Genomic DNA, 72,089 nt, shown 5'->3' on the forward strand with positions numbered 1-72,089 from the left:
CACGTCATGTAAAGGGATAGCAGGGATCTTATACACAGAAAGGCCACTCGCTCACACCTTAGTACATATACATTGCGATGCTGGTGCAGAAGAAGCTATAGAAACTGAAGAAATAGAGAGGGTTCCCCAGTGTGTTGCTGGTCCACATGTTTGGACTATTTTGCAAACACGTGATGGTATCATTAAGAGGTTGTCTAATTGTCATCGCTTATGCTTGGATTCACAGAAACTGGTCCTGTTCTGCTCTGGTATGCACGTGGGTGAGCTGATCACGGTTCAGATGTGAACTAAGGAGCTTCACACAACCATAAGGTTGTGTTTGAACCCAAAAAGAACAAACCAGAATTGAAGAGGACCCCCACCTTGAAAGTAGGACAGCCGCCTGCACCCGGACCAAAGAGGTTTGCCTGCAACATGGCCCAGTCTGGTTTTCTTGTATTTCTTCTTATTGTACTTGCTGGCATACAGTACTCGCCATGGGACGTGAAATATTGCTGATATCACTTGCATTTTAAGAGTCCTGGACTTTTTGTCTTGGATCAGGACTCACAAATCTCAACAAGTCATCCACACGTAATCGCACTTTAGAATAATTTGATTCGGATGATTCCTTACAGCAGGGTTCCCCAATTAGATTTCACCAAGGGCCAAATTCTGACCTGGGCACCAAGCCGAGGGCCACAGCACCCGTGGGGCACGCGGCGGCAGGGAGGGGGGCGCCACCGCACCCCCATTCCAGTGACAGTGCAGATACCAACGTTGAATCTGCACTTATAGTGTATTATAACATTATTATTAGTTGTGCCCTGGGATTCAGGAATACTGTTTGTGAGGGTCACACAAAGACAAATTGCACTCTGGAAACAAAAGTTGAGAACCAACCACTTACTCAAAATAAATATTTGCTTATTGCAGTCTGCTTGGAAAGTTGCCAGATTTACAATTGAAAAAATCCTTTTTGCTCACAAGTTAGTGTGGGCCAGTCTGCGTCCTCTCGCGGGCTGCAAATGGCCCACAGGCCGCCTATTGGGGAGCCCTGCCTTACAGCCTCAAAATGTTTGTTTTCTTCCTCACAGCAAACAGGTGTATTATCCATGAGCGCCAGTCTGACAGTTGTTTGTTTGCATACTTGTTCTCCCTGTGTACCTGATGCACCACTCTGGCATAATTCTAGTCATACCTGGGATTTAATTTGATCACTCTACTGTCAGGACACTTGTCTGTACGTACTAAACTGTTACTACAGAGCACGGTTTAAAAATTGAGATGCTGGGAGAGTGCCATTGAAGAAGATTTGGATTTGCCTGCTCTAGATTCTTTAGGTCTTTGTCCTGAAGACATCCAGCAACTTTGCATAGCCTTCAGAAGATATTATGAACATTGAGGTTAATATATAATTCACTCGTTTGTCCACGTGAACTCACGATGGCAACTGACCACTGTGACCTTTAGGTATATGACACACCAGAATGATGTCATTTGGGGAATGTAAAAGACACACCTTATACACACAAGACAAAACATTCAGGTAGGCACGCACACACCCCGACACCTGAGACTTCCTGTTGTTAATATAGGCCACAGACCGACACACTCCGTCTCAACTCTCTCGGCAACAATTGATGAACCTTGGTAATACAACTACTCAAAACTTTCCTGGGGAAATCAATGAGCTGGCGTCACCTGAGCTACACGCAGCTACGGTGTCTGTTTCACCTGGTCACGAGCAGACGGTCACTCACCTCCTCCAGTGACACAAATACACAGGAGCGTGATAGAATGGGTGCACACACTGTGGGTGCACACACTGTGGGTGCACACACTGTCAAGAAAAGCCTGACAGGGAACAAGACTGGAGGTACCATGTGTACCTTAGTCAGGTGATGCATTTCTGGCAACTTGGTGAAAAATATTGTATTTTAAAGTTCACAAATGTATTTTTGTGGAAATGTTTTGGGTTTTTTTTTCAATTCAAGTGTATCCGTGCAAATGAAGTTGAAATGACGTTGCATCAGGTATGAAATCCCAAAGCTGCCTGTGGTCTGCCAGTGCCGAGCCCTCCTCTTGACTCCGTTTGATGTTTGACCAAAATCTGACGATAGACCATCAGGTCAATGCGTTCCTTCAAATATGCTTTTCAACCTTGAAACCTAAAACAAAAAAACAAAACTCAAACTCCTGCTTTTACAGGTTACAGAAATATTTACAGACATGAATGCACGTGCATATAACTGACCTCTGTCTTGGCCTAATACACTCGCAGTGCTGAGAATACCTCTTCCACTGTGTGTGTCCTGCTGGGCAGACAAACTCCACTGGCCCCTGAGCAACTGCTATCGACCTGAGGAGGAAACTATTTGTGAATGAGATACTGAATCCTAGAACACACACACACACACACACACACACACACACACACACACACACACACACACACACACACACACAAACACACACACACACACACACACACACACACACACACGGCTGCATGTTCAGTTCAAACACACACAGCATTCAAATGACTGGTTAGTGTCGACCTTATGCTTTAAGTGTACATTTGCGTGTGGGCACACACACAGAAACCTTTGTCCTCACACAGCCCTCGCAGTGGGGAAGGGGACAATTTGCTTCTGTTGATAAAGGCTGCTTTGTGTCCTCCTGACTATCTGCTAAACACACACATACAAACACACCTAATGACTGCTTTGTGTCCACATTTTAAGGCGAGGGCACACTCACACATCAACACATACAGAGACCAGCTGCTTTGTACCTTCATTATGGAGCTGTTAGGCTCAGGCTACTTGGGATTGCAAACACGGGCCAGGCAGATGTCCAGTCGCCTGGTACTACGGACAGTAACCACAAGGACCTGCAGTCGTGGATGTCCATCTCTCCTGCAGACCCTGTAAACTGAACATTTCTCCTGATAACCAGATGTCAGGTAAGTTTTTCCTGGGAATTGCACGTACCCTCTGGTTCACAGGAGGTGAAGTTTTGCAGTTCACTCTGGTTTGTCTGCAAGAGGAAAATGAGGAGAACAAACTTATGGTTGGACCGTCTACACAAAGGAGTGAAGCACCAATCACATATGGCAGAGGGACTCTGCGAGGCTGCAAATGTCCACCTTGCATTTTTGTTTGAATTTAGCATCACAAAAACACTTTTTGGGGGGGGGGGGGTGTAGCTGGAACCACAGCGAAAGTAAACAGTGTGTTCGCTCTAAAATGCACTGTCCGGTATGATCCCCATCATCTCTAACCAGTCTTGTGCTGAGTATTGCACAAATAAAACCTTTCATTTGAGCTAAAAACTCCCTCACTAAAACAGTTTACAAATAACTGGATGAAAAGAATTGGATTATAATGGATGATGCATTTGACAGTGGATGCTTTGGAGAGTAGCTGATGTTTATCTTCCGTCGCCAGTCGCTTCCAGCAACAAATTGGTTTGCATTTTCTGTATTCACCCCGATGTCCTGCAGAGTGAAACTTCTTAATGAATTCAGGAAATCAAACAGATAAAAAAATGATAATTTTTGGATGAAGTATCACTTTAAGCTTCTGTCTGATCTCCAAACATAAGAAGAAATCCACCCCCCCCACCCCATATATGTTCTTATCTCCATTGTAAATGAAGTGGAATAATAAAGCAGTAGCATGTCATTTGCTCCCCCCCAAAGCCAATACATGTCTGTTTCTGTGTCCTTTGTATCTTTGCAGGGACTTCATATGCTGCTTCTAAAATTAGCTTTGTGTTCGGTGCGTGCGTGCCTTACATGAAACATAAATCAAGACGCAAAGCAATTGCACAAAAACAGGCACGAAGCAACATGAACAGACACGGAGCGTAAACAGAGGAAGACATCCGTGCAAGTTGAAATGTTTGATGTTTATGTGCTTATCACCCTCTTCATGAACGAAGAGGATTCCCGAGAAAAACAAAAAGGGAGACAAAATGCACTTGGATAATAAGAATACAGCATTATTTAAATCACTGACTGTCCTTTTAATCCTATTTTCCCATCACATGGCTCCATAGATGAGATAACATGGGACATGTTGTCTGAGGTTGCTGCTCCTTTGTTGAACTCCATTGAGCCGCTTATATCAGTGAGTCATACAGAATATAGAAGAATGTAGGCAGGAAGCGAATGAGCCGCAGCGTTGCACATTAGATGCTCAAGGGCGTCAATAAAGAGTCCCACAGTTTTGGCCACTGCTGACGTTTGTAATCATGTTTGTTCGTGAGTCATGAGAGGGCAAAGAAGAATGCAGAAAAGGTCTGAAGAATGGAAAGGAAGCACAAAAGATTCAGTTTGCCATGTTGAGTCAGTGTTCTGTTATTTATTCTGCAGGATGGCTAGGACGGCTGAATGGGAATCTATTGAATCAGACTCACTCGGGTGCTTTCATCTGGCGTCTGGTTATTCTTTTCATTTTTCTGTTGGGCTGGACGGGGAAACAATTTGATGTTGAACAAAGCTTGCTTTTCTTTCCGGCTGTGTAAAACGATTGACGCACTTCAGTTGTCGCCTCCTCGGGATGCATAGTTTTTCATGACACACTTTTAGCCGCTCGCCGAGTCTGAGTGGGTTTCGTAGCAATACGACCATTCACCGTCTTATCCTCGTCACATCTCCATGACATATTTGCATGCAGACAGTCACAGAATTCATTCAAGGAGGGAAGTTGAAGAAGTCAATCAACCCACATGAGCATGTGGTTATAATTATTCAATACAAAACCCTGCTGAAAATTCTTGCATATGACAATTTTATTTGCAGGGTGGGATGTAGAACACCAGATTCAGCCCAGATGAGATCAGGGTGGAAGTCCTGGACACCAGAATGGAACAGTTTCTTAAAATCCTTACTGTTGTGATAAACAACTCACTTCTTCTATTTCTCTCATCCCTCTTTATCACATCCGCCGAAGAGGTCATGTTTTTGTCAGTGTTTGTTTGCCAGTCCATCTGTGAGTTTGTCAGCAGTATTACGCAAAAAACCAGGAGGCCAATTTTGACCAAACTTGATGGAAAGGCAAATTTGGGGACAAGGAAGAACTCATTGAACTTTGCACTTTGATGTGCTCCTCTGGATGGGTCGACCGGCTTCATCTCCAACTTTTTTGGAAACGCCATGAGACCTTGGTGAAGGGTTACCATTCAGGCTTTGAGTTTCCATTAATCAGTGGCAAGGAGGCCAATTTTGGTATAGAACTGATCTAAAGAGCAAATCTTTTCTAAACTTGATACTGTATCATGCTATATTATTCTGTATTGTCTCGTGATGTAATGCAACCTAAAAATGGGTTCTGTGGCGCCATCTAGTGGATGCAGGACTTATTATTTGCACCATTGTGCATGTGTTAAAGCCCATTTATGCCCAACATTAAATATGCATACAGATACGGACGGTCCAGGTCCATACCGTTCCCATGAAGCTTAGGGATACAGACCAAACGGAGCAGTGCCACTGGAGATCGTGGGGGCAGTGTTGCTGCCACTGCCCGATGCGTAGCTCTAGTGAGACACAAAGAAGTAATCGCAATGGTGCAACTTTTAAGGAGAGACTGTGTGAGTTTATGTCTTAGTATTGTCTCGTTTATGATTTTTATGCAAGATATACATTACCAATACCTCCCCCACAGTCCCCATGTTTGTTTATGAGTTTGTTGTTGTGATAAACTTTTAGCTGTGGGCTGCCCCCAGTGGATGTGTTGGTTAACATCCATGCCAACGTACAGGACGCATGGAAGTATGTGAGCAGTGACGATTACATCGTTTGAAATGAACGCAACATTTTCATACGTACGTTGAGCATAAATGGGCCTTAAGTCTGCTTCCTCATACAAGATCAAAATATCAGGATTGAACGTTTGCAGCTTCAATTAGGGCCCAAGCTGCAAAGTGCCTGGGGACAAAAGTTTGCCTTGACAGAGGTGAGTACTTGCTAGTTGAAGGTTTGGTTTTTTTTATAATTGTGAAAGTCAGAGCAGGTAAATTTGTCTCTACTAGTGCAACAAAATGAATTATCGACATTGTAGGAGACTAAATAAGATTTAAAGTAAGTATGAGAATTTGTTGTATAGAGTCGTACATCACATTCCTGCTCTCACTGTCACTTGATTAGAACATCATCAATCTCCCTCGAAACATTCACACTTTGGCCACCTACATAACAGCAGCAGCGAGTCCAAACAGACGCCCCGCAAGATGCATTACTACCTAATTTCACTGACATCACAACTGCCTCAGGGGGGGACAAAACAAGGTGAATGGAGACGGCAGGTAGTTAGGAGAGAAAAACTCCATCCATCCAGGGCTGCTGTCCCGTAGAAGGGCACCATGGGTGGCTGCTGGAGCCAGACGGGACCTGATGTGCTTTGCTGAGATGCCCCAGGGAGATGCGGCATGGACAGATTCTGTGATGAGAAGAGGACTACTTTTCTGAGGGTGAAATCGTATATCCTCCCTCCCTCCACCCCATTCTCGCTAGCGCTAAATCTCGGGAAGGCTTTCAGGGACTGAAAAGATTTCTGCGATCAAAGGTCAAGGTCACTGTCGACTCACATGGACCTCATAACCTCAGGAATGCCTTGAGAGAATGTCTTCCAACATGGTACAAATGTTCCCTAAAGGTCGAAGTGATTGGATTATGGTGGTTAAAAGGACAAAGGTCAAGGTCCCTGTGACTACACATTAAGACAAAATTTCATACAAATATCTAATACCAAGAAAAGATGAAGCAATGACATTTTATATCCAAAACAGTAAAGGTCTAATTTCATGTGACATCATAATGATTAAAAAAGTGATTTCATGGCCACGGTAAAGTCATGAAAAAACATTTTTGTCCATTATATTTGCATGAAATGGCAATTTGCCTCAGGCACTCTGGTAAATATTCAAGAAAACCAGACAAAAAAAGAGCAGCAGAAATGGTAAAAAGCGCAACGTGCATCAAGTTCATTTCCTCTAGTAGTTGAGGTTTTGGCTGTTTCATTATGACCTACTGTAGTAAGATGGCCACAACAGAAGGTGACAGACTTTTTTTCCTGGCCGATGAGAGTTTGGAGCCTTCTCCCAGATGTAAGCTGTTGGAATGGTGTGATCTCAGTAACGCCAAACTGAATCCCCTGAAAGTCTGCGGCACACACAGTACACAAACGTTCATAAACAGCAACCGGGCTGGTTGGTGTAGGCGTTCTTACCTCAGTTTTATGTGAAATGAATGGCTGTTTTTTTTTTTTTTTTTTATGTCAGTTAAAAAAAAACAACAAAAGGTTAAAAAACATTTGCATGTGGATTCTTGAGCTGTTAGATCTTTTTAAGAGAGATGCATGAAGTCGTTACAGGGCCCTTTGATATTTGAGTCGCTGGTGCTCCGTCGATAAAGTCACAATATTCATGCATTAATCTACCACACACCATTTCATTTCAGCGTTTGTAGACCAAACTGGTGAAAATTCACAACTTGAAGTCATCTTGTGCCCTTAGGGATGAATGACAGGATTTTAGGAGCATTTCCCAAAAGTGATTTGCAGATATCAGAGCCTTCTCCCAAGTAATCCGCTTAGTGATGATGATCTGAGGCTTCATTTCCTGAATCAGGAAAAAGCACGAGGTTCAACATCACACATGGTTTATATCTGATGGGCTGAGCTGGCTGTCTGAAGCACTGTTCTTTCTACAGCTTTGGTATTTAACAACTTCATATGATATCTGGTTATTTTCTATACTTGTTCAGTTTATGGGGCATTTTCATTGCAGGGCCATACAATCCAACACATGACAAAAAGACGACTCTGTTTACAGTTAAATCCACACTGATGCTCATCATCGTGTGGCCGTAGTTTAACCAAGAGCTGATCAGTGTTTCAGAGAACGAGGCGAATGTAGCCAGAGTCGTTGAGTGCACAGTTAATGCAGACATTCATGTCACAATATTCTCATCTTGATTAAAGGACGTATTTATATGAAGATACAGGAGGGGCAAATATGGGAACCTGCTGCTGGGAGGCTGAGTCTGGCCCGGGGAAGACACAGAGAGAGAGAGAGCGACACACTTTGCAAAAAGTAAAAACTCTATTTGTGTAAACTCTATTTGCATGACGTCACCTCTGCAAAGAGCAGCCGAGGTTCTTGTTTTACAATGGAAAATAGGGACGCCTTTGAGAAACCATGACATTATGGCGTCAGCGACAGTGAACGACAGGATTTAATGTCAGAAGGTACATATAAGAACATACTGAAGGGACAGCGAAGAGTTTGAACACACAGTTGATGGTCATAGTCTGTACTGAGACATATTATTAAAGCTCTATAAAGATGCCAGAAGTTGCTCATCATATTAACCACAGGTGTTTCTGAGAGCATGCGTGAGCAGGCGTGTGTGCGTGTGCGCGCGTGTGTGTTTAACTCACTTTCAGTTCACCTTTACACAGAGTCAAAGTCCAAAAACATTATATTAAGTTCAGATACTGTAAAGTCTCAGAGAAGAGAGTCTTAATTTGAAAACAGTGAACAACATATACATTCATCCATTCATCCATTTTCCAAACTGCTTATCCGTTAAGGGTGGCAGGGGGGGGCTGGAGCCTATCCCAGCTGACATTGGGTGAGAGGCAGGGTTCACCCTGGACGGGTCGCCTGTCCATCACAGGGACATCAGGGGCAATTAGGGGCTCAGTATCTTGCTCAAGGATACTTGGACATGGTCACTGGGGGACGTGAGGATCGAACCAGCGAACCAGCGGCCCTTCAGTTGCTCGACGGCCACGCTACCTCTGAGCCATGGTGCCCCACATCATATACATGTTGAGCCAAATAAAGATGATACTTTTGTAAATCATTATGAATTTGGAGTTATTCATTTAATTAAAAGCTACTTTATGAAGGAATGAACTTTCATAAATGAAGCAGGTTTCTGTCCGTATGCATAACATCAATAAAGTTCAGGAATCTTCTATTTCCTACTTCCATTCTGCAGAACTCCTCCACTTTGTCCATCCCTCCCTCTTCTGTGACTCTTTCACACACAAAGTAGGCCCACGTGCTACCGCATTCATCGGCGTCTCTCAGGAGAGCTCGGCTTTGAGCTCACATGCTCATGCGTTCCTCTTCCCCGCTTGCACACACAGTTAATAGATTAATGCCAGCAAACACGTTCATCATCTCTAAGCTCAACCCATGCGATCTCACGTGCACTCCGTGGAGCCTGTCCTTTCCTGCTCCCCATATCCCCTCCATCTCCCTCAGGGAATCTCACAGCAGTATTCCTCTTTTGTTTCACACTGATATAATTTTTTTTATTCTGTTGTTTTCTGCCCTTTTTTAGCCTGTTCAGAAATTCATGTCCTCTTTGCTTTCCTGCAACTCCCTTTTTATGACTTTCTGTCCTCAAATCTAACAGAAGCAACAAACCAAAAGTGGGAAAGCCCACCAAAGTGCCCACCGATGGCCTTTTAATCATGTGATTTATATGACCTGGAAGGCTGTTTTACAAACAGTTGTTTGTCCATCAGATAAAAATGTCCATTTCAGTCAGGACCACTTTCATAAAAAAGAAAACTTAATTGCCATAGTAGCAAGTTTAATCAGGTGATTTGGCTCTGTTGTGGGACCTCCATGTCCCTCTGTGAGCATACACGGGAAGCCAAAGGCAGGGAGAGCAGCAGCAGTGACAACAGAAGAGGCATTACGTCAGATGGAGACGGAAACACTGACATAGCTTCAATAAGGCACCTTGGATGTCATTTGACAGTAAAGTGAATAAAGGAGCTAATTGTCTTGGATCAGCTGAGCGTCGACTGATTTAAAAGCGACGCCAGCAGAGCTTGACGGTGTGGCCTGCCTGAACGAACGCTTTGCTCCATTTGTGTGGTTTTGGTTTTAGCAAACTCAGGGAGAAGACGATAAAACGGACAGGTCGATGCCAAGTTTCAGTGAGTAGTAGTTTTCAACGACTTGCACCACCAGCACATGAAAGTATAACTCTGATAATGCTCCGATTTAATAACAGGTACTTTAACTTTAACTTTACACAAACACTGATATTTTTTTTCTGGGATTTTTTCTTTATTAGTTGACAGAAATTTGAGGGGAAGTTGTTGTATTTAAATTACAACGGTTAAATGGGGCTTTGCAGGAGACGTTAACATCGTAGTCAGTTGAAGTCCAGTCAGCCTCCTGTCATGTTTTTCACCAGCATGAATTCCAGGTAACAGCAGAGGAGTTCAGCTGCTTCTTGACTAAAACCAGTTTGTTAGCGTTTGTTACAATTCAAGTAAAAGAAGAAAAATGACAAGGGTCAGCATGCGGAGAGCAGGAGCGAGACCGCAGGGAGTCCTGCATGCTTTCTTTGAAGCTGTTGCTCTTATGTCAGCAAAGGATTCTGCAAAACATGAGAGTTGATGAACTCACGACAAGAACAAATCTTTTTAGCAGTACAACACCTGCAAGGCACAAACACGTGCTGGTTCCTTTCAAGTATCCCTCCTCCTCCTCCGTCACAGAACTGGATTTCTTCGGACGACTGTTTCAAGTTGATGAAGGCGAGAGTTTGATGTCTGCTGAGTGAACAAACTACCTTGAACACAAGTCAAGGTTTTTCTTTGATGTGCTGATTATTTGTTTTGGAGAAAGGGAATTAATTCAAAGAGAACTCAGAGCACCAATTACATTTCTGTCTCAGGCTGTCATGTCCAATTTAGAAGAATAACAGGAGCACTGTTTTCATTTATTGTGGATAAGTTGATATCTGAATCAGAAATCACTGAGCAGTCACTTCGGTTTGAGGGTCCTGCTGGAAAGCATTTGGACCTTAATGGCACAAAGCAGCTGTGTTACATAAAGAGTTCTTAATTTGTATTTACTGCAAGCAACTGGATAGGAAAGTAAATCCATCCATCCATCCATCCTGTTCAGGGTCGCGGGGGGGTGGAGCCTATCCCAGCAGCCTTCGGGCGAGAGGCGGGTTTCACCCTGGACGGGTCCCCAGTCCATACATAGAGACAGACAACCATTCACACTCACAGTCACACCTACGGTCAATTTAGAGTATCAATCAGCCTCGTCCCCTCTTGATGTCTTTGGACTGTGGGAGGAAGCTGGAGTACCAGAGAGAACCCACGCAGGAACAGGGAGAACATGGAGACTCACACAGAAAGATCCCGTGCCCGAACCCGTAACCTTCTTGCTGCGAGGTGACAGCGCTGACCACTGCACCACCGTGCTGCCCGGAAAGTAAAACATTCAGTTAATCATCTTGTGGTTTAGGTATAAGAGTTAAAAACAGATGCATTGTTAAAGAGATACACAGGCAAATGCAGAGAAAAAGAAGAAAGACAAAGCCATGGGGAGATATTGCGAAACTTGTTATGCAACACATTGTGAAAGCAAAACAGAACCCGACAGTCATGTCAAGTGCTTCGGGAACCATTTTAGCGTTTGCCATAACTGTAAATGTCATATGCCAGATGGTTTGTTACACAGAAGCGTCAGGGAAAGCAGCTAGCTCGCACTGTCTCACCTAAACTAAATGCTAATGGGTCACAAAAAAAACATTTCAAGCCTCGTAAGTCGGATTCTTGGTGTTCTCGTGAGAATCCAGCTGCTCCATGGTGTGATAGAGACGGATGTAACACGCATAAACACACAGGGACAAGTGTGGACAAGTGCTACAGGGGAGACAGAGAGACCGAGAATTAATGTGTAGCTATCTTTTGTTTTATGATTCGGATGCCACCAGTGTGCTGCCAGTATCCAGATTCAGGCTGTTCTCACTCATTGTTGGTATACAAGATGTAAAGCACTGTTTTGTACATAAATGTTAATCGAGATTTTATATTGTGTTGATATAATTAAGTCATGAGTTATTGTAGAGATGTCAACCACTTTCTATGGTATTTATGAGTGAAAGGAGCTGGCTCAGTTATTATCAAATACCTAAATGTAAAATCGGTTTTTGTTGTATACTGTAATTTAAAGGATCGCTCTCATGTTGCTCCCAGTTATTACCAGTCGAGTTGGCCAGTCCCAGCTTGAAAAGGCGCAGAATAACGGCAGCCTATATGATCACATGCAGGCAGGCAAACAGGCTGGAATCATCAACATTTGTCCAGACATGAGGACGTCTTATCTCGCATTCCTGTCAGATTAAAAGTGAATTCTTTAAACTTTTGGAGGATGTTGGGCTCAAGCCTCCTTGGTCATGATTCCAGTAATCAGTGTTGAGATGTGTCTCCTGGTTTGGAAAAAAAAAAAAAAAAAAAAAAAAAAGAAAACATGAAGAAAAAGTAGTCTGAGAATTTTCCTGTTTCACATCTGTTTTTATAAAACTGAAAGATGATCTGATTAGCAAGACAGGGGCCAGAGAGAATATCTGAAATTCATCATTCTTTATTAAAGGCAGTGGCACTTTCATGTAAACTTTCTTCTTCCCAGATAGCGATTTAATCAACCAGGGGATTAAACTGACATTCTGCATTTCAGCATTTTATTTGCCTCTTGCAGACTTGGAGTCACAGAGTGAGCTTGAACTGAAAACATGTAAATATCCCGCATGTTCAATATGACACCAAAACACCCTCCAAACTGCAGTGTATCCCTGAGCTTTCCAATCAGGGGAACATTCTCAGGAACAACTTGACTGCCGTTCTGTAATCGGTCAGCCGACTTCAAAGGTGGTCCTTCGTCACCCCCCCCCCCGTGCTTACCTTCTCCTCCGCTGCGCAGGAGCTGCAGGAGAAGCATTTTCCCACAGCGAAGGAAGACAACGTTGCGACTGAGGCCACCAAGGGAGCTCAGTGTCACTTTTGCACGTCTTGGTTTTCTCCAGTCTTTCCATCTGTAAATCCTGGTGGGATTCGGGGTCACTCTTGACAAGACGCGAGAACACTCGAGAGACAAAAGATAAAAGCAGTCAGATGAGAACCAAAAATCACGTAGCAACACTGTAATAAGCAGTGCCATTAAACACAGGGATTTGTGTCATCATTTGGCCTTAAATCCCTCTCCAGATAGTGACAACAGCCTGTCTGTTAATGGAATAAAACTACTTATAAGAGCTGATGCAGGAGTTACATAATTCATCATCTAACTTCAAAGGCTGGTTTGATGTGACGCTAACCCTCTCTCCTGCCGATTAAATGTTACAAGACTAACCTTCTTCTGATGTCAGAGAAAACCTTTGGGGGGGGGGGGGGGAAGAAAATCAGAGCCTCCCTGGAACTGTTGTGGCCCTTCAAATCCTTACAGAGCAAACTTTTTTATTATGGCTTCCATGTGCATGGCAGCAAATAGGTGCATAATTTATACTGGATTACAGACCTGAAGCTCTGAGCTGTTCCACCGGCATCTGTAATTCAATACAATCTCTAACTTGAAGTGTATGTGTGTGTGTGTTTGTGTTTGTGTGTGTGTGTGTGTGTGTGTGTGTGTGGGGGGGGGGAGTCGTCTTTCATCTGGCTTTGTGAAAGTAGGAAGTGTTCCTGGGGTTTATGATCCACATGCTAGACAAATTATAAATGCAGTGCAGTGGTGAGTCTCAAGAAGATGAAAAATGAAATGACGAATGAGAACGTCTTTGATGTCACGTCTTCCTTACGCACTCATCAGCGCTCGATGAGTGAGCTGCAGCTTCATTTTGCATCACCTGAGTCCTGAACTCTTAACCTCGGTTATCAAAGTCAAGACACTATTTAGTAACCCAGGTCAAAAAGCAGCTTCTGTCTACGGCTCAGCCCAGGCCAATGATTGCCAACCCAGCAAAACTGAATTATCACACGCCGTCAAAGTCAGCTGATGTAATTTTTCCGTGATTGCACAGTGATTTGAACCATGTTCTCACCAATTACAGTTTAGAGATAAAGCTGAAGTTTTCCACACCTGTGGGCGTACATTTTGAAGTCCTAGCATGTTTGATTATTTTTAGGGCCTGAGCCAGAGGGACCTAGGCCCTATTGTTTTTGTCATGTTTTTTTTTTTACTGCTTTTCTTTTTTTTTTTTAATGAATTTTAAAAGTTTGAAACTACAGAAGGTGGATGTAGCACCCACATCAGGACTGTAAGCCTGTGCTTCCAGTTGAGGAAGTTTTGTCACCATGTGCAAAGTTTTGGGATGAAAGGTTTTTCTTGAAGTAAGTGATGAAGGAGAAGAAGGAAAGGAACACTGGCAAGAACAAGAGGGTGCAACAGAGCCGACCGAGCCCTGACGGAAAACTGCTGGCTGGTAGAATTTTAACTTGACGTGATTTTAATATGTTGTTATCTCTCTAAACACTGCGGCTCCCACGAGGTTTTACCAACGTGGCAGGGTATCATGACCTTGTTGAGTGTGTGTGTGTGTGTGTGTGTGTGTGTGGGGGGTGCTTATCCATCAACTAGTTTCAACCATGATAAACTGTTTATTAGAGAATGTATTTCAGTTCTCAGTCATGGTGGGCTGCTAGCTTTAGTGATTCTTGTCCATGTGTTATATCCCATTAAAATGTTCCTGGTGAAGCGACATATTTAAAGATCTTATAGTTTGGGAGAAAACTGTTGTCATTATTGACATTAAGGATTCTAGTCTCGACAAAATACTCAAGAGCAAATCGAAGCGAAGTAAAATCTGGTCAACTGGACGTAAGTTTATCTTGAAGACGTTTCACCTCTCATCCGAGAGGCTTCTTCAGTTCTAGTGAAGAGTGTGGAAACTCCAGCTTATAAACCTATGTGGGAGTGGTCAGTGCTATTGTGGTGGAAACGACCCTCCCGAGACTCACCTGGCCTCTCCAAACGACAGTCGTTGTGAGGTGTCAGGGAGTTTCAGGGGTGGTCGTTAGGGAGTTTCACCGACCACTCAGATGCTAATGGGCTGTGCTGGCATCAGCAGTTCCACATGGGTCTTTCAGCTGAACTCTTTGGGGAAGTTTTGAAAGGACTTGGTTGTAAATAGGTGAAAGGAACTGTCGCAGTCCACCTCCTCTGTTCAAAGATGGTTTCTCTATCCTGACGTGGATGGCTTCTTTAACTCCTCTTTCAAACCATCTGTCCTCTCTGTCGAGAATTTGGACATGGTCGTCCTGGAAGGAGTGGCTTTCCTCCTTGAGGTGGAGGAAAACCGCTGAGTCCTGTCCTCCAGAGTTGGCTCTTCTATGTTGGGCCATGCGCTTGTTGAGGGGCTGTTTGGTTTCCCCTATGTAGAGATCCGTGCAGGCCTCACTGCATCTGACAGCATATACCAGATTGCTTTTCTGGCTGTGAGGGGTGGGATCTTTGGGGTGAACCAGTCTTTGTCTCAGAGTGTTGTCTGGTTTAAAAGACACAGGGATGCGGTGCTTATTATAGATTCTCCTTAATTTCTCAGAAACCCCTGCCACATAGGGGATCACTATGTTTTTTCTCCTGCCTTCTTCATCTTCCCTCCTACTCAAGAGCAAATTTTCTAGAAAGTTGGTGTACTAAATATTTTCTACTTTAAAAGAAAATCATCAAAACTTGAACACTGGTTCTTGTCAACAACAAGGGACAAAAACACCTTTCAGACAAAAATGAAGATATCAGACAGAATATCAACCTGACATCTCTCTTTCTGTTGGCACCAGTGCGGCTGATGTTATGATGTCATTTGTGTCGTGGACGGCCACAGCAGCTTTCCAAGCTTCATGTGCTAACGTCAACTCAGCGCGACGTGAGGTTACTAAATCTTCTGACTTCTTTATTAGTTTTATTCTGCTCCTTGAATTCTCAGCATGACTTTTTGTCCCCACAAGGCATCCAAAGTCGCCACAATGTGATTGTGTAACCGGATTTATGATCCCACAACATGGGGAGTACCTGATACACCATGGTCCTCCATCACCGACAGGAATACAGCAGGGCTTCCATGCTTTGAGGCTGCTGGCACACCCTCAAGTAATGTACTCCGCTTCCACAAATCAGATCTACGCACAAACACACGTACACAACACAAAGGCTCTGGTCTGAGCTGTGGTCACCGCGGCACCATAATTAGGTCTGTTTTGTGCTGATAGAGAAACAGTAATGTGATACACACACACACACACACACACACACACACACACACACACACTTATGTGACTGAAGACAGAGCCTATAGAAAAAAACAGAATACTACATAACACAAGAAAAACTGAGAAAACAGAGCATTAAAGTCTGCAGTCACTGTGTCTGATCATGCATCTGTGTATGTTGTATTCATGTGTGTGTGTATGTGTGTGTGTGTGAGAGAGAGAGAGAGAGCAGCCAGGGAAACAAAGAGTTTGGTTATGTAAAACAGGTAAACCTACACTCCTCTCTGATAATAAATCTAAGCTCTGGCAATAAGTACATAATTTTTTTTCCAGCCACATGATTGCACGAAGGTCATATATACATATTCAGTGTGAGTGTGCATGCATGTGTGTGTGTGCATGCGTGCATGTGTGTGTGTGTGTGTGTGTGTGTGTGTGTGTGTTCCAGGCCCAGATGGCAGAGCCCTGGGGAGACAGGACAGAAAGAGAGAAAGGGAGAGAGAGAACAAGAGCTGTCATTTCATGTCATGCTGCTAACTTCTGTTATCGCTCTTCAGATCATCTCCCCTACAGATTCCCAGCAGTTATTGTGTAACTGATACAACGCAAATGAGCACAAAGAATTTAATCTTTTTTTTATTTCAATATGGAGAAGAGAAGCTTTCCCAAGCAAGGGTGAGAAAGCTTCTGATCAGTCAGCTTCAGTCACAGCTAGAAAGATTTCATCATGTATGAGTCACATAGAGCATTTAACTTTGCAGGCTGTATTGTTGGTTGTAGCATGTGCCAATCGGGAACCTTACATTAAATTATATGACATTATACTATTATATTGTATTGAAGCAGTTCTTAAGGGAATGTCTCATTTGCTGTTTGTGTTCTGTATTTCATTTGTGTTTTTCTTCCTTTTCCCTCTTGCTTTCTTTCGTCAGTACCAGAAGAGATGCGTTTTTCTAAAAGTCCGGCTTCAGTGATTAGTGATCCATGTATTACATTTGGCACAAGCATTAACCTTCCTTATCTAAGGCTGGATTCCCTGTGGCGGGGGTGGGAGCAAGTAAGGGTTAAGGATCTAAGACTCATCCCACACGGTCAATAGGGGACATGAGGATTGAACCAGTGACCCTTTGGTTACTAGACGGCCAATCCACGCCATGTTGCACCCAGCCATGCCACCCCATCAAATTGAAGCAAAAGTAAATGCCTTGATTACTCCTCTGGGTTAAGGATGGATCCCTTAAATGTGAATACAAAAGGTCAAAGAAGTTACCGGCCAAGGTGACAGGATACGCGGCTGATCATCAGACTGTGTGCTGGAAGTGGGCCGCAAACGACTGAACTCCCGATTTTAAGTTCAATGCCAATCAAAACTAGAGCCAATGAATAACCACGTCTACTGGAGGGTAAATGGCCTGCATATTGTATATATAACACCACCTCAGTGGTACTCAAAGCTCCTTCCAATGTTGTTTCATTCACACACGCACACGCACACACACACACACACACGCAAACGCAAACACTAATGGTGGAGGCTGACAAGTGTTTTCTTCCTGTGCGCGAAAATATGTCCATCATTTCCATTGGAGCATTTTGAGTGGCTGAGATAAAAATGTGACTTGATAAAACTAACCCGTCAATCCTCAGGTGTGTGCCAAGAAGGATCCCTCAAGGTAAATACATGATGTGTATTTGCTACAAAAGCTTCAATGTGACACTTTCAGTCTGCGAGCAGTGAGAGGGTCTCACTTTGACGGCGAGGAATCATCCAGACCATCTCCTGGAAATAAAACAGGAAGTGCACCTGTTCCCAGTGAGACGAATCAGGGCAGAGAGCTGGCGTCATGGCTGCTGATGTGTCACGGTTGCCCCAAGTAACCAAGAGGACAGTTGGCAGTTGACAACAGCTAATTGGAAAACTAACGAGGTCCAGAAATTCAGCCTGGACTCTGATGTGTGTGTCTGTGTGTGTGTGTGTGTGTGTGTGTGTGTGTGTGTGTGTGTGTGTGTGTGTGTGTGTGTGTGTGTGAGAGAGACTGAGAGAGAGAGTAATGAGGTCCAGCAAGAAGTCAGCCTTGTCAGAGGCAGATGCTCATAAAACAAACACAAAACCTGTCGAAGAGCAACTTTTTTCTGTCTCATTCCAGTCTGAGATGAGAGGCCTGTACACTGGTGTGCAGGGCTCATTAAAATATAGTTTCTTGTGTAAGTGGCTGGTAATGGCCATCAAAGATATTTCTTACATTTGACATTGTAGATCTTCTGAGAGTTCTGGAAAGATTGTTGAAGAAGGGCTTGAAACACGTTCAATGATCGTGTCACTTTCAGCAGCAGGACAACAAAAATGCTCTCACCACTATACACTCCCTGTGGAAATGTGGTAAAAAAAAAAAAAAAGAAAAAAGAAAAAAGAAAAAGGAACATTTCTATCAAATGGTTTCTGACCCCCAAAAAATGAGGCTGTGCAATGTACATTTGTGACAGAAGATGGCAGTATAGGTAAAGTTACACATGGCCAAAAGAAAGAGTAGAAGAAGAAGTCAGCAGGAAAAATGGACAGAAGTCTTCAGGGGTCTTAACTGCTCGTTCATGCCATCAAGCACTGATGTTGTTGCAGGCTGTCAGGAGACAAAGACACAGTCTGGGAACATCCATGAAGACACTGGAGGCCGAAGCCCCTCATCAGTTCTGCATGTAACGATTAGCAACATTTTCCTGGACGTGTGAAAGACAAATTTCAGTCACGTTCCTTCAGACTATGTGAAACGCTTAAGAGAGTACATTTCAACCTCCAGAAATCACGTCTGTGGAAGACGTTCTTGGGTTTGAATGACAGAGATCCCTGTTAAACTCCCAGAGATGTGCAGCCTGTGTTCTGAACTGATTTACATGATTCTACACTCACAGTCTGTTCCCAGATGGCATCTTTGGAGGAGGTTCAGAGTGATTGCACCACACAATTTAAGGTATTTTGAGGAGGAAAGACTCCCCCCCCACCCCCCCCCCCCAACCCCTCCTGCAAGAAAGCAGTAGGATTGTTACTGCATGGAATCAAACTGCAGTCAGATAATCTTGTAGCGGGTTTGGTCCAATCAGGAATGCAGCATTTGGAAGCAGCCGTGGAGTGCAGCTATTTCTCGTACCCTCAGGTCGGTTCAGGCTCCACTGTCTGACCTTTTTTTACAAGAACTGATCAATATTTATGGGTGAAAGTAGTCGATACATACCTTGTGATTAATGATCTGATCTGCGGCTTTTTTGGAATGCAGGAGTCAGGAATGCCCTTTTGCTGACTGGAGTCCAAGCCACAACATATACCTGGAAGACATCGGACCGGGAAATGAACGCTGATTGTTTTATGACCTCTGAGATATAAATTGGCTTTGACCGAGAACCAAAAGGGCAGGGACACAATAAAACCAGGGACGGAAGGAAACAAGAATAGAACGAGGCAACAAACAAGGTCAAGCCAAGACACACGACCCTGACCGTGACACTAACATGTCAGGATTGTAGTTTTGATTTCTCATCAGAGGCGAAACTGACCTATGAGATGAAAAAGTAATAAAAACTGTGCATCTCTCAATACTGAACTCATACACCCGAAAAACAAACATTTATATAAAGCAACACAGAATTATCTGAAGGCCATCAAAAGGCCTCAGGCAACTAGCCTCTTGAAAGCGGGGATTAAAGGACCACAAAAAGAGGATTATAGAAAACAACAAAGAGCACAGTTGAAAGGGATACAGAGCGGAAGAAAGGCAAAGGGATGGCTACCCAACTGAAATGATAGAGAAAGGGGGGGAAACAGAGGAAGAGGATAAAATACGTAATGGTGAAAAGAGAAGAGAATGAGGACGATGAGAGGTGGAGAGGAACAGTCATCACGGGTAGAAGATAGAAAGAGGGAAGGGACAATGACATGAAGGGCACAGAGGATTTAGTGTAGATAACTGGAGTCATTATTCTGCTGGTTACAATGGTGGCTGAATTAAGAGAGACGTAAAGGAAAAAGAGGTTTAAAGACTGCATGAAGGGTACGGTCATAAGTGGAACCTTCCAACTCAGGCTCAAATGCAGGGTTTCACTCCGGCGTGTGATGTTGCCCTAAAATACACAGGTCACATGATTATTACTATTTAGGGGAAATGCATATTACTCCTGTAAGTGATTCATACGCGTGATTTGGCCATCGAACTTCAAATGACGCATTTAAAATTCCAAGTTCCGAAGTGACTGAAAAATGATGAAAGGATGAGATGGAGGACAAACCCGTGGCACCGCACCAGCTTATTGTCCTCAAGGAATTGGGTGCTTCATAATAAATACACATGTTCTAAGCAGGTTTAAAAAGGTTTGTGACAGAGGAACACTTTGAACTTCTACTGAAGTATTTTTTTTATTTTTTCCAACATCAGCAGTTTAACTCAAAGTAATATTTCAGGAATGCAAGAACACCTTTTCAGAGCTCTTTCCACCTCTGGTTATGACATCATCTCCAAGATGAATTCAGGTCTGGGCCTAAACACTGCTCCCTAGAACAGGTGAGGACCGACAGAGGCAAGAAGTCGTTTTCTTTTAAGTTTCAAGTTCTGCAACTAACATTTGGTGAAGCTGAACTGAAATTCATACAACACAAAGTAAAGCAGCCATGTTTTTAGCAGCGGCGGCTCCACTCATGCAGAGTCCCTGTAGCTCCTCACAACAGTCAGGCTTTACACCTCCTGCTTTTCTCACAATCTTGTTGATGACACGGAGCAAATTCAAAACACGTATTACAACCCAATTATTGAGATAAAATCAAAGCCACGGAGAAGCAACCTTTTTTCTTTTTTCCCGAGGGACTAAACATTTTTTTGTTTTTATGACGGTGGTATTTGATCTACAGGAATCCACCCAACTAATCATTCATGTGTGTCACTACACCCTTTTGTGATTATTAACTTTCCATGTTTCCATGAACACAAAAGACACACTTCAAAACACTCTGTTAGCATTGAAGATCAGTTTGCTGCTGGCACTAAATGCGTGTGCGCGCGCGCGTGTGTGTGTGTGAAAGCTTTCCTCCGTTGTTTAACCTCTAATTTGTTGAGCAAAGGAGGAATAGCTCCCAAAACCCTTTGTGTTTGCATTATATTCATGTCAAAAAGCACAAAATTAAAGTCTGTGAACTTGTTTAGCTCTTGGTACATTACCACCCTCTTTCTCTTTATTGTCTGCATCTAATTAGCTAACTTATTCTTCTACTTTATTGGTATTTGACTTTTTTTCCTGCCTATCAGAGGGCTATGGAGCAGGTAAAGGTAATTCAAATCAAACTCAAGTCCCTTGTTGTTCCTGTGATCGGCTCTGTTGCACTGATGAGTGATGTTGTCTGTAAAACACCCAGACACACCATGAAATGCAGCGTTAAGAGCTGATTGCAGAAAGAGTAACTTCAAAACTCTTAAAACAAATCTTGTTTAATTTGCTCTGACAACAGCCTCTTCACAAGCCTGCAGTAAACAGGTTGTGCCTAAGAGCTTTGTGCCGAATGTGAAGTTTAACAAATCAAATGAAACATGATTTCCCTCAGGGAAATTAAAAAAACAAAAACAACAAAAAAAAGCTTTATAAATCTGTGAACAAACACTGCCGTGTGGGATTTGTCTCATTTTGACAAGTTTAATGGTGAAAAAAAAAAAAAAAAAAAAAAAAACTTTGGAAGAAGATCACTTCTTCCAAAGATTTCAGATACCAGAAAGACCGAATAGCTTGTGGGCAAATCGGTCATGAAAACACATTTATCAGTAACAAAATGAAAGTGGGCGCCTGCAAAGTGAAATAACAAAGGATGAGCTCTGTCATCAGTCTATCACAACGCGAACACGTATGCATTTTACTTCCCTGCATGTGTTTGAAGTGTGGGAGGAAACCGGAGCACCGGCCAAAGAATGACTTTAATTACATAATTACTTGGGATACACAATCGACTCCAGATGGTGCCAGTTAGCATGTAAAAGCGAATAATATGAAGAGCTAGAGTTTAAAAGGCATGTTTTATCTGAGCGTATCAGGAAAGTTTAACCCCTTTATCGCCCTGGGGAAGTTTGGAGGTCTCCCCCGTGCTTCGCTACCACACCCTAGAGGCTGAATCCAATCATGTCCCTGCATACCCTCACCAACGTGACAGAGCCTTACAGGTGGGAAGGAACGGGAAAATAGATAGAATACGACTTTAATGATCACAGCATTGCATTTTCTTAATTCACTCTGCATATTCTCTGTCACAATTCATTAATACCACAATGCATTAATTTTTTTGGGTTAAATCATAGTGTAAAAAAATCATTAGATCTATTTTGAAGCTGGACAGCCCAGTGCAAAAAAATGCAATTCATGAGAAATTATTTCATCAGAGGAGTAAAACCAGGAATTCATTACCAATCACAGTTTTGTTAAGATGGAAAAAGTGTGCAACCTATCAAAGTACACATTTGCCTCAAGGAAGAGTTGAGTTTGGTAGTTTAGCGCCAGTGATTACAACCTCTCAGTCTGCGGGCCTGGACGTGAGTGTGTGTGTGTGCATGTTAGTGTGTGTGTGTGTGTGTGCATGTTAGTGTGTGTGAGTGTGTGTGTGTGTGAGTGTGAGAGAGAGAGAGGTAGCGAGAAAGTCATTGATGGAGTCCCAGGCCTGAGTGGCTGCCAAGACAGCTTGACTGATGAGAACAGATGGCGGCCCACTGAGTTTGAGCGTATGCATGCATGCGTGTGCATTTGTTTGCGTGTGTGTGTGCGCGCGTGCCTGCGCTCCACAGAAAGTCTCTGCAATTGTGAACGGGTGAATATGTGCATATGAGACAGTTGCACAGCAGTTTATTCATTTGTGTCTGTCCAGGTGTGTTTGTGTGATTGACACTCATCAGCCTGACCTCACTCTCACACACACCATGAAACTCATGCTGCAACTCAGCTTCACACTCGTCAAAGCCTGAAATTAAGAACTCTGCCTCTCCCATGATTCCCCGTCCTCTATGCTTCAGCGAGCGCACACACACACACACACACACACACACACACACACACACACAAGCAGCTACAGAAGTTTGCCTCGATGAATGTCTTATTCATTACCTCACACTGAACACTTTACATCTACTTCCACTGTTACCTTGAGATTTCCTATTTTTCTTTTCATTTTTTTAACCACAGCATCTTTCAATCTGATATCACAAAGATCGAACGTTTCATGAAACAATAGCCCAGTCAATCAGAGCGTAAGGTAGGAAAAAACTCATTTGGGCATCGACAAATCTCATCAATCCATGCATGGCAGTGTTTCTTAAGCCCTCACTACAGTGATTGATTGAAGAAAAACAAATAGCACATAGCAAAGTCTGTCAATAGCTAAGAATAAGTGATCGAGCCAACTAGACCTGCGAGACCACAGCTGACAAAAGTCACTCTTAAACTAAATACGAACAAACAAAACGAAGTACTGTTTGTCTGACTGATCAGGGGAACTTGGCATCATTCAGCTGGCGACCCTCTCGGGGAAAAAGTACTCAGCAGCCCCGCGCAAGACCGAAGGGGAAGAGGAGCTGAGAAGTAAAATGAAATAAAATCTGATCAATAACTAGAAACTAAAATGCGTGAACATTTCTGTCTCAGGAATTGAGTGTGAGGCAAAGTTATCCAGATCTGATTATGTCACATGACCTTGGTGGAGACATGCATTCAATCTTTGAGTGCCCTACATACGGTAGTTGTTCCTCTGTTAACATTATATTTGGGGCAACAGCTGCGAAGTTCTCTCTGGACTGTCAGGGTTTTGCCCCTGGGAAACAGGAAGCTCTGAGAACAGAAGATCTCCTCTCTTTAAAAATGTTCTGGAATACTACAATAACTTCAGCTCAAAGCACCCGTGACTATATTCCAAAATTTTGTACTTTTTTGTCACTTTCTCTGTAAACTGTAGAACACCTTTGCTGTAAACTGTTTCTCGTTGGTTCTCTTTTTCTCTCTTTGTGTCACCATCTCGTTTCTCGGTCTCTCTTTCTCTCTGATGCCCCTCCTCTCTGGAAGTCTGTTATTCCACAGTCTGACCTTGCACACTGGGCCAAATCAATTGCCACACTTCTGGAGCCAAAGCCCCAAGGCTCAGCTGTGGCTCTGCACTCTCTCACACATCAAAAGCACAGGCAGAGAATTATGCAATGGTCTTACAGGCAGTGGTGGAGAAGTACATATATAAATATTTCATGATAAAACATTTTAAATTTTGAAATGTCAGCTGTGCATAGATAAAGACGGATCCACACGCTTCGTTTAGTGGAAAGAAAGAAAGAAGGAGGTAAAGTTAATCCTGCGAGTGAAACTTCAAAAACAGCTTGAACTCAAATTGTTCATCAGTTGTTCAGTTAGTTGATCCAGAGTTACTCTGAAACGAGTTCCAACAGTTGCACCGAGCCTTCTGCATCTCATTTGGATGTACGCACAGACGAGGACGCTTAGCTCTCCGTGTTAGGTTGATCAAACCATGCAGGAAGTATTTTGGTTCTGTAAATATCTTCCTGCATCTACAAGCATTTGTGAAATGTCTTATGATGGGTTCTTTTTGTAAGATAATCACAAACCTTAGGCAAAGTGTGTTGCGCTGTGTGCTGATGGCCACAGAGCTGTGCCTTATGACATTTTCAAATTCGAAACAACTCTGGGATGAGGGAGGTGTGAGGAGACGACCACCAAAAAACACGTTTGAACACAGTTTCTATATCAAATACATGCATGATGCCTGTATTCATCTGGGACGAAAGCGTGTGAATGGAGATGAGAATTCAAATCCATGATCTCACTTACTTCCCTTCACTGTGTGAGAGGACGTCGTATATCTGGAGCCCCAGAGACGCAGAGAAAAACAACATGTCAAGGCTGCGAAATGCTGCCGCCATGTTGTGATGAATTGGTGGCTGTGACATGTAACTCATGGCCATGCCTTGAATAATTGGTGGCTGTGATGTAAGAGTATAAGTCAGCGCAATAGAGCAGTCTTTCCCCCTGAAGGGGCGGTGTGCTTACAAGAATCTCACTGACGGAGCAATATCTATCATATTTACCATTATCACCGTTAATAAGAGAATAAAAATAGGAATCATAAAAGTGAGAAAAAGGATTGACACAAGACACTGCTGCCTTCATTACCACAAATGTGGAGATGTGTACCTCAGGACAGGGTATACAGAGACCTCCCACCAGGAGCTGGAGTCTGCCTAGCCAAGGTCCCTGAGCGACTGCTGCTGGCGTGCTCAGAAAGCCGGTCACGTCCATAGACGTCTCGGCAGGTTTCGGTCGTGCAGGGAAAGGACGAGGTTGACTCTGAGACAATGACCTCTCCCGGTCTGTTGGTTAAATCGCTCATCTCACACATTTCGAAATGGGAAATCTGGTTACGTATGATGTGCATCTCAAGCTGCTGGGCCTGATGGTGTCTGCCGTGTGAGTGCTGAGGACGGACAGGCTTTACACAAAAGATTTTAAGTGTCAGGTGGTGTCTCAGACTCCATTCTGTGCACCACAGACACTGAGGGTAGGGTCTGTGTCTCATGTGTCCTCTCGTGTGCCTGTCCAAACGGTTATCTATCCTGACAGAAGGCGCACATAGCAGCCGCAGCCAAGATGCCCCCCCAGAGTTGGCACCCACTTAATTTCTACTGTTAGAACACACATGGTTCTTGTGAGGATGTAAAACATGGCCATGAATTAATCAAAGTGCGGGAACAGATTTGATCCTGATAGCATTTCATGGACTTAAATTTTTCACTCAGTGTGACTCTAGGCTTCCATATATAGCTGCACAATCTGAATCAACATACTGTGTTTGTGTGTGTGTGTGTGTATACCTGTTGCTCTAGGGAACCATGCCCTTCAACCGCTGGTGCCAAAGTAGGTACTGGATAGAGGCCAAATGGTTTTCTTTAGAATTCAAACTCGTGTTCACTCAGGTTTGATGTTTTTTTTTTTTTTTAACCACTCCTGAATTAATAGAGACAACAAAAAAACTGACATAAAATGAGTCACGTTTGCCAAGTCCTTCCCATGAACTACAAGCTTTCATTTGTGTGTGTGTGTGTGTGTGTACGTGCACGCGCACGTGCGTTTGTGTGTATTTCGGACAGGCACCATTTGGGCACCATCTGCCCCCAGTCGGCTCTCATGGCAACCATCGCCAGTTGTGTGGTGGGAAGTGTTCCCTTCACACACTGCCTGTCATGCTCCTCAAGACACACACACACACACACACACACACACACACACACACACAGAAAGACAGACAATAAATCACCTCTATCATTGATGATCAACGAGTGATTCACTCCAGCTGAAACTTAACTTTAAGGTTGAGTAGTTGATGCACTGCAGGTCATTTTGTGTGTGTGTGTGTGCGTGTGTGTGTGCGCGCACGCTTATCTGGTTGGCGGACCTCACATAGATTTGTGTTCAAATCTAAAATGCTGTTAAACACTAAACTGTTTTGTCTTTAACAAGAATTGATTTAGTTTCAGGTCCAACAGCACAAAATAGAAAGAGAGAAAGAAATGACCTGAAATATACAAAAACAACAGATTGCCTATTTGGGATGTGCAACATAACAGAAAGTCGCCTCAGCTACAGAGAGGCAAGTGGCAATCAACAGCCATTGTTTATTCAGCCATACTTTCCTCAGTTTAAATATGTCTCCCTGCAACAGGCAGCCACGTGTGCACCGACTGGTGCCTTGACGGACGTTTTGATCATGGAGGTTGATTTCCTCTTTAGCACCGTGTCCCTGGCACTGGCAGAAAGTCAGTCAGAGAGAAAGAAATTATAATTAATAAAAAAAAACAAAGAAAACATACACAGTACATTGTGGATCAAGTTGTTCATGCATTAATCTATAAATCAAATTTAATGTGCTTTAAGATATGTGCATTATGTTCTGTTGTTGTTGTTGCTGAGTTGATTTAATTCAACAAGCATTTGAGACTGAATTTCATCAGAAAATGTCTGAAAACACGGCAGCACCCTGTCAAGAATCGGAACCTGAGATGTCGTCGTGTCCTCTGGCTCATCTAAATATCAACTCAGCTTTCTATTTTCACAGGTGAATGTGCACTTTGATGAAAATATCAGAACGCTGCAGAACTGGTTCATTTTCCAATATGCCCAGTAGAGGGAGAAATACTTCACCAAGAGACATGAATGTATCTTTTGTCCACTACTTATCATCGCTTCTCTCCTATCTGTTTTTAGACAGGGGAAGAAACGATGATTGATGACAACCACTCCATTTTTGTAGACAAATCACATCATTACTCCTTCTTTATCTTACAAAAAAGACCAATAATTGATTTTTCTCTGCTTCAATGTTTATTGAACATGTTGAGATTGTGATCAATAATTTATATGTCAATGGTGACCTCTGTAGGTTGCAGGCAACGCATGCAACCTGAAGCCTCAAACTAGTGCTCTTCTTAATTAATCCTATTTTCTTTATTATTAAAACAACAGAGTTATGCGGATAAAGAAATGCTTGCCACAAACAGGTCTAAATGGGCCTATATGAGGCACCTCAGCATGGAAGAATAAAATTTAAAACTGAAACTGACTTAAGTCCCCCTGAAACGTGTTAGAACCTGAATTTTGTGCCTGCTGAGTTGAACGGTTCTCTATGAATCCCACCTGCTGTACAGCTTATTGCTCTCACAGTACAGGATTTATTTTTTAAAAAATGGTCCATCAATCTATCGCCGGTGTGACCGTCTTTAAGTGACACGGAGGACTTCAGATTAAAGCAGCTCTTGAAAGGTTATTATGAAATATGTTCATACTCAGTGGTTAAAGGGCATTTTACCATTTCAGCTCAAATTTAAGCTTCTGGTTACAAATACTCTTCTCCATCCTTTGGGCAACTCATAGAATTAATCAAATAGTCTGAGGTTATGGCAAATAAAGTTCACAGCTGAAATGAACCGGAGGCGCCACCACTGTACGAGTGTTATTTTCCTTTTCTGTGCCATGGCTACTTGGAAATAACATCCACTCTCACCCTCGCTGGGCCGCAGCAACTCTTAGATCTCTCTTCTCCTAAATACATGTGACTGGAGCTATTAAACCGAACACGATGGTAGTGCTTCTTTTATCCAAACAACTAGAGGCTTCATTTTAGTTGGCACTTAGAAGGTTTCTATCGAGAGCCAGCTCGTGTCATCTTTCTAGACAGAAGAGCGACAGTCTTTACTTGCAGCCGGTTGCAGAAGCAGAGATGTGATGAGGAGTGAGCTGAAATTATCAAACTGCCACATGACGTTAAGCTTCTCAAATTAGAATGTTTGCCGGGTTTTCGGTCCTCGATGATGGTAAACTGAGTATCTCTTGGTTTAGGATTGTTGGTCTGACAAAGCAACACATTTACGTCTGTCACTGTTGGCTCTTGGAACTTGTACTTCACATTTTCAGTATTTACAATCGCTGACAAAAATGGATGGTCAGTTACAGCTATTAAAACGCACAAAATGCATGTAAGGCGCAGAGTCGCACAGGGCTCGTCACCCTGTAGACGGAGCTCTCCTGAGCTGAACAGTTTTGTCAGGATGACACAAAACTAAAAGTGCGAAACTGAAAAATACACATTTAGTTGCTGTTACACAAAGTGACTGTTGATGGTTTACACAGAGCTGAACACAAGAGGTTCCACGTATAACCTTAACTGTTGTCCCTTCAGCCTGCTACTATCAAAATGCGTATAAATAACACACCAATTTCAAGTTCTACAGACACGCCAAATCATTTTATCCTGGAATCTCACGGAGAAAAGAAACTGCGAGTCCAGTATTCTCCAGTAAGACTTACAGAAGTTGTAGAGCAGCCGGCAGCTTTTTGTTTAATCATAGGAAGGTCTTAAACAAATCCAGGTCTGAATCTAACACAAACCACTGGGAGATTTTTTTTGTCCAAGCATGTAAAGTGGTCGTATACTGAGTGAGTCCTAAAAACCAAGTAAAGAAGTCAGTGGAGTATTTTACTGGGTGATCAGTTAAATGCCTAAAATAAATGCAATGCCATGAGAGTGGGACGTCTCTTTTACACAGAAGCTTGATTAAAAAGGTTCCTCCACTTCCTGTCTGAGACGTGAGCTGTAAGTGTTGTACAGTCTGAGTAAAAGGAACTTTTTTTTGAACGTGTTTTCTCCCATAACTAGAGTCGCCATAGTTCAGCCACTTCATGTTGAGAATTCATGGTGTATTACTAATCTGCAGGTACAAATCCAATCATCCAGATTTGTTTGTTGAGTGTATCTGAAATCCGGACCGTTAAAGAAGCACTTTCTCATTTGAGCTCATCACTTAATTTTCGACAAGAGCAGAGTGGTGAAATTTGTCGGCGCTTTCCTCTCCTCTTTCTGTCGTAATTGTTGCTTTTTTGTACGTTTTGTCACAAAGATGTTCCTCATCTCAACAGGCAGCTTTGAACTTTTCCGAGGGATCTTTGTGGTGTAATCGTCTCCGCTGCTCTGCTGTTGTTCTCGCTTGTCTACTCTGCCTATCGACCGTGGCAATCAGCGGATGCCGATTGTCTTCAGGTTGTCAGGGTGGGTCTAAACAGGATGCTGCTCAAAGGAAAGAGCGAGCAAGCGAGCAGAAGTCACACGCAGGATTGTACACCTGTCAGCTTGTTTTCTGTGTAACAGAAGAAGAAAGGCGCTTTGAGGTTAGCACTCTTAGTTAAGTGCTACACTGTATACACGCTATATATTCATTAACTCTGACATGCAGTTTGCAGGAGCGGTACTCTGTTTACACAATACACTGAATATTACTGGGGCCGAATTGTGTAATATAACTTAATATGCCGAATACCTTCATTTGTCTCGATTTATCTTCCTCTGATGCACTTTGATGGTTAAATTAATGAACACGTCAGAGTGTGAGAGACATATAACTTCATTAGACGTCGCGATGTCATCTAATGTGCCCTGAGTAATTATCGCATTAGTAACTTTTTCATGTGTTAAATGATTTGCGGCACAGGCTGCAGAATTCTGGCCCAAGGACAAGTATGAGTTGTTTTTGTATCCTTGAGTGAACTTTCAAACAGCCATCAAGTGAGAGGAGCAGATAAGAGATAATCACACTGCAACAGCGGATCATTAGGATCCTATCTCGTGGTGTAACTTGAGATTATTATTATTTCAGTTCTTGAAGCAGGAAAAGTATCACATCTGTCATATTTGAGCCTTACTAAACCAGCGCAGAGCTGCAGTGGGAAACACGTTTGTGTTAATCTCCGTCATTAAAATTGGGCAGCAGTTCAGAGAGGTATCGTGATTGTCGAAGAAAAGGGACGTAGTACTTTTCACTTAATATCAAAAGTGCCTGCTCGGCCTCCAGTGGGGAGAAGCCTTGAAAATCGTTCTTCGCCACATTCTCCCATCTATGTCACGACAGAAGAACAGCAACACGCGCGCTGGGCAAGTTTGGATTTTATGTTAATTGCCATCTGTTTCATATTTGTCGTTTTAAAAGTAATAGAATTAATTGATCACATTTCAAAGTGCAGATTGAACTGCTATTCAATCAACACTTAATTTCATACATCGTGAGTTTAAGTTTTTTCCCTTTAAATTAACACCATGCAACATTTTAGATCTGGTCTCAGCATCATTATGACGGTACACTGACTTGTCTTTCATTCTCCTCCTCTGACTGCAGCTTGAATGTCATGTGAGCCGACAGTGCAGTGTCCTCATGGGGGTGCATTCAGGTACAGGAAGCTAACAACAGCTGCCATGTTTGTGGCACAGCTTCGGTTGGTTCAGGTACCTGTTTGGGGGTGGGGGATGAGGGGAACTGGGGGAGTAGAGTGACAAGGTGCAGATTAGACCCTTAGGGAGGAAGAACCGAAGAGAAAAATGAGAAAAGTCGGGCCCTAACCTGCTGCTCGCCATGCGACAGTGTGACGCCGCCTGCTAGCAAATAAATTCTAACACATTTAAACCAGCTGTGGCTCAAGCTGCGGGTTTCCTCTCATAGTCACTTCATACCATGTTACATTCGTGTGTCGCTGACAAATCGACGGACCGGGATAAAGCAATGTCCTGTGTTTCATCACTTGGCACCAGCAGAGGGCGCTGCTGCTCAACATCCTGTTGCTTTCAGGCAATATTCACGCAAATCATTGGAAAAGGAGGAGAAGTTGACAGGAAAAAGCTGCCATCAAAAGACAAACTACTGAAGGCGATGAACAGACTAGTGCGGTGGAAACAGTGTTCTGAACTAAAATTACATTGTAAGTGAGACGCCAAAAGCAGGGAGGAAAGAAGAGAACAAAATAGCAGGAAAAGAGGGAGACCGCCCAAAGACATTCTTGATGAAGAAAAAGAAATGAGAACGTTAAAGCCAAACTGTGGAAAAGTGAGGACAAATTCAAGAGAGGGGAATGTAGAAGTACCATCAGTGAATTCTGAATGAGGTGTGAGAGACAGGCGGGAATGGTTGGAGGATAGAAGTAAAGAGCTGGAGAAGTTTTCTTGATGACCTCAACACTTCAAAAATCTTTGCAACCGAACAAGTGAGCAAGAGAGGCAGATGAAAGAGAGAGGGATGAAAAGAATAATAAAACAGAGCTGAAATGAGTGCTAAAGGAGGCGTCTGAGCAATTGGAGGACAAGAGGGGGAGAGACTGGAAAGGTTTTGAAAAATGAGCGAGGTGGGGGGGGGCGTACAGACAGGAAAGGGAGTAAATAGGGGGAATCTGTGAAAGAAAGGCTGGGGAAAGACTGATGAAGGCGATCTGGCACGTCACTGTTTCAAAGATGACAAAGAGACACTTTGAAAGACAGGTGGAGGAGAGGGACGCTGAGGAGGCAAATCAAAAGGAAGGTTAGGGGAGGTCTGTGAGGAGGAGGGGGAGGTGCATCAAAACCTACTGACAGGAGCGCCGGAGACAACAAGCAGACACGGAGGAGGATGAATACGTTCATAGAAATCCCTGTAAATCATGATTTTGCTCTGTTTAACAACCATGACCTCACATTCTTCTTCATAAAGACGCCAAATGGCTGTTTTCACATAAAGCTGAGGACAGGAATTCTGAATAACATCTACTTCCTCTGACGATTCATTGCACCCCAAAAACCACCTCATTCATTTCGTGTGTATTTAAGGATTAGGGCCAGGATACTTTGTCTTGATTGATCTGATAGGTTTACACAAAGCAGAGAGAGTCTGTTTGACAAATGGAACGAGTTTTATCAGGATTTATAAGAAGACGGCAAAGACACACAGAATAATACGTTTTATTGCTGACAACCTGATAGAAAATGGGAGTGAGGCTCAGAAACACTGTTGAGAGAATTATTGTTCTTTCCCCGAGTTTTCTTCCAAATTCCTGTTCTTTTATTCCGAAACGAACAGTAAAATGAGTATTTTTATTTCCTGTCACTTACTTCCTCCTCCGAAGCGGAGCTTCTCATTTGCCAGCTCTTATCAAATGGAGCTTTATGTGGCGGAACATATTGCAGGATAATAAATCCACTTGAGAGGAAGAGCATCAGTTCTGTGCTATTTTGGAGTAAATGGGAACTTTGTCATCATTTATTCTGAGGCCAGAGGGCACAACCAGGAGGATGAGGCTGAAGAAACGGGGACAAACAAAAGCACTGAGCAAACCTTTCATTTCATGATAGAATGAAATTGTAGAAGAAAACAAGCTCGTACAACCATAATGTGCACAAGGCCACCTGAGCTGCCGCAGGATGAATGTTTAACATGAATATTTATTTAGCAGCGAAAAATTGGGTTTCATAGACTTTCATTATGAACAGACACACAACAGTTTTAGTGAATAATTCTAATAATTCTGGTCATTTATGATCGATTGGCTATTTTTTAATCATTATTCATGTATTTGCTTGGCTTTCATTTCAGACAACGCAGCCTGCAGAATGTAATTTTATAATTTAACTCAAATCCGGTCCACATGTGGACATGAAACCTATTGTAAAAAAAAAAAAGATGATTCTGTTGGGTTAAAAATATTCATATCCGATATAGAGGGAGGTAAAATATAATAAAAAATACTTGCATCATATTTGTCCAGCCTGGTAAGAATATTTATTAATTTGTAATTGCAAGGCGACATGAGATGAAAGCTACTGAGAAACAAAACTTAACATCAAATAAAATATAATTTATCTATGTACACATTTCCTAAATACGTAATCATTTATAACTATGTTGACTCCATACGATTTCCTTGCATTGTGTGGTGCAGATTGGAGGCATTTTTCGATTGCCGGTTAGGAGTTTGAAAGCTTGACTCCTTTTCTGAGTGTAAACATTGAAGCATTGATGTCCCATCAACTTGTGCACTTGATTAAAGACACTAGATGGCAGCAATGTACCATAACAGGTCTAACTAGATCACTCCTGATGTGTCCGCACTAATGAGGCTGAAATTCTGCATGATCAGTCGGGCCACGTGTGTACATTCCACTGGATGGTAAACCGTTAAATCCTATGGGATGTGTATTGTTCGAAGATTAACAGAGAGGGTGAGAGAGAGCCAGAGCAAGAGAGAGAGAGAAAGAGAGAAAAATGAATGGAAAGAGAGAAAAATGAATGCTTTTGTGCCTTTATTGATTATCTATTGGTGTGTCTAACCAGTAAGCCTGACATTTCCTCAGTGACCAGAGAACAGAATGGAAGGTTACTGCCTAACACGTGCACTGACCCTCCCGCTGATCTGGAACAGATTGAATTAGAAACTCCATCAGTCGGAGACTCAACCACTTCCTGAGCACCATGCTGCGACACTGGATTGGATCTCCCTCAAAGGAAATCATCTCCCAAAGTCTGTATTAACGCCGTCTTGCCCCCCTGCCAAGTTGGGCCAACCTGTTCCGCTTGTCCCTTGCCAGGGTTACAACTGGCACAGACGGCAGTGTGTACCTTTAAATTCAGGCCAGGGTACAATTCTCCAAAGCTGGGCTTCTGATTTATTGAGCCAGAGGACATGCGGCCTAGCCAGTGACAGATACTAAGTGCAGGTGCCATGTTGGGGGAAAGAGCTCTTCATCTTGCCCCTGGTGTCTCATTCAGTGCTGAGGAATGGAGCTGGAACTCCTTTGGAGATCCATCTTGAGGAGCCACACTGACCAGATGCAGAACGTTTGAACGTTGGCAGCGTGCGGGGAGTTGTTTCCATCTGATCAATATCTCGTCCTAACCTGCAACGCCTTTTCGGGGATTCAATTTCTCTGAAAAATGAATCCAATTGGCTGATCATTGCCCATACTCTCAATTAAATATCGCTTTCTCTGTTCAGTGGGAATCAGTGAGAAATGAAATAGGTTACTACCATGTAATGGTCTACTAGACCTGCAGTCAATTTCAATCCAGCCACCTATTTCATTCTGTAAACAAGTCATGCTTTTGCTCTCTGTCCCACGTTGTTGGCGGCTAACGATGTTTGATGGCGAAGTGGGAGGTTTGGCAGTCATGCATTACAACAGCGTGAGAGGTAATTATTGTTGGATTTGTAAACATAGCCTTTACATACACACAGCTAAAGTTTCTCATGTAGATGCAAGCAGGTAGACACATACACAGAGGGCATGTTTCACTGAGAGCAAATAAAGAAGCTAAGTAGCGCTGTAAGACCATACGTAGGTTGTTAGGCAGAGCTGGTCTCCCTGGAGACAGAAAAGCACGTCTATAGTGCTGCAGAAACCATCTCGAACGGCTTCCTGATGTAAATATGCTCATGTTTACGGTGGTTTAACAACAACTGACATGCTAAATGAAGTAGCTGCAGCGTGGGCGTGTGCATATTTGAATGTGTGTGTTTGAGCGCCTCATGTGTAGATTGTACGCTTGCATTTACAGCTGTGCCTGGATATCATGATAATACATCGGTCTCTGCAGCTCAGGCAGCAGCTGAACCAGTCACTTTTGATTATACTTATCACCTTCTTCCGAGAACACAGGAAGCTGGAGAGAGAAAAGAGGCAAGACAGGAAATGTGGGAGGGGTGGGGGGAGACAAGGGGAAGAAAGGAGAGTGTGTGGCTAAGTGAGCTGTAAAATGTACAGCTTAATTGGGATTTCTCTCCACGAAAAGCCATACTTGAAATCAGCCTTACAGAAGCCAAATATTGAACCGTCCAGCAGATAGAATGAAAAGCTGCTCAACGTGAACCTGCAGGTTGCACACATGCTGCTAGAGCTTTAAGAAGTTATAAGAGCCGGGATGTCTGGACTGCTGCCTCTTGCTGCCCATGCTCGCCTCAGGATAAGTTTATGCAAATGCGTAGTGAGATTATTATTATTTTTTTTTCTTGTTAAATCTACATTTATTCTTCTAGATGATGCTAAGGTCTTCATCTTCCCCTGGGCATTTTTTTTTCTTTTATTATCCCCATCTATGCAGCTGCTTGCCATTTTTAAATAATTCTAAATCTTAATTCATTTCAGAGTGATATCTTGGCAGCAGGCGACGACCATCTATGTGGTCTTCATTATACATGGGGATTTTCATCAGAGAAAGATGGAAGAAGCGAGCGTGTAGGCGACGAGACCAGGGATTGGAGAACACTCGGGAAGATCATAGTGTTACCGTTTTATCTTCTGACCCTTCCCATTATCTTTAACCTTCACAAGTTCTATTTTGGTAGCTGTCTTTTGAAATTTCTTAAAACATGGCATAATAATTGCCCCCCCCCCCCTTCTTAATAAGAACAATTTCTTAACAAATCAGAGACGACGTCAGCTCACAAGAAATACACTCCCATTGCTTCGCTGGATTTCTCTGAAGAATATTAAATTCATTAAATGTTCTTGTACAAAAATTTGTTTTTCTCACAATAAAATAGGACTTTTAGTGACACACAACAGATTAAAGAATTACATACTCCGATGCATTCTAACATAAAAATCTCTTAATCTGCATTTATGAAAGAAAATTAAGGGATACAAAAATAAATTGTGCTATTTGCCTTCATTGTGACACGTTTAATGATATACAATCCATAATTGTGTAATTCATTGAATGTGCTGTATTAACATCCAAAGTATGTTCCAAACAACAAGACATATCAGCACATCCCACATATCTTTACCAGAAAATTTCCAAAAATCCAATTAGAATATGGTGTTTATGCCCCTTATCAAAATTTTGAAAAACATCATCTTTTGAATATTAATAATAGGATATTTGTGTGAATGTAAACGTAAGCAGCGCGTGCAGACAAATATGACTGTGCCACACTGAGGCACAGCTATCAGGATAACGCCGACTTTTTTTCTTATCAAAAACATATTTTGTTGATTTGCAAAACAAAAGCTGCAAAAATATGTGACCAGCTAAGCTTGTGTTTGCGTGCATCTCACTTTTTAGTGTTGCATCCCAGTGTGGTGCGAAAGAGGAGAAAACCAACAAGCTCCCTTAAAGTGGTTTCAAGTTGTACTGCAGGTACGAATCCAGGCAGGATGCAAATTTACATAGCCAGAAAAAAAATAAATAAATAAAAAATAAATCTCTTGAGATGCACCAGCGTGTCCTGACCCAGTGTTTGGGAAATGGTTGTGTTAGCAAATAGATGCTAATCTACACATTAAACAGTTACAAAGACATGTCAGTCATTCTTTATTCTGGTCATTGAAGATTTCCTTTAGTTCTGTTTTTGGTCTCTGTCAACTCCTGAGGGAAATTTCTGGCTCTTCAGCTGTTTCAAGTTCCACTATTTTCTTCAGCTGTTGTCACTCACTGTGTCTGTTTTCTGCTGTTTGGTTCTGAGCACAATGGCTTCTTAGAACTTTGTTTCCCCTGCCTGTGCAGTCCCAAACATGACACTGGTCAGAAAGAGTCAGAGCAGTAAAAGAGCGACAGCTACGCAGGAAGAGGAAACGCACAAATCAACAGAGTTGAGTGCTATGGGAATTTGTGACTATGCCTCTAAGACCTTGTCATCATCGTTACCATGAAATCATTGATGACAGCGGTTTTTCGCCTGTATTCATGATGTTACGTACTTAAAGCTCCAGTGCAGCACCTTGACATCCTTTACTTTCAAGCCCTCAAGTGAGGTCACACACTAATCATTAATCGCTTCACCGCAGGTAAATCTCTCTGCATCACAGTGAGTTGGTTCATGTGGTGACGTCGGCTGGAGGAAGCATTCTGAGCATGCTCAGTGGATGGAGCCTGCTAACTTCAACATGATAGAATAGAAAAGAAAATAGACTGGATCAGCACTGTCGCCTCACAGCAAGAAGGTTCCAGGTTCAAGTCCCGGCTCCAGCACAGGATCTTTCTGTGTTGAGTCTACATGTTCTCCCTGTCCCTGTGTGGGTTCTCTCTGGTACTCCAGCTTCCTCCCACAGTCCAAAGACATCAAGAGGGGACGAGGCTGATTGATACTCTAAATTGACTGTAGATGTGACTGTGAGTGTGAATGGTTGTCTGTCTCTATGTGTTGGCCCTGTGATGGACTGGTGACCCGTCCAGGGTGAACCCCGCCCGAAAGCTGCTGAGATAGGCTCCACCCCCCGTGACCCTTAACAGGATAAGTGAAGAAAATGGATTGATGGATGGATGGATGGAAAATAGACTGATTTCCATTGGCCTGCAAGGGCAGAAATTTATCTTTGGCAGAATGAGCATAAACCGTACAGGTACCCCAACAACACAGCTCAACTGCTTGCATTTAAGCAGTAAACACTGAAAACACCTTTGCTAGAAAATCACAAATACGACACTCGACGTGTTACATCTCAAATAGGAGACGCACCGAAAGACCACCAGGCACTCTGCAAGTTATGACTGACAGAGGTATTTTAGGGCATCAGGCTATTCTATTTTTTTTCTTATTTCTTTGCAGGGGGAACTTCGTATCTTTTGTCCCAAGAGCAGGAGTTTAAAAACATACATTCATGACAGGGTAACCAGTCATTTCACGGGGGCCGCGTGACGTTCAAAACCCACCGGATGTTTGCAGTAACTGTCAGAAGATGGAGACAAAAACGGCTCACTCCTGTTTTAAATGATCAGAAATAAAAGTCTAATCATTAGGTGACATGAGCACTGCTGAGTATTAGTGGTAGATTATGGGGGCAGCGTGATCTAAATTTAGCTGCTGAAGAGTTGAGACGATGATGACACCACATGTTTTGACAACTGATATTACGCTGCATGTTACATCTCGATCGTCAAATTAACAACAAAGAAGAACAGCTTAATAATACGGAGTAGAAATCAGCATATTTTACTGTCCTTGGCCCTCACCGAAATGTGCATCTCAACAAACTGATGAAGCAACCACCTGAACGAGCCGATCATCGACACTATGAATTCTTTACTATTGAAAACTCAGTCGCATGTTGACAAACTATATTTTTGTCAGTTTGATCGTGGTTCTTTGCTGCTTTGATGCTATAATGTGCCCCGGAGAGTAAATGAAGTTCACTACACTTGTAAGGCTGTTGTATATTGAAAGTGACTCGCTGCTGAGTGTCAACAAACACTGTGCGTTGCAGTTCTGTGTGATCTAACGATGTGCTAATGACATTGTTATCAACCCTGCTGATGGCTCTACAGCTTGTTTGCTGAACACTCAGATGAATTGTTGCTCCCGAGTCATGAGCTGCTCCCAAATCGGTGGATTAGATCAAATGAAGCAGGAATCAGCAGCAAACATTTCATTTTACTTAAAGCAAATGAAGAGGAGATGATTCTTAAATGAAAATCATTAAGTGGAAGGAAACAAATCAGGCGACATAAGCTACTGATTTATTTATTTATTTATTTATTACTAACAGATGAATTATTTATCTAAGCTGGTGATGCTAACTTTAGACACATTATGCGCCATGCAAATATGAGCTTCTTCAGACTTTCTATCAGATACTGTACCGTATTTTGAAAGGAAATTAGGTCCCCTTTGAGAAAATGCAAATGAATATATGCTAGAAAATCCAAAATGCAGTTGTGTGAAATGATACATTTCATCATGCTTATTTTCATTTGACTCCATTCTATTTAGCAGCCATTGTGCCGCATGTGCTGGTTCCCCCTCTCTCCCCGTGTCTATCTGGTATCAGTGTGGGCTGGCTGAGTTTTGAGGGAGAGCTTAAGTCTTATCAGCTCTTCATTATATATCATATCATAACTCTCTGCCATGAATCACCAACAATCGGAGAGCTCTTCATAAGATCCCCACTTTCATTCTCATCTAATTCTATAATGCTTATCTCCTAGTGTGAAATCAGATTCATTCAGTTTCCATTGCACACTGATTTACCATGTTCAATTCTGCGATAAGTGGAGATACAACTGAAGCTATTCGACTCTGACACTGTGTCAGGATGTCGAGACTCTCAACAGTTTTTGTGAGAGGAGGAAAATAGATGGCCTTGGATTGTGCTTATTTGGATCTCAACTGCATGCGGTGGGATACATGAAACACTTGTGCCAATATGTCAACAGCAGCAGTGGCGACAAGAAAAGTGTCTTTTGAAACCAAATTCCAAAGGCAGGAAAGGCTCTGTGTTAGTATCGGCTTCAGGGGAAATAATCTCGCTGGTCTGTTTTCTCTCCCAACACTCCTCGACGTACACACACAACAACTCAGCCTCATATTTGCACTCATACACTACACTGCTCGATGGCTCAATCTATAACTTTCCACCTCTATAAGCAAGAAATGTAAACTAATCAATAGCCTGAAGCAGCACATACAGTACAGTAATGGAGGTTTTGTGTATCATAACTTGCTGCAGGAAGAAGGTTTAAATTTTATTGCTGTCTTTATAAAGACAAAATTCTGCCTGCGATTATTATCAGGCAGTAAAAATGAAGCGGGTTACTATACATCGGCTAATGTGACTAGCAGTGTCTTGAATTTGGTAGGGGAGCAGAATGAAACTTCTCGCATCTTTACTCTCACAATTACTTGTATTTCCCATCCATTTGCAACATGAAGTAACTTCAGCGAAACCAAAGCCAGCAGTTTGGCAAATGGCGTCTCAGCAGATCTTTGATAACATTTTAGATCACCAGAAGGCAATGTTAGCGCAATGGTTTTATTATACTACACATAACCAAAGACATTAAGCTGCAATCAATCAATTCCAAAAATATAATAAAGCTCGGCAAATTCAAAATAGTATTTTGAACAGACAGAATTCTTCAAGTCACATCACAAATACCAGCAGTCATTTATTACATCATTTCATTTTCTCAGTATCGCACTTGAAATGTGTCAAAAATAATCTAACATGACAAGTGATCCAGGCATAAATGGATTTCTCTTTATTCTGGCTAACAGTGGCTTTCCCGCATTATTATCAGGGAATATGACATTTAATGTGAAATGAATGGGTCCGTGCAATAAATCAAAAGACTGCTGATTGTCTTCCTGCTTCAAACACGACCGCAATTGTTAGGATTGTAACGATTTCATTCATTCAATATTGTTTTACTTTCCTTATTCAAACCTTAACCACAGCATCCTTGATCACGAACCTGCTCCTTCTTTGTACACAGTGATTTGTAGCTGAGGGTCCACATGAATCATCTCGTCCTGCAGATTGAACAGATTAGAGAGTGTTTGATGGTTCTTTGGACGCTGCACTAACTGTTCTCCGCAGGTGCTATTACGTCTACAAGCATTTGATGGATGAGTTTGTAACCCTCCCACACCAGCAGCAACTCGCCTTGCCTGCGTCTTCAAATCTCTCTTATGTCGGAGCTAGAAAGGTGTGAATGCATAATTCTGGCTTGTTATACGTTCTGATCTATCCTGGGATTTTTATTTATTTATTTACTGCCAGTGATGAGTGAGAGGAAAAAAAAAAGGGCAAAGAGGCATGAGACAGAAGAGTGTGAAATTTCCGTTTAAAAGCCATGTGGAAAATTGCTGAGGTGCTCAAAGATGAGTGTTTTCTCTGCTTTTCTAGTGGCCTCAATGGTATGTTTTTACCAGTGAAATTACACGATTCATTTGTTCAGCCATTCACTAGCGAAACTACAGTTTGATAATCATATTGGTGCTGCTGCTAGTCTGCGTTTGCCTTCAATTATCCCATTTTGCACAACAACAACTGCTGAAAGTAAACAATAGGGGATGCGAGGGCGAGGGAACTTTTTTATTGTTTGGAAACTAACAGACTCACATTCACATTTATCAGGCTGCAGCTTGGCTGGCTCTGGTTGTGACAGCATATTAAGCAATATGTATGTGGGCACCACCACCGGCGTTGTTGGAGGTGATGCACTTTCATTTCTTGAGAAAGAGAAGACTATTATAAAAGCAAAGAATTGCTGTTATGTTATTACAGCTACTACATAAGGTCCCAAAATTACCGTCAGAAATTAAATGTAATAAAATGTGTTTCAGCCCCCCTCTGCTAGCGTGCCACCAAAAAAAAAAAAAAGAAAGAAAGAAAGAAAGAAAAAAGGAGCCTCATTCCTTGAGTTTATCTGAGAACAGGCCAAATATTATATCATCGAGTATAGAAAGCAATAAAATGTACAAAAGATTTCTCTGGATTTGCTGTGAAGCCGATTGAACCCTGACGACCCAAGACAGGGCTCATGAAGACAGGAAGCACCAGCTCGTAACTTCCTGTTCAGAGCTAACATAAGCTGATGTAGCCAGTGACCACGCTGTGAAGCCATACTGAGACTGTGACATATAGCAGGTTACCCCACCTGCAAATTTCTCCTCTGCACCTCTAAACCCCTCCATGCCGTCGCCCCTCAGTTTATGACCTCCCCCAACCCTAAACCCCATCCCACAACTCTGTGGCACGGTCTTCCTGCTGAGATCCACCACGCATACCATCTCTGGGCATTAAAACCCAAAACAAACCTAAAAACCAAACTCTAGTTCCCTTTATTACCACTACTAAGAGTTAATACAATTATTTGGTTTTGCTCTCATTGTTCTATCTGTCTACCTCTTTGTAAAGTGTCCTTATGTCTTAGAAAAATACTTTGGTGAATGTAACACAAGTCGCCGAATTACCAACCAGTGACTCCAACACCGGCCTCCACGTCCTCTGTCTGTGCAGGACGGGAGCCATCTAGATCTGTCCGAGCTCATCTCATTTTATTGGATTATCATTATGTTTTTTTACAGTTCAAAATGGACGACAACAGCGAATGTTAGTTTTTACACCTCCTTCTGCACAGTTCAATACAAGTCAGTAAACACAGCAACCGTGATGTCACAGTCCCTGTTTTAGAGCATCGAATAAGTAATTAATCAAACATCAGGATAACTAAAGTAAACATTGGCATGATGGAAAAATGTATTTGCTGTGTACTCTGCTAACATGCAGGGAGTCATGACGACTAACTCGCAGGATCTTTTGGCTTCCCTTTTGATGATGCCATCTATTTGTTTATTGGCAGATCAGAGACAAATATTATTTTAATTAAGCAGGTAGATTCCTCCAATAACTTTTCTATCCGTTTGACACAGACGTGCTCTCCAACCCCAGCAGAATCACGCAGGCACTGAAAGCTGCAGATTCATGCATAGCTCATCTGTTGATCTGATGATTGCATGAAGACTTACTGGATGGACCTCCATCTCGCTTCCAACACCTTCCCACAACCCCCCCAAGGAGAACATGATTAATAGCGTTCCTCCAAAACTTCATCAGTTAGCCGGTGCTATCTGGTATTTGTCTTTGCAAGATCGTATCGACTTTTGTGAGATGATGCAGAAAATGAACTGTCATGTGCGCAGCAGCTTGCAGAACAAAGGTGGTAATACCTTCGTTCTAAGCAGGCGAACAGAAACAACTCTCAGCGTGGATATAGATACACCACAGAAGGGCCGTGTAGATAATGCTTCATACACACCTCCCTGGTCTGTTTTGGAGAGGAGAAGATCTTGTTCTGCCTTATAAGTGTAACTCACTGGTTCTTTGGACTTCTTTGAACGGAAATGGCTTTTAATAGAGGTCTCAGATAGGATATTTCAACATTTCAAGCTGTTTCACTGTTCTGTTACACTATATAATAGCATAATTATTTCTTCCTTTGTATGCAGATGGGAAATGTACCACAGAACGGAGGCATCAAGTTTCGTCTTTGTACTCTAAATGGCTACTTTTTTGTCTGATTATCATCTAAGAACAAATTTCAGAGAAACTTTCATTTCAGGTTTTTTTTTTTTCGGTCTCTGTCTTTGCTGCTTTTGCACATTTGCATCAGGTAGGTACAACATATTACACAATCCACTTTGTTTGTTGTTTATATGCATTTCTCTTCAAAGACATTGTAATGTGTCTTATAAGTATAGCATTTTTTAAATTCGACACAGAAGGACACTTTGATCTTCCAAATGCAATATAACAATGACTTGCATGGTAATCACAAATGAAAGTAGAGGCAAAACCTTTGTTTTTTGCAAAATACAGGCATGAGGCATTTATAACTTGTAGCTCCAGAACTTGAAAGCTTCGTCCTGTGAGTTAGGATAATATATATTTATGTATACCAAAATAGTAGAGCATCTCTTGTGGTGTTAGTGATTCACTTAATTTTGTCCCCATGTTTCAAGTCTTTATTTTCACCAAATCAGCTGTTAAAAGGTTGTGGATTTTCCTTGCTTCCTTGTAATTCACAGACAAATCTCAAAATCTAGAGTCACTGCCAGGTCCCAGAAGTCATGCATCAGCCATTTTGGGGCAATCTGGGAGAAAGAGATTGCATCACCCAGGCTGATAATGCAAGTTAAGCCTTGGGCCAGTTTTCTGACAGACCGGAGCTAAGGCCAGGAGGGAGATCAGGAACAAACAACCAGTGGAAGGACTGTAAAAGGAAGGCAGTCCCTTTTATTGAGGCAATTCACCCCCTCCCAACAGAAGGATGACTGCATTGGGAAGATAAGTGTGCCTGAGGAAAATCCAGCTACAGGAACACAAGAAATTGTATCTGTAAACCACCTTCCTCTTTGGCCGATAGGATGGAATATGAAAACTGGCAAGGTGCAGGTGGGGAGGCAGAGAGTGTCATTAAGGAGGGTCACTGCACACATGATAACCCTACCCCGCTCATTGATTCCTTTCATTTTGTTTATGCTCTCCATTCTGCTGCATGCGTCGTGAGGTAAACACGCTATTCCCCTGGATTCTGAAATTAGTTGGATTCTGGATTTGTCTCTGCAGACATCTGATGGACCCTGTGGGGTAGTTTCGTTATGAGGCCAAGATGAGTGCCCTTCTTCCCTCTAAACACTGAAAGAGGAGCTGGTGATTAACTGTGACACGACAGCACTCGTCTCTAACTCACAGGCGTCAGTGGAAATGCCGCCACACTCTCTCCTCGCCCTGCCTCGCTCCCCAACTGTGGTGTAGTCTTGGACGGAAGCCACAACTGTGCAGTTTTTGGATGAGCCTTGTTCCTGTGAGAGACTGTAAAGTAGGTTGAGAGGACAGCCATAGTCTCTTCCAAAGCTAATGAACATTCAGGAAAATAATTAGTGTGATGCTGCAGCCGAGCGCTGTGTTTGACCTTGGTAACCTTCCTCTATCTTCTTTAACAAACAGCTCCACTAAACTGCTCATGATGGCGCGTCTGTATTGTTGAAACAGATCATAATGTACAACAGTTTCTCTACTAGAAGTCAAGATTGCTCTGAATAACAAATAACCTCTATGAAAAAAGGTGTATAAGAAATACAGGTAGAAAAAAATATGTGGCGTATGTATGAAACATTGCATAATTTGAATGTCCGGCTGTGAGTGATTGCTGCAGCTGCATGAACCCCAGCAGCAAGAGCCTCCAGCTAAATGCCAGTGATTCCTTTTATTCTTAGCAGAGCATTAAAACAACAGCGGCAAATATAGGCAATATACACCTCACTTCCAGCTGCTGGCTCACTATGACATCAGTTAAATTTGAATTACCATGCATTACTTTTCATTCGTGATGCACCGATCTGACACCTGACTGGTATCCGATGCTGAGTGGATATTGATTCTGTGTCATGCGGACAATTGGTATGTAAGTGGGCCCGTAAGCCTGCATATTCATTTTTTAACTTTTTTGTTGTTGTTGATGTAAAACAAAATATATCAGTTGATACCCAGGGTCCAGGCATACGACATTGAAAAAGTCAGATCGCTGCATCCCTATTTTTATTAAAGTCCGAGGAGTGAATGAAAACAACTATTGATTTCCTGTTGTAAACACACGTTTGACACATTTTTACACTTTGTATGCACTAAAAGAAACAGTTGGTTGTGAGGTCATGGTGAACACCTGTTCAACTGAAAGACTGCAAGAGCTTAAAATCGACTCCCAATCGGAAAATACCAGAGTACGCTCCATCTTTCCTTGAATATAATTCTCTGGTAAAGAACGCCGAGGTACATTTTGTCATGTTTACAATGAACATCAACATATTACAGGAAAACAGTGAAAGAGACGCCATCTCGAGTCCACAATGATGCTGAAATTAACTGAATTGCACTGACTTCTAGGTGGGTGGTTGAACTCCCTGCGCCACTGATCTCTGTGCTGAGGAAGATGCTGGGCCCAAGTTGCTCCTGATGACCTTGCATCAGTGTGTGAACCTGAGTGTGAATTAGAGACAAAACTAGTGCCATAAAAGTTAGCGGTGCCTCGTATAAATGCAATCTACCTGCCATTATCACGATACTGGTAGGCCCATGAGAAAAATCCCATGATATATTGACACTAGCTGTCAGTTTCAGTTGAACACTGTTGCTAGTAGCAACAGTAGCTATCAACCGTAAAAAAAAAATCTGTGAGCGAGTAACATTTGACCGGCATCATTTATTAGCTCCCTAAATATCTTCATGTTGACAGATAAATATAGTTTAAGATACTTCACCCAGAAAGTGTTAAGCATTCTAACAACAGTGAGGAGCCAACCACAGTTAGCTTGAAGCTAATAGCAACTGACAGATAAACAACAGCAAAACTGCCTAAAAATGTCCCTTCACAAATTTTCAAGCACTTCATCTGATAAAGGAGACGTAGATTACAGCAAAAATTAGCTTAAGAGTGTGTGAACTGATGTTTTGGAGAGTTCTGTTGTCGCTTTATCACCGTTGTTGTTTTTAGCCATCAGTCACCATTAAGCTTGGAGCTAAATCTATGTAGCTCGCTCTGTCTGCATTCTGGAGTCACAAGGAAGTGATGCAAGAAAGAAAAATATCTTCTTTTTTTTTTTTTTTAGCTCAAGTCAAAGCTATTTTAAGGCAAAGTATTGCTTTAATGCTTATGAATGCTGAATAAGCCTTAAACATAACATTAATATTATGTAAATGAGGAAATGTACCATAAAGTTCATGAGGACGCCATAATCAGACACATTAACTGTTATTGGGTAACAGCATTAAACAAAGTTATGTCTTGTTATTCTCAAGTGGACATCAGAAGCAAAGCTATGCTCATTTGAAAAGTGGAAATGGAATGTATTTTAAAAGTCGACTAATGATAATAACCATTAATTAATTCTCCCACCATAATTGTAGTCGAAGTAATTGTGCTTACTTTTGATGAAACTATAATGAAAAAGAAGGTGATATCATTAATCCTCAAAGCCGAATCTGTCCTCTCGTTGGGGGGTGAGACCGTAATGTCACAACAGCACTTGACATTATTTGCAAAAGGACTCTTCAGCAGGTTGGTGTCAGAGGGGACTGAGACCGATCCTTCTGGCTGAAGGATTATCTCCTTAATCACTGGGTCACCCTGACACTGGAATGAGGGATGATTTATGAGGGACATTACACTTCAAGTGTTCATAACAGTAATAAGAACCCAGGGCACTTGAGGATTGTTACACTTATTTCTGTCATTAGTTTGTTCGGGGAGAAGGAGAGAGATGTGCTCCTGGTTCTTTATCTGGCCTGAGTTGATTAGCCGTTGTAAATAATTCCTAAAATTTATGTTGGCATGTTTAATGCAATGGACGGGTCAGGTTTAGGTCTTGAGTAAAGGACATTTCTTATCAGATTTTCTCTTAAGTGCACGATAAATTAATACTTTGAGCTTGAGAGAACTTGTGTTTCTTTGTAGTTTTTTTTTTTTTCTTTCTAACGGCCGAGCAAACTGAAATTAAAGAAAATTACAAATGACAAAGAATATTTGGTCAAATCTATGTGATGCGGCATCACAGAGAGAAACACCAGCGCTGGTTATGTCTTGTTATGTCCTCTTGTTGACCCATGCTGAAGTAAAAAATAAAAATAAAAAAAAAGAGACCCAAAATCATAGCAATGCACTGAAAACTTGAACACATACTGTAAGTATAACCAATAATCCATTTCTGACTGTCATGCTGTTGCTTTTGTTTCTTTTGAGGAGCTTTTACTTGATAAACACGTGTTTGTTGTGTGACCTTCAACATGGTTGGTGATGTTACTTCCTGTCGATTTCTATTATTCCCTTCAGATGGTGGCAGCAAAGCAGTTTCTGAACATTTTGAGGCCAATTGCAGCCATTTTTAATGCAAATAGGCGAGCATGGCTGTGGGCGGCAGGCCCTGCTGAGACAAGCTGCGCATAGAAACCCCAGCAACCCAGTCATGTGAAGTTGCTGTATTGGTGTTATTGTGTTTTATTCAGCCTTTGAGAGAATAAATCCCTCGGCTGGCAAGGCAGCAATCTCTTTGTCTCCCTCCTCATCATCCACAAACACAATGCAGAGTTCATAGCGAAGTGGAGCATCAAGCCGGACCAGTTACAAACACATGTGAGATTAAAGATTCATGATAGATTACAATGTAAGAATATCTAACTGTCTGATTTCTTTGCAAGATTTACTTGCAAACTCTTCCTGACCCAAACTTGTAGACTAGATTGAAAAATACATGACCTAGTTTAAATTGCCTGTTTCCTTCTCCAGCTCCTTCGGTGGAGGTCCAGGAGTGGCTGTGCTCTTGAATTAGCCTGATTACTACAAACATTGATAAATAAAGACCTTCACTGGAAAGTCAAACAACCAGCTGACGTGCAACGTTTTTTTTTTTTTTTTTTTCTTTCCCCACAACAAGCCAAATAACTCAAGGTGAGATCAATAGACGAGACCCTTTCTAACCGAGGCCAGCCTCCTGCGAACTACCTCTAAAGAGCCATTATTTACTGCTTGCTCGTGCTGCGACAAATGAAGTCAGCATGGGCCCATTACTGTGTAATTAGAGAAAAGAATGAGACAAATATTTAACAACTCAAGTGCTTCTGCTCATTAGATCAGCTTCATTGAGGGATTATTAATGGTTTCCAGGTTTACGCCGTGATGAGCTCAGGTTAAAGAGAGAGTTCAAATGTGATTAATTATATACAGTTGTGTGAAGCTGTTTTGTTTACGCTTAACACATAGCCCGTTCTATATTATTAACGTTTGTAATAATCCATTTAATTGTGCATTATTTCAAATTAATTTATTGTTTTAATCCATTCAAAACATTGACTTACTTGACTAATTTACTGTTTCAGTCATAATCAGTCGAAAAGCATGAACAATATGCAGTCTGAACAACATTTAATAAAAAGTAAATAATACTAAAATATTTTGCCACAAGATAAAGTTATTACATGGAGTAAAATCTTCTTATTTAGAGATGTTGATTAATGTGCATTGTCCTCCCAAATAAATGAAATGAAAATCTGCTGTGTGCTGAATATTGAAAAGGTTGTCTTTTGCATTTACTGGTTCATGACTACAAACCAGCAAAATGAATGACTCTTTCATCCCCGTCGGCTCTAGGCCTACTTGTTTATAGTAATAATTAGTCATTCTCCATGTAAAAATGCTAAAATAAAATCTTCTCTGCCTAGCATCAGCATAGCAGAGTCCTTGTAAGCATTTTATATGCTGACGTCAGCGTTAATCCCAAAGAGTGAAGATCTTGTTCTGCTGCAGATTTGCCTTAGCAGTCGCAAAACTGACAAATACTTTTTTGTCAACGTCACTTCTTGCTTATAATTCAAGCCATTTTACGTTTGAACACATTCGGTGGGGCTCGAATGATTGGCCGCATCCTCAGGAAGCCGCAACTGGCCGATTTCTTTTGAAGGCCCCTTCAGAGGAGCAGCAAGGCCGCACGTCTTAAGAATTTTAGCAGTGTTCTTCAGATGTCTTTCTTTATTAATTCATTTGCATGAACATAACCTTTTATATTATTGATATGCGGCCACTTTATCACAGCAATGTGTGCGTGTAAATCTTACCAACCCTCAGGTTCACCGTGCTGGGGGAAGGTTGGCTAGAAGGAAGGAAGCTGCAGCTGGATCCCTCCGCTCTCTTTGTGGGGGCCGCTCTGCTGAGCCTGAGTCTGTCTGAGCCTTTACTGGTGTTCTGAAAGGAGTCTGGACTGGAGGAATGATGTAGAACGTGTTTGAAAATGTCACGGGCCTGCAGGAAAACGGTGCTGCTGAGATTCTTCGAAGACCGATGTGTGTCACATTCTTATCAGTAAAACTTTGGTCCGAAGCAGAAAAACTCGAGAAATGTGAGGTTTATATTTTGTACTCTGGACATGCTGATTGGAACGGTCACGAGCAGCAGACTACAATCCCCCCTCCACCCATGAAGAATCAGTTATCTCTCTTTTGGAAAATGAATATTGGTCTGACAGTTGAAATTGAACAATCGGAGCTGCCAGAGCAACAGTGCTGACTCTGGGGATCCAGTACAGATATCACTGCATTTCAATAAATATACCAACACTGAAATTAGATCTGCTTTTAATTTAAATACATAGTAATTTTGGTGCATATTTCGTGCATTTTTCTGCCCATGAAATAAATTCATTGTTTGTTACATTGTTTACAACATAAAGAACCTAAGGGTCATCGATTCAATTTTAAAAACATCGTAGTTATTTGATGTGTTCAGTTGAGCACAGTTGCTTGCTTTTGTGAACCTTGAGAAGAATAAAACTAACATTTCTGGTTCAGTTTTTATTGTCCTGAATGTCAAACACATCATTCCTGGTTGCTAGGCGATGAGAGCATCATCTCAGCTCAGCCTTCAAGGTCAAGGAGAGCTGTGGCTACACGCGTGACGCCAGGGACGCATTCCAGCACACCAACAAAGAAAAGGATACCAGATGACTAAACTAAGACTTTAGAGATAAAAATGTCAGGATTTCAGCTCTTGTTCGCTTGTCTACTTCCTCAGACAACAATGCAGATTAGTATTCGGCATTCCTAGCAGTGAAGCTCAGCTTCATCCATCTTTTTTGTTGTTGTTTTTTAAGCAGCCAGCAATCCCTCCACAATATCTTCAGACATTGCATTGTCTGGGTGTAGCTCATTCTGTAGCACACAACCTGAATCCTCATGGGAGATGGATTTATTGCAGGCTGTATGATACTGCAATAGTTTTAACTAGGTGTACTTAATAATTTGGCCAGTAACTGCTTTTCTACTAGCTTTAATGCAAATAAAGGCATCCAGCACATCTTAATTCATGAGTCATCTGGTGGTCCTCCAATTTTTTACGTTTCCAGACATTTCTCTCCTTTGCGTTGTGACACTTCGATGATTTTATTTTGACACAGTCAGGAAACAGGAAGTAGCTGTCGCATTCATGGACCTTGTTTTTTGCTTCTGAACGGGGAAGTTAGAACAGACATTGTCAATATTTGTTTCTGTAAACAGAGAGAGAGAGAGCGAGAGAGAGAGAGAGAAGTTGAGTTCACACTGAACAGTTTGATGTGAAACAGGAAAACTGGGTTTCACAGGGACTGCACTAAAGACGATGATACCTCGCACTCTGCAGGATTTAACAGAGGTGCTGGAGTTAGAACTGACTTAGACACCGACAAGGCCTGTAGGGACTGATTGCAGTGGGAAATCTACTTTTCAACTCTAACTTGCTCATGTTAGTCTGATTAAAATTAATGCAATAGTGTGGTTGGTTCAGCAATGGTGAAGCTTTCCCATGTCGTGCAATGGTTAATTCATACGCTGCTTGTGTGTCAGTGCCCCCCCCCCCCCCACACACACATAAATTCCACTTGATAGTATTTTGGGGGTTTTGTTCACTCTCAGGATTCCTTCCTGTCTGCCCCGCTCTCAGTGGTAGTTGATCATGCTCCACAACATTCCCCATAATCCCTTGCTGTACTTCTATTTCATGTCATCTTTTCCTTGGGATTAACACTGCTGCCCTGAGGGTTCACGATAAGCACGTCTTCTTAGAACAGCTCAGTCAATGAAAAATAGAATCAGGATACTCAAAAGCTTCACCTACACACACACACACACACACACACACACACACACACACACACACACACACACACACACACACACACACACACACACACACAGGTATACGCGCGGATATTCATACATTTGAGCACTGCAGCAACCGAAAAACAAGACCACCAGATAAAGTCACTTATTTCCAGCTTTGATAAATCCCTGGCAGGGATCTGATATTAACGGTGTTTATGCTTTTAAATAAAAAAATCGTTGATTGAATTCAAGTCTTTTGCAGTTTTATCTGTCAGCTGTAGTACAGTGAGCCCTGAGGCGAGCGGGTGATGTGTGCAGCAGTGTTTGGATAGGAACGATATTCAGTCAATTACACAATGTGGGTTTCTGCCTTGGTCCCTGTGGATGGTGGATTTTAAGCAATTGCCAGCTTGTCCTGAAAAAGTGCTTATTTCAGAAGCCGGCTGTACTGTGGCATTTAGGTATTGGGATAATATTTGGCTTACAGCCGTTTTTCTTCCCAAATGTGGATTAAGTATGTAAGCCAAGGACAAAAATATCATTGCTTGGTTTAGAAGTTGATCTATTCATACATAGAAATGGTAAACATGCACAGAGAAGGAAGCCATTTCTGTGCAGGTACGATATTGAATTTCAGTTCATAATTGCACATGTCGCATATAATTTAATGCATTTCTGCAAATCTATACGGGCGATTCCCTCTTACACTGAGAGGGATACCTGTAAGAGTTCAGTCAACATTAGGTGGAGCGCTGAAAAACATCTGCCATAAACAAATGCAGCAAGATTTTTTTCCCTTTCCACTAAACTATGAGCTCAATCTGCTGCTGCAGCATCTCTCACAAGCTGCCTCTCTTTGTCAGATTTCAGAGAAACAAACTTTCAATCACTGACTGCAGGTTAAAACTAAGCGTACATCATCTGAGGTGAAAGTGGAAGGACTAGCGCAAACAGCAGTGACCAGAGATGTCAGCATAACATGAACCCGCAGGATCCTTCTGAGGTAAAGCAGGTGTCCAAAGACAGCGTTTAGGCAAACAAGCTCAGAACATGGCTGAAAGTTACAAAATGTTACAAAACGCCAACCTTGAGACGCCAGTCAAATGCCATCCTCAGACTTGAAAAAGATGGCTGACACGGAAGTGTGGCACAGTTGCAATGTGGGATAGGCCTTTAAAAACTAGTTCAAAACTTCATTCGGAGCAACAAAACACAAGCTAGTTCAGGAGAAGAGGACGAGTTCAGACTATTATGACCAAAATTTTATATACATACTGATATACATCCCGATATAGCACATTTTTGGTAAATTCAATGAACAGTTTATTTTATTTTTATTTCTTCCTCCACTTTTGCCCGGCACTCATCATAAAAAGCAGGTAACACAACGTTACTGATGTGTTTTCGGCTGGGCATTTCATTTCTAGGATCGAGTGTTTGCACTAACTCAAGAAACCCCCGTTTCTCCACAATGTAGATTGGAATCATATCTTTACAGATGTGCTTGGCAACGGCCATGGTTATTTCCTTCCATCTGCGCCGCGGGTAAAAGCCTGTTGCAATGTCTGCGTCTGGAGTTTCTTCTTAACGTCAACGTCACTCGGCCCAGCTTTTGCTGCTTTTTCTCGTTGACTCTCTCTGTATTCTTTTTCAGGTGATTAAAAAAGTTACTTGTGTTGGAGTCTGTTGTTGGGATCCGGCAGCGGCATACTTTACAAAGTGCAGTAGTCTGATCCTTGTCGGTCTTTTTATATCCAAACCACCGCCATATGACAGAAGTTCCCCCTCTTTTAGGTACAAGCTCGTCGGTTTGCGCTGGTTGTTCGTCATCTTGTTGTTGTTTAGATTGAGAATTGGTAACATGTTCATCTGTGTGGCGTCCACCGTCTTCCTCCATGGCTGTGTATGTTTTCGCCGCATGCCTGGGCTTGCCGTAAGGCGTGTCGGTGATGTAAAATACTGCCGTAAAGCCTGTTATGCGACACCGCGATATAAACGATAGAGTTTAACATTAAACACTAGACATTTTCTATCGTCCAGACGATATATCGTGATATCGCCCAGCCCTACTTCAAACCTGTGTTTCTATGGTAGTGTAACAACATGACTTCTAACCAACATCTTGACAATTTCCATTTTTACCACAACAACAAGTAATGGCCGTTTCATACGTTACAGTTCTGACTTGGTCTGTTCTGTTTCGCTACACTTTTAACAAACGATTGACTATTCAATATTATCATATATATATAATGTTATTTATTCTATATCTGAAAGAGTGGAAATGAAATTCCACATGCCTTGAAATTAAAGTGCTCTCATTTTTGTCATCAAAAATCACGTTCTTAAGAAACTTGAAACATACTGGATTTCTTGCAATTATTTTAAAAAGTAATTGAGAGGTAATGCATGAGTTCCAGCACAGGGGAAAGTATTGATTGCATTAATCTACATGAGCCAGATCAGGTCGGTGAAAGGTTCTGAATGTTGGTTTTGTCACATTTCCAGTTAATTCCCCACCCCTGTAACCCCCACTCCCAACCGCTCTGAGTAAATCCCCCCTGAAGGAGTGAATTCCCCCTCAGCTTGAAAAATGAATTTCAGAGCCTGCAGAAAGCGGAATTAAAGACATCTCAGAGACATTGTTTCTTTACCCGACAGGCCAACAGGAAAACCCACTAGAAGATAAAATGACATTTCAAAAGCTAAATTGCATGTAAGAGACTGACATGTCTGTGACGGAGACTGTTAAATCATATGAAAAATGACGCTTTTATTCTCTGACAAAAGCTATTGCTTGAAAACCAACCCGTGCATTCACTGTCATTCAGATGGGACTTTTTATTTAGATTGATTTCAAATGTGTCACTGGTGGTTGAAAACAAACTTTCAAATAACACATACGGTCAAACCACTTATATGCTACCTGTCAGACAATAATAGGATCAGGACCGCTGAGATTTTGAGGTAAGCTTAATGAGCAAAAAAAACAAAAAACAAAAAACAAAAAAAACAAAACAACAAAACCACATTAATACAGTGCCCTCGTGTTTTCCCAGTTGAGTCTGACACCTTGGTCTTCAGTCAATAGCCAGCGGTCGATACTTGGACCGTGCTGAAACCAACATTTTCAGATGATACAAAGCATAAATCATTCATGTCAAGGCTGAGTTATTGATCTCAAGATGGGGAAAAACAAAAATGCACAAACATGCATGGCCATAAACACCTCTCTTTCGGAACTACAGAGCGGTTGTTACTCGAACATAAATGCTACCTCCATTTATTGTCCTGTCTTCTTTTGTCATTGTTTCACCGCTTACATGCAGAAAAATAGCATCATTTGCATCTCTCTGGAGAACAACCCTGCTGGGCTTTGTGTGGGTTACATGTGTTCTAACAATTTTCCTCATTGCACTTCTAATCATTCACTAGATAAGGCTGGGCTATTCTCAGGGAAGAAAAAAATAATGAGGGACGCACACACAAAAAAAGTTAATGAGGTTTTTCCTGTACTACACCTCTAGAGGCAGGGGTCCCCATAGCAGCAATGTCATTAGGCAGGCATTAAACTGGGACTGTTGTTTTGCTCTCCTATCAATTTATAAGCTTTAATTGTGGAGATGTTTCGAAACAAGGCAAGCGGAGGATTCACAGACGAGGTGTGAGTGTGCGTTTTGAGGAGAAAGAGAGGGCTTTGCTTTTGCATGCACACAAACAGACCCTCCTGTCTTATTTTCTACAGTGTTGGAAACTTTCAAACTAGAGCAGACACAAACTCAGTCCCAAGAGGAGTAATACATTAGCGGACACCCTTTAGTGAGCCAGAGAAGATGTCCTAATAGTATTTTAAAGCAACTGCACTTGGCAATCCATCATGTAGATAGCGATCGCAGTCTGTTCCCTCATACCGCAGTACACTTACCATCATCACAAACGCACGCACGCACGCACACCGCAGTCGCCTTCACATTAATGCACCAAGTAATTCAGGATTGCTTTTGAATACAGCATGACGCAACAAAACAATATATGTTCAATCTCAATTTTAGCAAGCTATTCTTTCAGCCTGCTTCAAATCTGGAGAGAAAAATGTGGCCTGCAGCCAAGGTAGGACTGTGCTGGAGATAGTGTCACTCTGAGGGAAGTGGGACAGCTTCAACCTGTCCCCGAAACTGAATGTGGGATAAAATAGGCTTCTACTTGGGGCGTGTGTGTATGTGTGTGTGTGTGTGTGTGTGTGTGTTTGAGAGACATATTTTAATTTGAAATAAGTATTCCTACATGTCAGTAACACAGAATGTGATCAAAATAAAGAAGAACTGAGAAATGCATGGATTATTAAGGTTGACTTATCTGAAAACGGAGTTTACAATAATCTACATATTAAAGGCTTGAGAATCAGCCTGCAGTTCTAATGTTTACAGATTACTTTTGCATACAACAATAGATTCTTGTCTTCCCTGCAAAGCTCACTGAACTGAATGGATTTGATTTTGAACAGAAATGGAACATGTCAGGGAGAATATGCCAACACAGACGAACAGACAGACATCTCACGAACGGAGATCTGACAGAAGATATGTCAGAAAGAAAAATAGTACAATTTCTTTTCATCTGTATTTTATTTCTTTCTTCCCTGCTTTGTTGTGTGGGAGAGTAGCAATATTTTTTTCTGCATTTCGTTTCTTTTGATACAGAGCAACGATGAAGGCATCCTTTATTCTAACATTGCTGCCTGGACTGAATGATGCTTTGCTCAAAAGCGTGCTAATATTTTCATTTTCCTGATTACTTTGTGAGGAAACTCTTTCAACTCTGGGGGGGGGGGGGGGCGTCGACGACGACAACGAGGGAACAGTCTGGGCCAGTTTTAAACACGATCCCCAAACATGCACACCTCAGTCTTTCCTTGCTGCTACTGCACCAAACCTTTGTAATTTAACATGAGATATTAAGATGGGCGGTGTTGATGCCAGGTGCATACTAAAAATAGTACTCTCTCATTGGACCCTCTCCTAGGGATGCCATTTTGTTATGCATTATGCATGTATGCAAATAAGGGATGGAAATGGATGACTTGAAAGGGCACCTGTGGTTCCCAGCTTAAAGATATAAGCAACAGGGGAAATGAAGCGAACTCAGCTATCATTCAACTGACACACAGCTGTATGGAGAAGAGGAATAACACTCTCTCAGACACTTCTGCAATTTCAAAAGTGGGCGATGACTGTGGATTCATTTGGATAAATGTGGATGAAGTCAAAAGCGGCCTTGAGGGCACATATGCATGTACATGTGGGACACTCTCATCACTTTCCCCGCTTGGTGAACAAGACCATTAACTTAGCTGCATTTGAAATTTTGGTTCTGTATGATGCAGTACAGCACCCATCACACCTTATTACAACCCGTAAATGTGAGAGAGGGCTGTTAAGGCTGCTTTTGAATGTTTCTGAGGACACCTCTGCGCCCCGTTGACCTCTTCTTATACAATGGGTGGTAAAATCTAAATGCAAAGATCAAAGACAAATCCCACGGCTCACAGTAGAGAGCTCAGTTTATGATGCTAGTCTGGCTAAAATTGAGAAATACAAGTTACATGTTGGCTGATCTTTTAAAAGTTGAATTGATATATGTAGACACTGCACGTGTGGCGACCTGTAGGCATTCTGCACATTCTGACCGACTGACATTCGACTGTATTGAAACTGGAATTCAAAGAGGAGTCATAGTTGTCACTTTTTTCCATTTGAATGTAAGTCAGCCCTTCGACAGGGTTAGTATGCTGCCTGCTGACTTGTTTACGATGTGATGCAAAAGTTGAAACCGGAAGAAAGTCTGACTGCAACCGGCTGTGACAGTACATACCGCCTGTTACAGAGGCGGACATATTTGCATCATCGATTCTTGTCAGTTTGGGAAAGGTCGTGCTTTACATATATCTGCTGTCTTGTTCCGTGCATTCCTGCTTTTGTAACCTCCAGACTGGACTGCTAATGCTCTACATTCTGGCATCACTAGGTGAAACGTACACAGACCCTTGCTGATGTGAAATGCTGTTGCCAGGCTTTCAACAGCAACCAGGAGAAGTGACTTTTTGCGGGTATACGGAGAATGAGAACACACGCGTTACTGTCCGTATTTTGAGGGGCTTGGATTTCTCCTTCCATACGCAGCAGTCATTGGTTATGCTTCTTGAAATATTTATTTGTGCTTGCTCTAAATACAATGCCCATGATGCTCAGCCACTGTTGATGTGAAGCCTGAGCATAAGTCAGAAGCACAAATCTGAGCTATACGGCATATTTCATGGAGCCCTCAAGGAGTTTTATGGTCCTTTATGTGCTGTGTACATTTCACAGTGAGAAATTCTAGTCAAATAATCATACAGGCTTAAGTTTAACATCCAATTAACCTGCTATTCTACAGTTGTACATGTTTTACAAATTGGAATGTTTGTAGCTTAGGTAAGCCCTGAGGGAGATGAATGAGGGTGGGCTTTGTTCTGTTAAGTAATCCCTCCCCTTCCCTTACAAGGATTCATCCTACACAAAGCAAACCGAGGAGCGCTCTCTTTCTTCCTTTCATGTGAGCCTCCTATAGCTCCTGTTAGCTCGGAATAAAGGTGACAGCTCTCTGCCATCCCCTCACTCCAGGTGAAATTGGGGTCTCTCTTTGGGACTCTCGTGACTGGGATTCAGATTTAAAAAGGGTGAATGCCAGCTACATGTGTGAGGCGCTACAACAGGGAAGCACCACAGATATAGGGGCATTCCAGAGCCTGTGTGTGCACATGAATATGAACTTCATGCACTGATGGCATGAATAAAAACTGATTCTATTGTCTCTGAAGAAGCAACGCAATTATCCTCTAGGTCTCCCTCCCGTCTGCTGCGTCTTTGTGCCCCGACTGTGAAGCTATGTACTATATACTCTATAAGCACTGGCTGGTGAAGAAGTACAGTGTTCAGCCCCCAAGCATCCATTTTATCATTTCAAGCTGCAGGAGCTGATTATTTATACCATAAAGATCAAGCTACTCTGTACACACTGTATGAACATTTTATTTTTAGTTCTAAGCAATAAATATACATAAGGAGCTTGGATTATTATGTGTATGACCGACACAAACTTATCTTTTACTCCGGTGCATAAAAATGAAGCTTTGATAAAACAAGAGAAACCACATACTGTGCATATGGTCTAGTCCCTTGATGTTTGAGGTTTTAAAGTAGACGACATCACATCTGCAGCCTTTTTCCAAGTCTTAGAAACACAATAAGATACACACTTAAAGATTTAACAACTGGGGGTTAATTAAAATCATGAAGCAGAAGCTAGCTGACCATTAGCTGAGCATTGTGGCTAACAGTGGCAGGAGGCTAAAAGCTTTGTAGTGAAATCGACATGTTGGAATAAATGCAAAACATAACATTGCTTTAAACCAGGTACAACAATACCTCATTATTACCTTGCAACTAATTTTATTCCTCAGCTTTTTATAATATGCAATCAAATTTGTTGGAATTAATTCTTTGTGGAGTAAATATGTAAATTTGGGCTTTTGTAAACTGTGATAGATAGTGTTCATTTAATCTAATAGTCAGTAGTTACTGGAACAAAACCTTTCATAAAAACAAAAGGTGGCACCAATTAGCACTTCTTCAATTGCCTCTAATTAATAATAATAATTAATATATCAATGGTTGAAATTGGTGCATGAAAAAACATGTTTGATGATTTCCATTGTGGAAGTGATTACATAATTGTTTGATTTTTGCTGTAATTTGAGGGGTGGCATAGCTCAGAGGTAGAGCGGCCGTCCGACCGAAGGGTCGCTGGTTCCATCCTCATTTCCCCGGTGACCATGTCCAAGTATCCTTGAGCAAGATACTGAACCCACGGCCCTGCAACAGACTGGTGACCCGTCCAGGGTGAACCCCACCTTTCAGCCAATGTCAGCTGGGATAGGCTCCAGCACTCCCCCCCCGTGACCCTTAACAAATAAGTGGTATAGCAAATGGATGGATGGATGCTATCATTTGATTAATGGATCACAGGCAAATTAGAACACTACTGTTTTACTTTGTACTTTTTAAAAAAAAACTATTTGCTGAGTTTTTATTATTCATTCATAAATTAATTCAATACTTAACCTGAACTCACTCTAAATCTGTTCGTCAATACTTGACTCATACGCTCATAACTATTTTTCCCTTTCTGTCTTTAGATTTTTTAAAATATCTTTAGTGATCATCCAAGAAAAAAAACAAGTGCGTTTGATGGATTTGGCAAATTAAAGTGATTTGGATTGTGATTGATAGGCATTGAATCAATTAATTTAGGAACAATGTGCAGATTAACTGGTAATGACAACAGTGTTTATTTGAAACCCTAAAATGTTTGTGAGTCCACGTCTAAAGGCTTCATAGATGTTATGATTGTGGTGATGTACATCTGTGCGCTTGCTAATGCAGCTTCTTGTATTTGTGTCCACCTGATCTGCTGCCAGCTGTGGCCATTTGCCGGAGGCTGAGCTTGTTCGTGTGGGTCAGAGTTCTGATCTAATCTGGAGGATCTGTGTCTGATGAGGTCTCCACTGTAAACAGAGTGACCAGCCGGAGCCAGTTGCAGAAATTATGGAGCCAGTGGGCACAGGGTGAAGAGTGGACCGACAGAGATTAGCACAAGTGTAATTGCTGTCCCCCTGACAGCCCACCGAATGACATCTAATAATGGTGGGGAGGGCAGCTAACCATTACCTGCATGTGCGGAATACAAGCTTTTTCTGATGGCCACTGAAGTCCAATTGGGCTTGAAAATGGTTCATCATAAACCCCTGATGATCAATTTCGTCTCCTATGCTGTTGTGTGTGAGGGAGGTACAGCAAGTATATTATTGATTGTCCTTGAGATTTTTGGACATTTTTTTTTCCCCACATAGACTTTGAACTGACGGGAGGGTTGTGAGGCTAAAGCAAAGAGGGTGACAGCTGCAATTACGGTATGGCGCATTGCAGAGGCACAGAAGCCTAATAGGGGCCTTCGGCAACTTATAGTCTCCCTCAGCGATGCAGGATTGGCATTCGCTAAAATATTATGCTTTATAAGCAAAATGTGGTCTCAAATGTGCTTTGTATATGTTTGCAGCCAGTTTCGTCATTTTGTAGTGATTCATTCTGACATATTTAACCCGCTTTGATCGCCCTTTGTTTTTTGGGAAAATATATTTATTTCTTTAAGCCTACTGAGTGTCACAGCTCATGCTCACATAGCTGAAAGTTTCATATGAAGGGAAAAAAAAAAAAGGGTATCTCATGAATATATCCCCACAGGGAATCCACAGGATTATGGCACAGTGAAAAAAACAGATGCTGCAAAAGAGAAGAGTAAATCAATGAAGCCATATTGGAATGATGACACAGTTACTTCACAGCTACAGTTTGCAGAAACCACCCAGCTGTCTATATTGCTTTGTTTTATTACACTGACAATCACTTATGTCCCAGAAGACCTCCAAAGCACCGGATTAAAAGCACTTTTTGCTCATTTTCTAGTCAGCAGGTAGATTTGTTTGCATTTCTCCTCTTGTCTATATAACTCAGATTGCTCCTCTTGCATGCTGAATGACTGTCATTCACATAAGAATGCTCTGCTGGTTCCACGTTTACCTCATAGCTAGTGGGTCTGCTCTACAGGTCCTGCATGTGCAGATGCGGGGGTTTCACTTGTGAGGCTAAATCGGACAATGATTTCTCCCATGTGGTAATTTCATTCTGTAAAGGTCAAACATTTGCTGGACGCTGGCACCCTCCAGTTACTCCCTGATTACCTGATTCACGACACCTGTTCCAGTCTCCACACCGGCCACACATTCATTCTGATTAAAACAATACTCATGAATGACAATCATTCAGTGTAATGATTACCTTGGGGTGACACTTCACCTAAACAGTGTCTTTTGTTACTTGTTGGGAGCCTTGAATTCACGGACTTTCTTTTTTTAAAACTCAATAGGTCTTTTGTGAATTCAGAAGTCAGGAAATAGTAAGCAATCTAATAGAGAGAACAAGGACTAATAACAGCAAAACTGTACAAAACGTCCACTTACAAGCACTAAAGCATACTGTCGAAGTCTTTTTTATTCTGTCATATGCTCGATGCTCAATCTGGGTAAAAACTACCAAAGTAAAACAGTTCAATCCATCCGCTTATCCCTGTCAAGAGTCGCGGGGAGGGGCTGGAGCCTATCCCAGCAGCTACGGGCGAGAGGCAGGGTTCACCCTGGACGGGTCACCAGTCCATCGCAGGGCCAACACATAGAGACAGACAACCATTCACACTCACAGTCACACCTACGGTCAATTTAGAGTATCAATCAGCCTCGTCCCCTCTTGATGTCTTTGAACGGTGGGAAGAAGCTGGAGTACCAGAGAGAACCCACGCAGGCACAGGGAGAACATGCAGACTCACACAGAGAGATCCTGTGCCCGTGCCGGGGCTCGAACCCAGAACCTTCTAGCTGAAGCAGTTCTGGTTCTACATAGTACAACATGTGCTTGACTGAACAGCCCACACTTGGAGTTAGAATCCCGCCTCCCTGCTCATTCATTGGGCAGAATTTGCTGTCTGACATTTATATGGTGAGCAGCGTCACTGAGAAACACTTGGTAGAAATGTTTTGAGTCTAATATGCCTTTACTCAGATAACTACTTATTCACTCTTCACAACTAAATTTTGTCTAATGTTGTCCTCCTCTCTAGGATGATTTTGTGTTACAATTAGTCAGGGTTTGACTAAAAGTCAGATCAGAGGATTTGGTTCTTACAGTATTTGTTAAGGTCCCTCCAAACACAAGACTAGCAGGGTCCCTTCTAAAAAAACAACAACAACTCAGTCCTTCCCATCAGTGCAGCAATCAGTCGTGTTCCTCGCAGTTTGAGCCCAGCAGCCAGTCTTGCCTGAGCGGTAGAGTTGCTTTATCTCACACCAGTCTGGGCTACAGTTCAACGACTGTCTCCAAAACACCAGAGCACAGGTGGAAATGTGAAGCAGTCCTGTTGTAAACCCATCAGTAACTCTCCGGGGTTAAAGGTCATTCCCATTCATCATCTCAGAAGCAGCTTCAAGAATGGCAATCTACATAGACAAATGTTTATCTTCACAGGATTTAGTCCTCCTTCTACCCTCACATCAGTTTTTCTTTTTCTCGGATTTCTAGCCAGCTTCCACAAATACAATTACAGCATCCTTATTGTTGCTCCAGGTAGACAGATATCATTTTTCTTGTGAATTAAAAAAGGCAGCCTCCTTCAGTATGGTTATGAACAAAGCAATCAGTCAGTCACTCGGTCAGTCATTCAGCCAGTCGAGAGGTAGCTGGACTAGGTAGAAACCCAGAGCTGGAGGGGAACTGGAGGCAAGGAAGACACGGTGTAAGATTATCGAAGAGAGCTGCGGGTTGTGTATCCAACGGCTTAACAGAGGCACATCAAACACCAACAAGAGGTAAGAGGTCATTTGTGTGGCAGAATGAGTGGGAGAAACACAGATGAAGAGATGTGCTGCTGAAACGATTGAGAATAAAACTACCTCTGCTGTCAATCACATGGAAAGTGCGTGTCTGTGTGATTAAGTGTGTGTGTGTGTGTGTGTGTGTGTGTGTGTATGTGTGTGTGTGTGTGTGTGAGAGGGACAGTGAGCGTGCATGGTTGTGCGTGTCTCTGCATGCGTATTTGCACAGCGGGGTGCTCACATTGGAAGTTTCTCCTGAGGGCTGTTGTTTGTTTCCGATCTGTCACATCTTATACAGGAAATATTCAATAACATATTCAGACATACACCTAGTTGATGACGGTGAACTTGGGAGGTCACACAAGCTTCAGGGGAAAACAATGTTTACGGTGCCAGAGATTTTATGCAAGTAGATGATTAATATCTATTTTTCCATGTCCAGTATTTTTTTTTTTAAACTAATGGAGGTTTGATCTGGACATCTAGCTATCTGTACATGCATGTGGTTCTTGGAAACATATTCTGATGGTTCTGCAGATGTTGAGAACCTCAGCAGACACGTTCAGCATACAAATGGGACATTTGGTTAATAACATTTTATTATCTGCGACCCTCTCTGAATGAGAATCAGCCTCAAGATTCAGTGTGAATGAGCAATTGTATGTCCTGCAGACATATTAGCAACAAACGTAATAACATTACTGAGTAAATTGCCTATATACAGCAGTATTCCAAATAACAAAAGTCCGCCATGATAATGATGTGTTTAGAGGGGATGTGAGTGAAAATGTAGATGATTGACTGCTTCAATCATCCATCAAGCAAAATTGCCTAGAATCTGCCAGTTCACACCTTTATTACATTTCAGGATGTCCTGTTTATCTTTTTTCTTTTTCTGTATTGAATATGGTTGTGTTTTGAAAAGTTAAGCTTTTAACCTATTTGGGGACATCAGCACAGTGTACTTACTTCATTTGTAAAATGCACTACACCTGTACTGAAAACTTCTCAAATCATTTTAGGATTTAACCCACAAAACATTATGTACTATAAAAAAATGATGAACTTTAAACCATGACTCTAGTTCACGCTTTTTAAAATTCCTTTATTTCTATTTTAAAAGTGTGAAAACGTGAGTCTGGCTTATCGCAGAGGTCCAAATTTTCAAATGTCATTATACAGGCACAACAGGTGGCACCAAATAACGAGCGCTCCCTCAGGCAAGCCACCACTCGTCAGAGCTAGCTTAGAGCTAGCCAAGTGAATCTTGAGTGACTAAAATGAAGGTCAAGTTCAACATATAACTCAAGCAGTGTAGACACTCAGACATTTATCTTAAAATTATATTAAACCAAATGGTAAGCCTGCACCGGAAATTCTGCAACCATTGTTTTTTTTCTTTCTTTTTCTTTTGTTGTTGTTACTTTTTCTTTGTTTGTTTATTTGGTTTTTGTTTGTTTTTTGATTGTTTTTGTTTGTTTGTTTGTTTGTTTGTGTTTTTTGTTGTTGTTGTTGTTTTCTGCTATTGCTGTTGTTGTTTTTGTCTCCCCCCTCCCCCTTGTCTTCACTGTCCTGTCCCTGTTCTCTCTTCCTGTCCACTCCTGAGCCTCAGTCCGGTAGCTTTATCAATGTACCAACACCATTCCTAATAAAATTAAACATAAATGGCGATAGGAGGAGTTTATCAGATTCCTCCTATGCAGAGTAAAACTGCTTCAGTACAACAAGGCACCAGGAACATTGATGCTGCTTGCCTCAGCTACTGATCAGGACAGGTTAAAAAAACAAAAAAACAACAACTTTGATCATAAGCAAACTGTGAAGTTTACAGAATGAGAACACATTCAGAATTCTGACTTTCACCTCATAATTCTAAACGTGATGCCTGAATTAAGATGGCAGGATGACATCACAGAATATAGGACGACATCACAGAATGAGATGACAAGACGACAACATCGAATGAGATGACAGGATGACATCACCGAATGAGACCGAAGGTAGGAGACCATGGAAGAGAACGCTCAGCTCCAACATTCAGTAAATCTCCTCCGTGGTGAATTATGACATCAAGAACTTTTGCTCCATCTGGTCGAGTGCATCAGGGTCATTCAACTTATTTTGCAACAATGCCAACCAACCATCGCAGGCGAGACAATGGTCCAGTCCTTGAGAGCAACTGGAACCACACAGTGCACAGTTTCGATCACATGAACCTGTGTGGGCCTCTGCTCCGGGGAATTTATGGTTACGGTTTGGAAAAGCCGTCTCTTATACAGCAGAAAGCCATCGTACCCTGTATCGAGGGTTATGACGTGATCGCCCAGTCCCAGTCTGGCACTGGCAAAACTGCTGTATTTGCAATTTCAATTCTGCAGAAGATCGACCTGAGGCACAGGGCCACTCAGGCTCTGATTGTGGCCCCCACAAGGGAGCTGGCTCAGCAGATCCAGCAAGTGGTGCTGGCTCTGGGTGACTACATGGGCGTCACCTGCTATGCCTGCACTGGAGGCACCAGCATCCATCGAGAGGCCCAGAGGCTGAGGAACGAAGCCCCTCAGATTGTTGTGGGGACCCCCGGTCGAGTCCTGGATATGCTCAACCGGAGACATCTTTGTTCCAGGAGCATCAACATGTTCATCATGGACGAGGCTGACGAAATGCTCAGCCGGGGCTTTAAGGAGCAAATCTATGATATTTTTCAAGTCTTGCCAAGCAGAGCACAGGTGGTGCTCTTTTCTGCCACAATGCCGTCTGACGTTCTGGCAGTTACCAAGAAGTTCATGCGGGATCCTGTCAGGATCCTGGTGAAGACAGAGGAGCTGACCCTGGAGGGCATCCGCCAGTTTTATGTTGATGTCGAAAAGGAACAGTGGAAGCTGGACACCCTCTTGGACCTGTATACATCCCTTACTATAACTCAGGCTATCATCTTCACCAACACTCGCAGGAAAGTCGAGTGGCTGACTCAGCAGATGGAGTCACGAGGATTCACCGTCTCTGCACTGCATGCAGAGATGGACCAGAGCCAGAGGGACGGGATCATGAGGGAGTTCCGCTCAGGATCCAGCAGGGTCCTGATCACAACGGACATTCTGGCCAGAGGCATCGATGTACGGCAAGTGTCTTTGGTCATAAACTATGACCTCCCAACCAAGAAGGAGAGCTACCTCCACAGGATTGGTCGAGGAGGTCGGTTCGGACGAAGAGGAGCCGCCATCACCCTGGTGACCAATGAGAGCAGACGAGCCCTGAAGGACATTGAGACCTTCTACAGCACCACCGTTGAGGAGCTGCCCTCGGACATAAACCAACTGATGTAGAAGGGTCCAAGCATCGATCATCACCCCATCATTTTAGGGGGCGGACTGTGATTTCTTGATTGTGTGTGAATAAATGAAAATAAAGTACTTCTGTCTTTGAAAAAAAACAAAACAAACATATTTAAATAGTGTGCAAACTGTTGAATCACCTGTGTGAGCTCATAATGGTTTCTATGGGACTGTTCACCCTTTTCACAAATTAAAATGTGTTTCACATCTCACATGTCGATCCAAATAAATGGCCACATTACTCGCATATTTAAAGTTTACCAAAAAGAAAAAAAAAAACAAAATGGCAAGAGCCAGAATGCTAATGGCGGCTGTTACGTTGGTTATGTTCAATTCTGTTACTGTGATTTTTGTTTCTGTTCCATTTTAGGCTAGAAAAGTGTCAGAATTTCTCTCTCTTAGGTAATCATTTCAAAAAATGTCTCTTACTTTACTCATTTTTAACCCCCCCCCAGCTTTCTTGTTCAAACGTTTAACCATTAGCTTCCACTGCTAGCTTCATGTTATTCAAATGGTCTTTTCCAAAATGTGAAGGTCCAGTTTGTTCTTAATTTTGCTCATTATTCATACAAGACCAGTTGCAACAGCAACAAACTGTTGGAAAATTAAAAAAAAAAAAATCACTTGTCATGCTTCAAATAGCTGGATTTACAAATTAAAACATGCTAACAACAATCACTTTTGGTCCTGTAAATGCATGCAGTTTGTATATATATATATATATATATATATTTATTTATTTATTTATTTATTTATGTTTGTAACTCTTTCTATAAAAACATTTTGTTTTTAAACCTGTAAGAGGAGCATGATTTATGTAGACGTAGCCAAACAGGAGTTAAGATTAAAGAGGGGTCGGGGGGCCTCCTGCTGCGTCAAAAAAAAAAAAAAAAAAAAAAGCAGTGTAGAAATATGGTGTCACAGACGGAACCCTTAAAAAAAAGACAAGCCCAAAAGATGTGAACGGGGCGACAGAATCTTACTTTGGTCGACAAAACTTCCGAGAGTCAGGGTGTGTGAATACAGGGATGAAAAATGTAAAGATTTAATGCCCATTACCAGACCCATCATTCAGCCGAAGGCCCTGAAAGTCCCCAAAAAGCAAAAAATCCCCACTACCGCCTTAAAAACTAGCTTCAGCTGGTGCAGAAGAATGATGTAGTATAATGGAATGTCAAGTCCTGTCCAGCGCTTCCCCACATACTTCAGAGACGAGCTACTATCTCTTCATTGCCGTGTGATTAAATTAAGGAAAACTCACTTGTACCCCCCTGGATCAGATGGGCGTGGGAAATCAGTCATTGTGAAGGCGAGAAATCAGTCATTGTGACGTCTACTGGAAAAGAGCTGAGTCAGAGCGGAGAGTTGGCGTGCCTCACAGATGGAACCAAACTCCCTGTGTGTGTGATTTTTAAATGCAAGACACCACCTTAAGAGAAAATGCCAGCTGGCATTATTGTGCGTGCTCAGGGAGAGGGCTGGATGGTGATGAGCTAGTAATGGACTGGCTTAAAGTTGCGTGGGGCGAACAACACGGGGGACTCAGAAGGTTTTAGATTCATTTTGTGGAGTCTTGAATGAGCCAGGCAAAACTCAAGCGCAGTCAATGAATGGTGACCTTGTAATCACACCAGGGGGATTACAAGTCCGTTTCCACAGTGTGGCCATCTTATACTCGAGTCAGTATTGAAAACTAAGGCTTGGAAATACATGTCTGCGACTGCAGGTAAATTGTAGGGAATAACTTTGCCTAAACGCTGATGCATCAAAACCGCAGCAATAGTTTGGTATAAAGGAGTTTTATTTAGATAAGTAAAGGGGTTACAGAGGCAAACAAAGGCACAGGGTTGAACCTGGGGTCATGATTCAGGAGAACATGCAAACTCCACACAGAAAAGACCTGGATGACCCAGGTGTGGAGCTAGAACCACATTGCTGGTGTTACACACCATGCTGCCCGCTGAGAGGGGAAAGAGGAAGGGGGGGGGGTGGGGTCAAGGGGTTGGATTGTGACAACTCAGATGAACAGAAAGCTTGGGGGAACTTGGGTTATTATGCTCAGGAGAGCACAACGATGAGGAACAGCTGATTGGACAGAAAGAAGCCTGGTCTTTTTCCAGAACTTTTATTTAAATAAGTTAATTTATGTGCCCCCCCGAAAGAGTAAGTCTCCCTCTCTGGACCATGTCAGGGCCTCCACCTGATCAATGCTATTACTGGTGTTTAATACACAGCAACAAACAGTAAAGTTATATTAGTCAAGTTATTTTCTGATAGGAGTTAAATTTAGTCTCCCAATCTGTTGGCAGGTTCCAATCATGTATTTTAAAAGATAGTGCTAACCCACCCTGCAAAATGAGAGTATTTCAAGAGGAAGATGGTTGGGAGAATAAAAGGAGGTAAACTAAGAAATCTGCTTCCCATCTCAGAAACTGTGATGAAGCACAAGAGGAAGCAGTAATGATTTGTCTTTGAATATCATTCATTTTCAATGAGATGGCCTCTTACTGATTGCAAGCAGTTTGTTGCCCACTGCCCAAATCTAAATATTGCAGATGAGTCAAATGGTTGGAGGAGACAGATGTCTTCTCTTCACTGAATGAGCTGCTCAGTAGTTTAGTCATCCTCGAAATGTCATACACACAGAGAGAAGGGAAAAAAAGTGTGTTATCATTGCTAGTGCATGTAAATGTGATAATTATCGCTTCCAAAATAAATCATTATCATGACCACTGTCAAAACATCTCCAAACCTTTCTTATCTTGACAGACATGCACAAGACAATGATGTCAGATGTTGCATTTTCAGATTTCTTTGTGCACACTATCCCATTTGCATGGATTCAAAAGCTTGCAAAGTTTAGTTGGCTCCCATCACCGTACAGCAGCCAACATGACAGCCAGATAATAAAGATCAAATGCAATGCAACAGTGTCTAATTTCTGTGACATATTCACCACACACACTAGCCACAGGTATTTCAAGCTGGAATTAATTTCCACTATGTCAGCATTCACCTCTTACCTCCGGGATAGCTCTATTTCCTCTGAGGCCTCCTCTACGCCTTGTTAGCCAGAAAGCTGAACATTCTGCAAACCCTGCAAGACTGGCAACCTCTTCACAGCTGTCTAAAAATCCCCACAAATCACCTCAAGCATCTCCTGCCACTTTGCTCCTAAATTCAACCCCTGACAAATTCGCAGCCCATCCTACTTCATATGCCCACCAGAGTCTCTGTCTGTTGTTGGTGTACTCCCCCTGTTAGCCAACTGAGGGCACTGCTGCATTTCTAAGACTGTTTTTTTTTCCATGAGCAGGACCCTGAGGTGCTTAGGTGCAAGAGTGCCACAAATATATCCTGTGTTGCTCATGGTTGGAGGCAGAAGCACACTGTTTAGGGAGACTTTGGTCAAAGGTTTTAGGCACGAATTTCTGATCACAGAGTTGCCAAAGACCATTTTAGGTGCAAGTCAGCATGCCACTGCACACCACAAACAGAAAAAAAAGGAAAGTGCAGATGAGAGAGAGGAGGGGAGACAGACTCCAATTCAGGAGCTGTGGGTGCTGAACTGTGTTGTGTCTCCTGAAGCAAATGAATATGACAAGTTCCTGCCGACTCAGTTTGCAGATAAATAGCGAGCCGGTTGTCGCTGAGCCAAGACTGTGCGTTGGAGGTGCACCTCTCCTCCTTTCACTAAAAACACCCACAGACAAGTGGCTATCATTTTCTTTTTCACTAGGTATTTTGGTGTTGTGAGGGGGAAAAAAAAAAGAGTGCGGAAAAAGACACTTTCTTCCTGATCTTTCTCTTCACAAACACATGAGGAAAAGAGCTCTTTGTTTTTCCAAGAGAAATTGCTATAAGTCGTTCTTTTATTATGTTGCGATCGTTAGTAAAATCCCTCGCTATATATTTGGAATGGCTATTGACAAACTGTTCTAATTGAGAACTGGTTCCAAATGGCTCAGTCCATCAAAATCAAGCACCTCTAGGCTTATCAATCATTCTTCTGGCAGGCTTGCTTTGTGCATTGCTAATTATGTCACACTCATGCATCTGTGCTGCAGCGATCAACAAAAAAGAGCCATGGTAGAGAGCAGAAGCGGCCCCGAGTATGGTCAGGGATTTCAAGTGTGCATTCAGTTAAAAAGCTTCATGAATTCAAGCCATCGAAGTGTGAATATTTGATTATCAAATGAGAATGTTTTGAAGTTTTGGGTGAAGTATCACTTTAAATTCCAGGATGTATTTGATGATGCGTGCCACCAAACAGCATGTCCATTCAAGAAGGTGAATATCCAACAACCACAGACAGGTTAAGCAGATTTTTCTTCTTTGACTAAGGAATCTAAATGAAAACGAATGTTGTACAAATGGAATATTCTCTCGTTAGATGAAGACAGACTGCTGCTACATCTAGCTCTCAGGCTACAGCCAGCTCCGCTCGTCCATCAGCTCCGTATCCTTGTAATTTATTTCAACATGCTGAAATGTTATTAGGCAGACATCCCTTCTCTGAGAGGAATCACTTGCTCCAGCCTGCAGAGAGTGGAGCTTTCACACACCTGGGGCACATGCAGTCTTTGGTTCCACTTTGCGTTCTGACTCAAACTTAATAGAACACTTTGATGCTGAAAAGCTGCACTTGTTTCGACACATGAATTGACCAGGAATCCATCAAGACAAAGCACAACTCATGATGGCATTTGTGTCAGAACTGTACAGTATATATCCTCATCAGTAAGTAACTGATATTTTTGTTGTGGCCCCCTTAAATGTACACCTGGAGCATAAAGATGACATCTTCATCTCTCAAGATTTACTGACCGATCTTGCTATTGTGCTCAGATGATAATCATGTACTGATGTGTTACAGAACAAAAACGGAGGACGACAAGTGCGACACTAATACAAGACGTGCTCCTGTGGCGGTAAGTGGTGTATGCAGATGATGCCGCCTCAAACCCAGACGATGTGCTGAATTTGTATAACAAATCTCATGCTACAGCCTTTCAACATGTGCTATGGTGTATTGATGGATAGCTAGCGCTGTCAATCAAGAAATCCCATGATAGTAATTTCCTTTTCATCTGATCAAACCGTCATACTTGAGAGTCTCTGTGGGATGTGGTTGGTAAGGTGATGGCTGGATGTGAGTGACAGTCAGCGAGAGAGGGAGAGACAGACGGAGAGAAGGAGAGAGAGTACGTGAGAGGAAGCATCTGACAGAAAGAATTAGAGAATAAAATAATGTAATTGTACTGTTAATACTGGCTGGACATGCACAGCTGCAAACAAGCTACAGTGTGATTAGCCCTTTTAACTGGACTACTCTCTTCATCCCTGCACACAACAAAGAATCCATTTATTGATGGAAGTCTTACAACTGGTTGACCTTTTGAATCATAGATGGTGGGCAGCATCCCCGTCAAATGTGTACTTAAAATTCAACAACTATTCAAGAAAAGCTGAGAACTTCAGCGCACTGCACGCAAACCTAGACTTGCTCTGATATTTAGATGGACGAGGGTGTTTATATGTACTCTAGAGTTCCAGTTTTAGTCAGACAAGCACAATGAATCAACTTCTCTAACATCAAGTAAACAAACTGATGGGGATATTGACTACCAGATCACTGCCAACACAAATTGTGAACTTGTGACCTTTATGCTGAAGCTGCTGGTTGAAATAAGTCATTAGCAGTTATCTTGCAGAGAGATACGTCTCACTTCTGAGAGACATGTAGCATTATGTTGCTTGCTGAAAAGTCTCCAAAGTAAAGGTCAAAAATTCCCGTCACACTGGAGTGACATCAGCCGCATTGATTGTGTCAACATGATCAGTGGCTTTGTTTGCCTACAGAAACAGTTCTAATCATTTCAGATAACCATCTCGGGGACAGTAGTTCTCATGAGGAACAGTTCAGTTGAGTGGAACCAAACATCATGATTATCACTTATATGTTA

At 42.2% G+C, this 72,089-nt stretch overlaps 1 protein-coding gene, 1 long non-coding RNA gene and 1 pseudogene across 5 annotated transcripts in view; 1 reads left to right on the plus strand and 2 right to left on the minus strand.

Moving 5' to 3' along the window:
- Positions 1 to 3,097, minus strand: part of LOC147251440 (uncharacterized) — a 12,306-nt gene extending 9,209 nt beyond the window's left edge. Inside the window, exons 1-3 of the long non-coding RNA XR_015119067.1 lie at positions 2,777 to 3,097; positions 2,237 to 2,341; positions 1 to 2,150 (exon numbers count right to left, since the gene is read on the minus strand). The exon at positions 1 to 2,150 is cut by the window's left edge and continues 1,929 nt beyond it. This is a non-coding gene — a long non-coding RNA (uncharacterized LOC147251440). The remainder of the gene's footprint in view (positions 2,151 to 2,236; positions 2,342 to 2,776) is intronic.
- Positions 3,098 to 40,469: 37,372 nt separating this feature from the next.
- LOC147251441 (uncharacterized) lies at positions 40,470 to 46,653 on the minus strand. Of its 4 annotated transcripts, none has more exons than XM_086222715.1 (4): positions 46,130 to 46,185; positions 45,532 to 45,630; positions 44,345 to 44,466; positions 40,470 to 40,619 (listed from the first exon to the last, which is right to left on the minus strand). In XM_086222715.1, the coding sequence occupies exons 1-4, from the start codon at positions 46,146 to 46,148 to the stop codon at positions 40,554 to 40,556; spliced, it is 306 nt and encodes a 101-aa protein (XP_086078841.1). In that variant the 5' UTR covers positions 46,149 to 46,185; the 3' UTR covers positions 40,470 to 40,553. The 4 variants fall into 4 exon arrangements, 2 of the variants coding, with proteins under 2 accessions (XP_086078841.1, XP_086078842.1); XM_086222716.1 differs by lacking the exon at positions 46,130 to 46,185 and adding an exon at positions 45,699 to 45,736; XR_015119069.1 differs by lacking the exons at positions 40,470 to 40,619; positions 46,130 to 46,185 and adding an exon at positions 46,577 to 46,653 and having other exon boundaries at positions 43,638 to 44,466.
- A 17,494-nt stretch (positions 46,654 to 64,147) lies between these two features.
- Positions 64,148 to 66,625, plus strand: LOC147251442 (eukaryotic initiation factor 4A-I pseudogene; annotated as a pseudogene).
- Positions 66,626 to 72,089: the final 5,464 nt, after the last annotated feature.

The sequence above is a fragment of the Aulostomus chinensis genome, chromosome 13 (genome assembly GCF_037954235.1).
Source record: "Aulostomus chinensis isolate RoL2024-O1b breed Wild chromosome 13, RoL_Achi_v1.0, whole genome shotgun sequence".
NCBI classification, from domain to species: Eukaryota; Metazoa; Chordata; class Actinopteri; order Syngnathiformes; family Aulostomidae; genus Aulostomus; species Aulostomus chinensis.

Coding starts and splice junctions, on each gene's coding strand:
- LOC147251441 (XM_086222715.1), bottom strand. Junction 44,467..45,531: donor GTTCAACCACCCACCTAGAA/GTCAGTGCAATT, acceptor CCTACTTTACAG/TCTCTCACAGGAACAAGGCT. Junction 40,620..44,344: donor CGGCATTTCCACTGACGCCT/GTGAGTTAGAGA, acceptor TTCAATCTGCAG/GACGAGATGATTCATGTGGA.